Here is a 72,089-nt window from a genome sequence, read left to right as displayed (position 1 = left end):
TTATGGTAGTGGCACAAGGTCTCATGTATTATTTTTATGAAGGGCTTCAATTTTTTCTTGCATCGCCATCATCTACAGTGAAGCATCTGAGCTGTTTATTACCTCCTGGTATGTTGATGGCTCACCATCCTCTGTTAAAAGGCAGTATGCAATATTTTCTTCTATAATATAATCTGAGTGCCAATTGGGGCGTCTTCTCACACGATCTGATTGACGAGTTGTTGGAGCTTCAGAACTCTCTGGTTCTTGTTCATCATGTGTTGGTTCTGCTTCAAAAGAATCTCCTTGTTCAACCTCCTTTTCCACATGTATTTGTGTAGTCTTTGACTTTTCAGTGCTATCATCGTTTTCTTTTCTTTTTAGTTTATCTTCTACAAAGATAACATCTCTGTTGATGATCACTTTGCAGATAGTGGGATCCCACAAGTGATACCCCTTTACACCATCAGCATACCTCAAGAATTTTCATTTCCTGGATTTTGGATCCAGCTTTGAAATTTCTTGGGAGTTGTACAATACATACACTATACTTCCAAATACATGGAGATTTGATGGAGCTGTACAATATGTACACTATGCTGGTTTACCAGTCCACATCTCCATTGGTTTCTTCAGCTCTATTGCAGTTGATGGAGCTCGATTCACCAAATAACAGGCGGTATTGACTGTTTCTTCCCGAAATGATTTTTCTAGGCATGCATCCCTCAACATTACTCTTGCTATTTCTAACAAGGATTTGTTCATCCGCTCTGCCACTCCATTTTGTTGAGGAGTGTTCGTCACTGTGAATTGTCTTTTGATGACTTATTTCCTACAAAAGTCATCAAATTCTTCACTTGTGTATTCTCTTCCATTATATGCCTGAAACACTTGATTTTATTTCTAGAATCAAGTTCCACCCGCGCTTTGAAGATTTTGAAAGTGGAAAACACATCTGACTTCTTCTTAATAGGGTACACCGAACATCTCCTGGAGTAGTCATCAATAAATGAGACAAAGTATTTTGCTCCGCCTAGGGATTTAACTGGTGTTTGCCATAAGTCAGAGTGAATCAATTCTAGAACACTTTTGCCTCTAGAATTTAATGTGTTGAATTTCAACCGGTGCTGCTTACTTGTTATGCAATGCTCACACAAAGGAAATGTTACCTTTGTTAAGCCTTGAAGTAACTTTTGCTCCACAAGGACTTTCATTCCTTGTTCGGACATGTGTCTAAGTTTCTGATGGCATAACATTGCAGAATCTGAACTACATGAGGCAACAGAGGCTTCTGCTTCTAGCAAAGTCCCTCCCTTCAACATGTACAAGTTTGATGCTATCTTTTCGCCTTTTAGCACCACAAGCGCTCCACGGAACACCTTCATGATTCCTTTCCGTGTTTCAATCTTGCTTGCATTATTATCCAACAATCCGTAGGATAATAAATTTTTCTTTAGGCCTTTCACGTGTCGTACATCTCGAACAACTTTAATTGTTCCATCATACATCTTCAATTTGATGGTTCTCACGCCAACGATCTCTAAGGCTTGATCATTGCAACTATACACAGATCCTCCTGAGACAGGTTTATAATGATGAAACCATTCTCTTCTTGAGGTCATGTGATATGTTGGTCCCGAATCAATGAGTCATATATATGCATATCTCTTTCTACCTTCCACGGTGGTTAACGCTTCACAGCATAGAACATATCCATCGTCTGAAGTGTTTGCGGTATTGCCTTATGGATTGGAGTTTTTATTTAGATTATAACAATCATTCTTCAAGTGACCCTTCTTTCCACAGTTGTAGCACTTTAAATTCTTCTTGCTTCTCGACTTCAATCTATCATGTTTGTGACTGATGCTTTGGCCACGTTCTGTTGATCTCCCTCTCATCGTTGTCAACGCTTCTGCTTGTTACAGATTTACTTGTCTGTCTTCCTTGTTCATGAGCCGATTTTTTTCTTGTAGAACAACAGCTGCAACGTTATCGAATACTAGACTGGTGACATTATTGTTTGTCAAGTTGATGATGAGTTGATCATACAAATCATGTAGACTTTGAAGTAGAAGTTCAGCACGTTCTTGTTCTCTTATTGTACATCTTAAGGATGTAAGATGATAAAATAAAGTGTTCAGTGTGTTTAAGTGCTCCGTCAATGAAGTAGATTCTGGCATCCGGAGAGTGTACAATTTTCTCTTAAGGAAAATTTTATTGTGCAACGATGTGGCCTCGTACAATTTGGTGAGATGATATCATATCTCCTTAGCTGTCTTCTTCTCCTCGATGCTTGACAATACTTCATCTGCTAATGCTAGATAAAAGTTTGAAATATCATTTCCGTCTATCTCATTCCATTTGCTGTCATCTATGAAATCCACTGGCATTTCACTGATAGCTGCTAGACAACCGTCTTTCCTCAGGATGACCTTCATCTTCAATTTTCACAATTGGAAATTTCTCCCATTGAACTTTTCAATATCAAATTTTGTTGCCATAGCTTCTATCACGGATTGCTCCCACTATTTTACTATCGTTGCCATAGCAGATATTACACACTCAAAATTGGCTCAGATACCAATTGTTGCGGAAGACGGCTATCGAATAGAGCAAAATCACAACTGATAATTTTAGAAAATAAAAAATAAAGATAAAAGAGACACAAAATTTACGTGAAACCCCCCCCCCAAAAATAATATAGGGTAAAAACCACGGGCAACGGTAGAAGAATTTTACTATGAAAAAATAGGAATTACAATTTCTCTCGATCTACCAAGGAGAAAACAATTATAATTTTCTCTTGATAAAAAGGAGAAAACAACTCTCAAAAAACTCTCAAAATTCTCTAGTATTGGAAGAAAGCTAGAATGCTTTGGTATGGTTTTGAAGCTAAATGAGCTAGGGTATTTATAGTTGAAGTTTAAAGACTAATCTTATAAATACTCTAAAGTTCAGGGATTAATTATGATTATCCCTTTATCAAATTTCAACAAAAGTTGCTATATTTAAATTTTTTTCATGATTTCGGTGGTGCAATTAATTCCACCGAAAGTGGCTTGGCAACTTGTTTACTTTTCAACATATTACTTCATAACAAGACTTGAAATATGCTTAGGCCGGAATATGATTCATGCTTCCTCTCTTGTACACATTTTCTCAACAAGACCTTGAATTGTTCCCACCAGCTGCTGCTCCATTCAACCTCACCACAGCCTGCATGTGTTAACTTATTTGATTTTGATGATTTAGCAGTTGAAGTAGACGAATCTTGCAGGTTTCGGTTAATATCAGCCTTCAATTTCGGGTATATGTTCTTCCGGTAAAACGATATTAGGTATTGTTTAGTGGAATTTTGATCATCAGGTTGGTATACTCTGCCATGATTTACATCAGGGGCCATACTTGCTTGTACAAAACAGTATTGAATTGCAGGCTGTGTTTGCAATTGTATAATGTTAAAAGGAAAAACAACAAAGTTGGGAGTTTTGGTTATGCTTATCATTAGCCAGATCAAGGAGAAAATCAGCAGGGTTCAAAAAATCGAAACAAGGTGTGAAACCAATGGAGCTGAATATTCTATGGCCTCATCTGCTTGCCCGCAATAAATCGTATACCCTTCGGAAAGCACCAGCACCTTATCGAATATCCTGTACAAACCACTCGAAGGCTGGTGGATGGTGGTGATGACGGTCCTGCCACCGAGTGCTAAGCATCGTAAGGTAACCATAATTCGGTGTACGGTGGTCGAGTGAGTCCCGAAGTGGGCTCATCCAGCATCAACAAACTCAGGTTCACTAACATCTCCAGGCCAATACTGACACGTTTACGTTCCCCACCCGACACGCCCCGAAGAAGAGGCCCTCCCACAACATTGTTCCCACATCTAGCTAACCCAAGTTCCCCTATAATCAATTCAGCTTGCTCAATCTTTTCTTGCGTGGTAAGCTTCTTCGACACGGTGAGGTGGGGATACAACACATCGTCTTGAGCTACGAATCCTATTCTGCGTTTCACGGAGCTGGAGAATGGTCGACCATTATACGTCATGGTACCAGACAACTTCCCAGTTAAACGACCTGCAAGAGCAGTGAGGAGGGTGGTTTTACCACTACCAGAGGGGCCAAGCATTTCCAGTAGCTCACCGGGTTGAACCACACCGCAAACGCCATTCAGTACACTTGTGGAGTTGTGGTTGTGGCATTGGAATGGATGTTGTAGGCCAATTCTTCAAACTGCAACCAATACACATGTATGATTATCATGCATGTACTTAATCAAGTACTAGCCAAACTGATTAATGTGCGAGATAAAGAACCTTAAGAGTTACAGGACGTAAAGTTTGGGATAAAACCGAAAATGGAAGTGGAGTTGGGGGCTGTTGTCGGGATACGATTGGGACGAAGTTGGTGGTCGGAGCAGATGGTTCGGCGTGAACGGAGAAGTAATTCTCCGTCAACCGGCTGGTTGTGAGCATGATACTGGCAGGACTATTATGGATGGTGATGTTGCTACTTTCTTGCTGAGGGAGCACCATTTTGTTTGATTCACAAGGCAGGAGAATTAGATATAGGGTTGGTGATATTCAATAGAAATGATATTTATATCTTTTATTTTATATTTAACGACAAATGAATATGTGGTGTGAGGAGAACCCAATTTTTACATCTATTATTTTTATTAGATAATAACTTTATTTTTGGATTTCTTGGACAGAAATTAAATTAAAAAGATTCCGTAGAATGCTTTTTTCCTTCTAATGATAAACAAAGGCTTCATTTATTTGTATTTATTTTTTAAGTTTCAAGATATTATAGGGTAAATTTATTATTGAGTCACCCAATTTTTTGGTGATTTCATTTTGATTATTCAACTATTTTTTTTAAATCGTATTTAATGTTATATATTAGTTTTATTTTGATCATTACGTTAAAATATTAATTACTAGATAATTTTTTCAATGATTACATTACATTCATAACCCCCGCTGTCGACCGCAAACCCATGATCGTCAGATTTCTCTATCAACCATTCCCTTGTCGTCTCACTTAAATCCTTAAATATCTCAAAACCCTAATTCTTTAAATTTTAAATCCCTAATTCCCCTTTCAATTTCCACGTATGAATGTTCAACAATTAAATTGCAATTGAAGGCTACGATAGGTGATCTAGAAAACGCCCCGGTATGGGAGACCAAGGGAGGGGGGAAATAAGCTGCCTGGAAGAGAGCGAATTAGCGCCAAATGCACACATTGCGGCGAACGGAAGGGGCGCGTTTAGGGATAGATCAGGAGGATGTAATCTCACCTCCTAACAATTTTAAATTTTCTTATATTTTAGTTTTTTATATGTTTTACTTATTATCTAATTTTGTATCTTTGAAAAAATCAAAATTCTCTTATATTTTAGTTTTTAATATTTTTTATTGATTATCTAATTTTATACCCGAAAATTTTTTATATAACTTCTTAAGTTCACACCTCCTGTGATAAATTTTTGTATCAATCCCTAGATGCGTTTACACTTCAACGGGAGCGTGCTTAGACTTAGAATATTAATTTTCTTTTAAAAAATGTTTTTTAAATAATCTTTTTACTTTTTTAAAATATAATATTTAAAATGTTATACACTTATTTTAAACAAAAAAATTCTTTAAAAAAATCAATACGCTCATTTTTGTATAAATTTTTGTACCTATTATTAACTTTAGAAGTAGTCTATACACTTATTTCTCATTAAACCTTATCTTTTAAAAAAAATCAAAAAACCCACTTCAATTAATTAAAACGAATATATCCATATTTATTTAAACCGAAAACTATAGTCCACTAAATGTACAGAAAAAGCTTAGGGGCTTTCCCTTTCGTCGTTTGTGCTTGGCGTCCAACCCTATATCCAGCTCAGTTTGTAGAGCACAAGGTTCTTAATCTTGAGGTCGTGGGATCGAGTCCCATGGAGGGCATTTCATAATTCGGAGGTCTCTTACGGAAGCTGCTCTCAACCTGGTGTCGGGGTAGCCTACTATCTTACCTCCCCCTTACCCCATACATATGGGAAAAAAGGACAGCCATTTTTTATATATTTGAGAATATTTATCCAAAAAATACATTTGAGAATAAATGAATCAATTTTAAAAAAATTACAAACATGCCATTATCAGTTAAAATTTAAAATAAATGTATAGTGTTACTTAATATAATAATAGTTATAATTTCTAAATTTTATACATTTATATTATGTTGATTATGATTTAAAATAATTTGATGAATTTAATTATTTATATTTTAAATTTTCATAAATTCAATTTTTTATGATACTGTCGAATTAAATGAATTCGTCATATCAAAAGAGTAACTGAATAATTACATCATGCCATAAAACAAAATCAAGTTACCATTAAATCATTATTATATCAGAAAAATAATATAACAATTATGAGAGATGAACAAGTAATTTAGAAGAACAAATATTAAATTGATAAGATTTTAAAATATTAAGAGTTAAATTTATTGAATTGGTTTAAATTATGATTAAATTGATAGAGTATGTGAATTTTAGAGACTAAAACCATTATTATATCAGGATCTATAATTATTTTATCCAATATTTAAAGGTAATGACTTGAAATTTTTAGAAGGAGAAAAATGACCTATTTATTATTAAATACAAAATTAAGTGACCTGAAGTGTAATTTACCTTATAAATTCAGTGGGGTTTGATTAATTAACTTTTCGGTTGGTTATCAATCTGTGCATCAGTCACGGCCCAATTTCGCACCACCAAAGACCTATCTTTTGAGGCCTCTGCTTTCAGCTTATAATTATTTTAATGCATTACTGTTTACTCCTTTGCTTAATCTTGACTTGACAGCCTTCTTAAGCTACCTAAGTAAAATCATTATTATTAATACAAGTGGTTGGAGTGGTACAGGAAAAAAAATATACACTTTGTTGTAGATTTAGGTCAACTTCACTGGACATATCGCCATGGAATCCTGGTTTGTTGATCCGTGAATTAGGTCGGTCCCATGAATTCGAAGAAAAAATGGGTTAAACAAGCCATTTTTCCAACAATTTTTCATGCGGATGTGACTTAATCATGGCGAACCAAAATTCAGTCGGACTTTACTCGGATATCAACGCTGGAATTTAGGTTAAGAGGATAAATTTATAAAATTTTAAGAAAGACGGGACTTGTAAAATTATAGAGAATAAAAATAAATTATCAAACAAATATTAAAAAAAATAAAACATACGATAATTTTAAAATTTTAAAATAATCATCTCAATCGTCCCTCGGTTCATCTCGGACTCTACCCTAATCTAAAACTGTCTGCGGTAATCGTGGTGGGGGAGAGACACAAAAGCTTCGACCAGTCTTTCTTTAATCTCAAATTTTCAACAAAAGATGGTTGCATTTGCTGTAGCCTGTCTTATTCTTAGCTCACTTCCTTTTGCATGAAATGTATTGGCTCAGTGGTTACAATAGTCAGTGTTTGTAGGTATTAAGTTATGTAACTTTTTGACATTGATACTTCAATATATATACACACAGCTCATAACAAAATATATAATAGTAATAATTATACCAATCAAGGTAAGACTTAATTAATAACTCAACTTGAAATTTAAACTGAAATAATTAGCCCTCCTAATAATATTACTAAAGTAAGGAATTAATTGTATGGAATTAAAATTATAATACGAAGACTGTCAAAACACACTGGAGGTGGCCTAATGTATTGCTTGATCGGCAGTAAGTAGATGGAGCTTGGGCCTACGGTGGGTAGGCTACTTATTTTATTGCAGAGCACAGAAAAAGAACACAAGGGGATGGTGCTTATGGTGGGTAAAATTGGCCTGTCCATGACAGTTTCCAATGCGCGCAGTTTCGACAGTCAATTCTCCCATTCACTCTCTGGTTTTTACCCCACAACTCCCCTTATTTTCAGCGTACTCTGCCCCACATGACAAAGAAATTACACACAGCTATTGTCTCCTCTGATTCCCGCTATTCTCCTATACTTCTCTTCTACTCCCTTTCTCTCTCAGTTATGTTGTCCATTTGTTTACTCCTGTTATAGGTTAGGTGGGGCTGCTCAACTTCCCTTTTGTCAGGAGATAAATAGATTGGCACTCTCTGTTTATTTATATACACTACCTTCTCTCCTCACTCACCGGAACTTATTACTTGTTTTCTAGTTCTTTCTCGGTTCTTGCCTTTCCCATATGAAGATAATTGCTAAGAGCCCCCACGATTCTTCTTTCTCCTTCTCCAGGAGGTATTTCAACTGGAAAAAGAAGGTTGAAGATGATGATGACAACAACGAGGAAGAAATCCTAACCTTTAGTTCCTCGTCTCATTTTTGTGATGAAGCCAAGGAAGCAGAGGAGGTTCGAATCCCGGATCCACCACCGAGAAAGAAGCTGCCAATTGTGTCGGTTTCCAAGCTTCGGTCAGCCCTCGGTGTGTTCGGTAAGAACCGGTCTGTGTATCGATCGGGTTTAGGCACCAAAGTCGTGGGAACCCTGTTCGGATACCGGCGTGGTCACGTCCATTTCGCGTTTCAAGAAGAAGCAAAACTAAGCCCGGCGTTTCTAATCCAACTCGCAACACCAACTAGTGTTTTGGTCAAGGAAATGGCTTCCGGGTTGGTTAGAATCGCATTAGAGTGTGAGAAGAAGATGGGGAAGAAAGGGGTGAAGTTGCTGGAGGAGCCTGTTTGGAGGACATACTGCAATGGCAAGAAATGTGGGTTCGCAATGAGGCGTGAGTGCGGACCCGAGGAATGGAAAGTGCTGAAATCGGTGGAGCCTATATCAATGGGCGCGGGTGTGCTGCCGGGTAACTTGGATGGGAATGGAGATGGTTCCGAAGGTGAGCTGATGTACATGAGAGCCAGGTTCGAGAGGGTCGTAGGGTCTAAAGACTCGGAAGCCTTTTACATGATGAATCCGGATGGAGCCGGAGGCCCTGAACTCAGTGTTTTTCTGATTAGAGTTTAGGATCTTTTGTTTCGGTCCACTGAGTTTTAGGTTTTGTTGTTAAGCACAATGAAAGATGTACGTACAGTGGAGGTTTGCCTTTTTCCTTTCCATGTAGTTTGCCTTGCTTCATCCTAATAATGGAAATGACGAACATGGGTCATCTTGTTTCTTAATCATGGAGAGGATCGTGTTTCTTTGCCATGTTCTTCAATATATGCATATATTTTTATGAAATTTGGTGCTTTAATTTGTTTTATTTATATAATGGCGGCGATGTAAAACGATTTTGGTTCACATGATGGGGATTGTGTTCTCCCAAGCCCAAGCTATAAATGCAGAATGGAATGGCTCTGTGGTTTTGTCTTATACATATTGGATTTGATTTAAATTGAAATCAAACCAAAATCGCCCTCTTTTGTTTTGGTCGTCGTCGTCTTCTTCCCTTCATGTTCCTTTATCCGCTTATGTTGTGAATTTCAATTTTTTTACTCATCCCTACTCATACCTACCCAAGATCGTATTTTGAAGTGAGGGCAACAAGTGGATCCTCATTGTTGTCTTTGTTACAGTGAAAATGAGAGCATGAAACTTTGCTAAGCAAGTCTGGCAGAAGGTGCTCAAGATATGTAGTATGAGTAATGGACTAGACTCGTGAATTGGAAGAGGGGTGGATGAAAATAAAAACTAACCCCTTCTTACCTTAAATTAACTCATCAAAATATTAACTTACAATGAAAAATAGAACATAAATTCATCTGATCATGTATGTGTTAAAAACTCATCTACGTACACACATGTATGTGTATATATATATATATGCTTGTCGTCTATGAAACCCCTGTTTTGTTTTCTGCATCAGCGTGTGCAACTAGGCAATCTTCTGTCAACAAAATTCATACAAGCAACAATGAAAAAAAGAAGGGAAAAAAAGGGGAAATGATACAAGACTTTCCTGTCTACCAAGCAAACAGAATTGTTAGGTACACCAGAGGCTTTCGATTGATTAGACCAACCTGTATAGTATATACACGTTTGTTATTGTTAGAATTTGAATATATAATGGAAGGGTTCATGTTTTTTAATTCAATCCTCATCTTCCACTTGTTACTTTTAATTTGCCAACGCCAAAGGCAAAGTGATCAAATTTTCCAGGAAAAATGAGAAAGACTTTCTATAATAAATTTTCCAAAGCGTTGATAAATCAAAAATCAAAATTTCAACAGTCTTTGCTTCCTCCTCCAATCACTATATAACATAATTATAATTATTACTATAAATCCCCAAAGATCAAAGCCTTTGTTTTCTCTTCATCTTCAAATGGCTCCTTCCCTGCTACCCAAGCAAATTTCATTCACCAGACTACTTTCTAACATCATATATGTTGTCTTTCTAATTATACTTGTTGCCGGTTCTAGTTTTGCCACCAGGCCTGGTAAAACCACAGTCATCGGCGATGGAGTTTCACATGCCGTTTTCCCGAGAAAGTATGTGACGGGTTTCATATACCAAGGACAGATGTTCAACTTCTTCCCCAAAGGGTTACCTATACCACCTTCTGCTCCATCTAAAAGGCACAACTCGGTCGTGGATTCTACTCGAAACTGAGTCAACTGTCTGCAACAAAGGGTTTGTTCTGGTAAAAAAAAAACAAAAACAGAGCTCGTCCCTTTTAGTTTTAGGATTTCTGGGATTATTAGATATACATACATACTGTATGTTAAAAACAAATGCATATTCATGTACAGTTGGATGAAATGAATTTTCCTGCCTCTCTGTTTCAATGCAGTAGGTGAAGAAACTCCAATGGCTGCCATTGAAATCCAATGAACTGCAAAGCTTCTGTAGAAAAAGAAAACAAACCGAGGAAGATAAGATAAACCAAAAGAATAGCTTAAACCGAAACATGAAACTGATGCTTCCGCTGTTCATAAAGGCAGAATTCGTGATGCTCGTGTCATTCTTCAAGAATCTCGGGGTTGAGTTTTCGGATAATTTTTTGCTACATGGCGAGTCCGAATTTCCAAGTTCATGCATAGGCAGAGGTAGCGCACGTCAATGCCTTGGGGAATATAAATATTAAAAATACTTCACTAGTTCAATCTTATTTGTTTAATAGCCAATTTTTTTGTAATAATTATTAGTGTATAATTTATTAATAGATTAATTTAGATTAAATAATGTACATATTCACCATGGAGTTGATTCTTCAAATCTAATTCATTTCATTTATAACATTAGAATCCAAATCTTATATATTATTTAAAAGATCTATCATATCATCTCATTATACCAATTCATAATTGATTTTAATGATAACTTTTAATTCCTCCTGCACAGACCAAACCTTTACAATTGACTCCAAAAATAAGAGCAAATATGATTAAATTGCAAGGTTGAAAATAATCAAATAAAAAACATAAATTAAATCTATAATTTTCACGTATCACGTGAATTTATGACAGAATTTAACTTAAATAAATAAAAAATTAATTTCTGCTGCAAAATCCTCTCCTCACCGGGCTGTTACTAGATAAAAGAAAGGTTTGCTACCGTCTGGCGATACGTAGATTCGTGTCAATAGATTTACAGACTATGTGCTACATTTTAAAATTAAATATTTAAAATATTTTATAATATAATGAGATTGTAAAATATTAAAATTTATCGTATTACGATTGTTTTAATAAAATAAAATAAAATTCCAAACATATAAAATTAAGAAAATGTTATAAAACAACTCTATTTTGATATTTTATTTAAAAAGTATCATAATTCAAAAGTCTTTAGAAGCAAAATAAGATATTTTTTAAAGTGTGGGACCTCTAGATTTTGGAGTCCTATGACGTAGGGGTGGAGTTTAGTGAGAGTCTAAAAGGGAGTCGACTCCTGTTAAAATTTATATTTTAATATAATTTTGGTCAAATAGTATTTTAGTTCATACAAAAATAAATATAAGAATTTATTAAATATTTAATCAAGTAAGAACCAAATTAAAGAAGGATAACTTCGTGTTCTCAAAATTTTTTTGATAATGATATTTGGTCTAATAACAATTTAGGTCATTGTAAGTTTAAATATTAGACTAATTCGGTGTTATCTTGTGAATTTTGAACTTTTTTATATAAATCTAGAGTGAATACAAGATAATATATGTACAAAAACTCTCAACTATTTGATAATAAATGCTCATACCCCTACATACGCAATGCTCTAACTCGAGACCTCAAGGATAACAATAATCCATTAATCACTAAGGTCGTTTGGTTGCTGAATTTTGAGTTTAAATACCTAGTAAGTATTTATATTTTTTTTAAATAGTTTAATATTTCGAATTGTGTCAATATTTAATTATGACTTCGTCCCTACTATAACATATCATATTTTACACTTATCAATGAACGAACCTGTCGATACAGCGATTCATTGAAGTATAGACCCCTCCCGTTGGTTGGATTAGATAGATACCGATGGGCAATGAGATGAGTGATTTGTTTTAGCCGTTTTTAAGCCTGCCGCACTGTAGAACTTCCCCATTTTATAAAGTTTAAGAATTTGTTCGTAGATTCTTTTTGAGTTATGGGTAGCGCATGATAAATTTTTTAACAAATTATATATAGATATCTTATCATTTTCCTATAATTTTTTAATAAATTTTGTAAATATATTTTTTAACATAATGATAAATTTGATCCTCGATATTTATTTACCTTTTTATTAATTTGAATCTTATTCTTTTTTAGGTTAAACCTAAAATATTTAAAAAAAGAATCGATTAATTTTTTAACATAAACATTGATTAAAATATTAAACTTTTAACAATGTTGATATGAAAACATGTATGGTAATTTGTGTGTTCTATGTTAATTTGTTTATATATTTTAATATTTTCAAATTATTTTTCGATACGATGTATACATAAATTATGCCATGTTAACACAAAATACATATAGATTACTATACAAGCTACAACATTAATATTGTCAAATTTTGATGTTTAATCAGCGTTTCTGTAAAAAGGAAGTATTTTTAAAAGATTGAGGATAAATTTTAATTAAAAAGAAAATAATATATAGTTAAAAATATTAAAAAAAAATTTATTATTATAATTACATTTTTATATAATTATTCTCATTTACTCACCGTGAGTATGACAATGTATTATAAAAATAATCATAAAAGTTATCAATAAATATAAATGCCTTATTTATTTGAATATCATTTGCAATATAAAACTCTTTTAGGACTATTATATGAGTAAAAATAAATTATTGAAATTAACTCATTATATTTTCTTCAGTAAATATCTTATTATTTCTTATTGTTAATCTAAACAATCTATTTTTACTCTCCAGTAATTATTGTATAAAACTAAAAGAGTTTTACATTATGTAACAAAATCAAATTTCATATTTCACACACACACACATATATATATATATATATAAAAATATGTTGAGTTAATCGATTGACGAATATGGCCAAGAGGGGTGTGAATTGGCAATTAAAATTTTGGTGGAAGCTTTTGTAGAAAATTGAAAGAAATTTGCACAGCGATTTAGAGTGGTTCGACTTTCTCAACCAAAGTCTACGTCCACTACCTTAGCTATCCACACTAAGGATTTTCCACAAATTCACTAATTTGTCTTTCTTTTGAGGACAAAGAGTAACCTTACAAACCCTCAAGAATTATACCCCAAATTCTTGAGAACACTCTCTCCCAAAGAGAACAATACAAATTTGCAAACTTACAAATAAATCCTCACAAGGTAGATTGTTTGCACAATTCTAGAACAAAGAAAAGAACACTCAAGAATGAATACAATTGAGCACAATAAGTGTTCTTGAAAGCAAAATGAATATTGAATGAAAAATAGGCTTGAAATGCTCAAACTTGACGTTTGATGCTTTCTCTTTGATTCTCTCTTGATTCTAGTTGCTTGATGTTTCTTGTTATTGATCAATGGCTTCTAAGCTTGCTTAAATACACCTTGAATCACTTCTGAACGTTGGGGATCATTAATGAAGTTTTTGGAGCCGCTTAAGTGTGAAAATAATTAATATTTCTGCTTGGAGCGTGGGGGGAATCGGTACCCCTAATGGGGAATCGGTTCCCTAAATGTAAAATTCAAATATTTCGACCGTTGAACAGTGGGGGGGAATCGGTTCCCTCCGAGCATACTGGAATTCTCGGAGCTAAACCATTCAGGGGGAATCGGTACCCCCTTGGGGAGGAATCGGTTCCCTCTGAGCAATATGAAATTTTTGGCTTTGAAATGGTTCGAAATATTTTGTAAAATCGTTTTGACATTATTTTAAGATTAAAACTTAATTTTACACTTGAGTAAGGATTTAAAATGAACTTTGAAATACTTTGAGTAATATTTTGATATTCGATTTAATATATCGAATATGCTTAGAAAAATTATTTTCAAAATTAAAATTCTTTTAATTTAATTTGTTATATCGAAACATCAAAATGTTTTCAACAATCTCCCCCTTTTTGATATAACAAAACATTTTAAGATTTTCTAATTTCAAAATGAATTTTGATTTTGAAAATACTATACTCCCCCTTACTTTAACAATACTCCTCTTAATACTACTCCTCTTTAAAACGCTTTTAACATTTCTCCCCTTTTTGTTAAATCAAAAAGATTTGGAAAAAGATTTGAAACAAGGATTTAAAAACATTTAGCCAATTGATTATATATATAGTTTAAGCTGCTAAGATCACAATCAAGAGAAACGTTAGCCATTAGTTTCATAATCAATATTCATAAATAATGTGACATGGCAAAATTGGTCATATATCTAACATGATGTAAATGATGCAATAATGAAGAAATTTAACCACACCAAATATATAAGTTCAAACATCCATAATCCATCAAATAAGTTCAAATATCCAACAACAAAAGGAAAACAATCCAAAAACATTCAAAATGTTTAAACAATAAGCTTTAAGTTCAAAGTATTAAAGCAAAACACAGAATCAAGCATCCGCAGGAGAATCGGGAGGAGGAAAACGAGCTCGCATAGCGACCATCTCATGAGTGAGTTCATTAATACGAGTGTTTGTTGCTTCATTGTTTGCACGTATCTCCCGAAGAATTTCCAATTGTTGAGCTCCCATTGTGGATAAATGGGACTCTATTGAAGAAAAGCGCGAATCTATAGTAGCACATCGGAAATCTAATGTCTCCATAAAAGATTGAAAATATGGAGGCATTTGATTCGTTTGTTGTGCTTGCTCCTCGGGCTGCTCAGGCTCATCTTCGGCTTCATCGATGTCTCGCATTAATTGTTCAAGCTCGGGATCATCGTCACCTTCTGGTGGAGCTCGTGAAGAACTAGCTCCCGTAGTATTTTCAGAAGATCGAACCCATTCACCGGTTTTCTTATCCTTTATCCATCCCGCTCTCGTTAAGGAAAGAAGATTAATTTGTTTCTTTAAAGGAAATACGACATCTAGACCTACTCTAAGCCCGGCTTTAGAAAATAGATTACTTAGAATGCAACCATAAACTAGAGAGGAACAAAGTTTCTTATTTGGCACTAAGTTTACGGTTTCAACGATTTCATCAAAAATAATCTGAGGTAGGTTTATTTTAATACTGTTTTGGAAACAATGTAACCACTAAAGATCTAAAGCACGAAGAGTAGAGTAACGACCTCCGGATGGTCGAAACCACCAAGAAATCATTAGATGAAGAAAATGATCATGAAGGTCTAAGACACTCGCACTATCCCTTCTTTTATAACGAGAACCTAAAACCTATTTTTCATTTGATATACCATCATTATCTAATCCTACTGCTTTGGCTATGTAAGTCGAGTCAATATGTAAGAATTTTCCTATGAGGTAGGAACGAACTCCTATGGTTTCAGTTTGAGCTCGGTTTTTGACACAAACTGTTGGGATTTTTGGCAGCTCGAATAGACAACCGGAAAGGTTTGCAAAGAGGGGTCGGAATGGTTTTGTGTTTAGGGAGTAATGAGATTGAAAGATAGAAAATTGCACATCGATTTAGAGTGGTTCGACTTTCTCAATCAAAGTCTACATCCACTACCTTAGCTCCTCACCAAGGATTTTCCAACAAATTCACTAATTTGTTCTTTCTTTTGAGGACAAAGAGATAAACTTACAACTCCCTAGTTTTTCCGGGCTAAACTAGAACCTTTCCCTAGCTTTTACACGGGATAAGCTAGAACCTTTCCCCTTTACAAAAGGATAAAAGATGTAAACAAGAAAACCTCTCTAAGGTAGGTGTTTACAAGATTGAGCTCACAAGAACAAAATATTTATAAGAGAAAGATGAAATAAGAATGAAAAACTCTTCTCTTGTGTTTGATTGCTTGGATAGTTGTTCTATTACTTCTTCAAGTGTCCTTAGCTTGTATTTATAGCTTGGAATGTGTTTGAAGTCATATCTAGCCGTTGGGGATGTTTTGGAGCCGTTTGGGAATGATTTTTCTACAAAAATAGGCTGCCCAGAATGGGGGGAATCGGTACCCCTTCATAGGGAATCGATACCCCTTCATAATATTCAAATATTATGACCGTTGGGCTGATGAACAGTGAGGGAATCGGTACCCTCAAGGGGGGAATCGATTCCCTCCGAGTAATCTGTTATTTCTCGGAGCCAAACCATGCAGGGGGAATCTATACCCGGGGAATCGATACCCCTTGGGGAATCTGTTCCCGGGGAATCGATACCCCCTAGGGGGAATCTATTCCCCCTGGGGGGGAATCTGTACCCCCTGGACAATCTGATTTTTCTTGAAACCCTTTAAAAAGAAAATATTTTTGGCTCGATTAAGGCTCGAAATACTTTGTAAAATTGTTTTAAAATAGTTTAAGTATAAAACACAATTTTACACTTTAGTAAGGATTAAAATGAACTTTGAAAGACTTGGAGTAATATTTTGATATTCGAATAATTACATCGAATATACTTAGAAAATCTTTTGTAAAATCTTAAAATTCATTTAACTTAATTTGTTATATCGAAACATCAAAATGTTTTCAACAATCTCCCCCTTTTTGATATAACAAAACATTTAAGTAATTTTAAGATTTTGAAATCAAGTTTGAAATTACTCCCAACACTTCTCCACTTTAACACCTTCACATTTCTCCCCCTTTTTGTTAAATCAAAAAGGCTCTAATCTTTGAAGTTAAAAATAACTTTGGAGAGTAAGTAGTAAATTTGACATTTTAAAAATCATTTGAAAAAAAATCAAATCTCCCCCTCAATAAATGCATTCCAAATAAAATTTTTCTTTTATGATCTTGACACTTAAACAAAATTGAATTTCAACAAAGAATAACAAACATGTTAGTAGCATATGAAATTCAATATATCCAATACTAAAATACTTTATGCAATACCAATTGTTGAATTTAAGATCATATGCATAAAGTTTTCTAAAAATGTTATGCATTTGAAAATTTTTGATATCAATTATTAGAGAGATATCATTTTTATTTAAACCACATGCATAAACATTTAAATTTAGGTCAATTTTTTTTAAATATTTATAAAATCAAAGTATTTGAAAAGTTGATATCAATTGTTAGAGATATCATTTGCATTAAAACAAATTTTGACCAAAATTTTATTATGATGAACTAAAAATTCTGAAAAATCATTACAATTTTAAAATGTTCATCATAATCATCTTTTCAACATACATGGGAGTAAAACAATGATGCATAATCATTTAAAACCAAAACTCATGCATGCTTAAAATCAAATGAGCGACCAAATAATCCAAAATTAAAAGTATTAAGCTTAGAGGTTACCCATTCCTTTTTCATGTGTGGCTAGAGCATCTTGAATATCATCATTTTCATCACAATTGCTTCCACACACCTACAAGAGACATTTAAGTAGATTTTGGTATCCAAATTGCTTTGGATCCTTGAACGTTAGTTACAATGCCCCTTGTTCCTTTTGGAACCCATACTTGCCTAATTTTAAAATGTTTTCCTTTCTTCAAATGACAAGTATGTTCCATATGACCATGATAATGGCAATGTGAGCATTTTGCCATTTTTAAACATAATAGATTGTTTTTAGAAATTAATTCTTTTTCTTTTGTTAAGCTTTCAAGCTTAACTTCTAACTCAAAATTTTTCTTTTCTAAATCATTTATTTTGATTTTTGAAAGTTCTAAATCATTTTTCAAAATTTCATTTGATTTTCAAAATCAACTCTAGCTTTCAAAATCGATTTATTTTCAATTTTGAGTTTTGAAATTAATTTCGTATATTTGGGATTCATGGTCTTAAATCCCAAATACAACCTATTATAAGCATCTTGTAACTCATCAAAAGTAAATGAATTAAATTCATTTGAGTTAGAAGATACCTCGAATTCTTCTTGAGTGGTCATGAGGCATAGGTTGACTACTTCATCTTCATCATTGGAATCATCTTCATCACTCCAAGATGCAAAAAATGCCTTCTTCCCCTTTTTATTTAGAAGAGGACATTCATATATGACATGTCCATTTCTTTGACAATCAAAACATACCGGGGAACTCTTCTTCTTGGTTGATTCATGTTTCACTTCCTTGGAAATCATGAATCTCTTGAGTTCCTTCAAGAGCTTGACCATCTCCTCTTTTTGTTCATCATCATATTCACCCACCTCATCACTTGAATCTTGATAGCTTTCATTGATGCCTACGTCCTCATTCTTCTTCTTCTTCTTCTTGTTTTTCTTATCTTCCCTTTCTTCATCTTCCTTCACTATCATCTCATGAGTGAGAAGGGAACCAATTAGCTCGTCGAGAGTGAGAGACTTTAGGTTTCTTGCTTCGATAATGGTCGTCTTCTTTGATTGTCACTCCTTTGGAAGAGAGTAAATCATCTTCCTCACAAGCTTCTTATTTGGGATTACTTCTCCATATCCATTGAGACCGTTGACAATCATAGAGAATCTATCCGTCATAGCTTTGATGTCTTCATCGGGTTTCATCTTGAAGTTCTCGTAGCTATGGTTGAGAAGACTTTTCTTTGATTCCCTCACTTCGTCGGTTCCTTCATGAGTGACTTGGAGCTTATCCCAAATCTCTTTGGCACTGGAACAAGATGAGACTCTTCCATATTCATTTGGGCCTAAAGCACAAAATAGAATATGTATAGCCTTAGAATTAAGCTGAAAATTTTTCTGCTCTTCTCTACTCCAATCGTTGTACTTGCCGGGTGGAAAGGAGTAACCGTCCATGATTGAGTACCAAGCTCCTATATTGTATGATTGAATGAAGTACATCATCTTATTCTTCCAATGTGCATAATTTGCTCCATTGAAGAAGGGTGGCTTGTTGACCGGTTGTGAATCCATAATAGGATATTCTTCAAGATAATAAGCACCGGAGGAAAAAGTCATTTCTTTGTCGGTTGCGTCGGGAATTGGTAGAGCTTCTTCTAGGATCGTCTCAAGGTGATTAAACCTTCTTAACGAGTTAGGTTCTGATACCAATTGTTAGGATTTTCGGAAGCTCGAATCGACAACCGGAATGGTTTGCAAAGAGGGGTCGGAATGGTTTTGTGTTTAGGGAGTAAGGAGATTGAAAAATAGATAATTGCACAGTGATTTATAGTGGTTCGAATTTCTCAATCAAAGTCTACGTCCACTACCTTAGCTCCTCACCAAGGATTTTCCAACAAATTCACTAATTTGTTCTTTCTTTTGAGAATAAAGAGTAACCTTACAAACTCCCTAGTTTTTCCGGGCTAAACTAGAACCTTTCCCTAGCTTTTACACGGGCTAAGCTAGAACATTTCCCCTTTACAAAAGGATAAGAAATGTAAACAAGAAAACCTCTCTAAGGTAGGTGTTTACAAGATTGAGCTCACAAGAACAAAATATATACAAGAGAAAGATGAAATAAGAATGAAAAATTCTTCTCTTGTGTTTGATTGCTTGGATAATTGTTCTATTACTTCTTCAAGTGTCCTTAGCTTGTATTTATAGCTTGGAATGTGTTTGAAGTCATATCTAGCCGTTTGGGAATGATTTTTCTACAAAAATAGGCTGCCCAGAATGGGGGGAATCGGTACCCCTTCATAGGGAATCGATACCCCTTCATAATATTCAAATATTATGACCGTTGGGATGATGAACAGTGAGGGAATCGGTACCCTCAAGGGGGGAATCGGTTCCCTCCGAGTAATCTGTTATTTCTCGGAGCCAAACCATGCAGGGGGAATCTGTACCCGGGGAATCGATACCCCTGGGGGAATCTGTTCCCGGGGAATCGATACCTCCTAGGGGGAATCTATTCCCCCTGGGGGGGAATCTGTACCCCCTGGACAATCTGATTTTTCTTGAAACCCTTTAAAAAGAAAATATTTTTGGCTCGATTAAGGCTCGAAATACTTTGTAAAATTGTTTTAAAATAGTTTAAGTATAAAACACAATTTTACACTTTAGTAAGGATTAAAATGAAATTTGAAAGACTTGGAGTATTATTTTGATATTCGAATAATTACATCGAATATACTTAGAAAATCTTTTGTAAAATCTTAAAATTCATTTAACTTAATTTGTTATATCGAAACATCAAAATGTTTTCAACAAAATTTTTGAAAACTATTGAAAAATAAGATTTTGAAAAACAATATATGTATAGTTTTCATAACAACAACATAATTCAATTAAAACAAAATAATTTGAAAAACAATAAAATTTTATTTCAAAAATTCAAAAAAATTTGGAAAAATTCTTGTGTTTTTGATGAAATTAGTTGTAATATCTAGTTGCTAATCACTAAACAATCAATGCCCGGTCACTATTTCTATCTAGAACTAATTAAAACTAGTCTTATGTTCAAAATCAATGAAAAATAGAGAGTTTAGAAAAATTTACCTTGAAAGATGAGATTGAGTGGATTTTGATGTTGTTTGCACAATTTTAATGATGCTAGCATGTTTAGAAGATGATATTTGAAGTGAATTCCGATTAAAAACGTTGATTTGAGGCAAGAATGGAGATAGGGAGAGTAGATAGGAAAATGTCGGCAAGGAAGAATAAGAGGGTTTAGGATTTTTGGGTGTTCTGCCCGTGTTAAAATCCAGAACCCCCCGGGGGGGTATCGATTCCCCTAGGGGGGAATCGGTTCCCCTTCAAAGGGGGAATCGGTTCCCTCATGGGGGTATCAATTCCCTCTACACTAAAATGCTAAAATCCGATTTTAAACACACAAAATGCTAAATTAATTTTCTCTAGTGGTATTGGCAACTCATATATTGAAAATTAATCACGTTCAAACAACCAAATTAATCTTTAAACTATATTTGAACATAAAGTTAACTTTCATCAAGAATCATAAACTCCCCCTAACTAATAACAATGAATGCAATAAAAAATTACTATTATAAGCATTTTTCATTTAGTCTTAAAAGTGCTAAAATTATTTTAAATACTAAGTGAAGATAGGTTGGTCAAACCTAATTCTCTCCTAAGTGTCCAAAATCTTTCATTGTCTAAAGGTTTTGTAAAGATATCCGCTAATTGGTGCAAAGTATCAACAAATTCTAGAACTACATCTTCCTTAGTGACATGGTCTCTAATAAAGTGATGTCTTATTTCAATGTGCTTAGAACTAGAGTGTTGGATGGGATTTTTAGTGAGACAAATAGCACTAGTATTGTCACACTTGATACGAATGATACATACTTCAATTTCATAATCAAAAAGTTGTTATTTCATCCATAAAACTTGTGCACAACAACTACCAGCTGAAATGTATTCGGCTTCAGTGGTAGATAATGCAACACAATTTTGTTTCTTTGAAAACCAAGAAATCAGCATATTTCCAAGGAATTGGCAAGTACCGGAGGTGCTTTTCCTATCTAATTTGCATCCTCCATAATCCGCATTAGAAAAGGAATGCAAGCTAAAGTAGAGTCTCTAGGATACCAAAGTCCTAAACTAGGAGTGTCCTTAAGGTATCTAAATATTATCTTAACAACTAGTAAATGTGATTCCTTAGGACATGATTAAAATCTAGCACATAAGCAAACACTAAACATAACATCCGGTCTACTTGCAGTTAGATAAAACAAAGAGCCAATCATTGACCTATATAATTTAACATCTACACATTTACCTCATTCATCTAAGTCAAGCTTTGTTGAAGAGCTCATTGGAGTGTCATGAGGTTTGCCATTTTCCAGTCTAAACTTCTTGAGCATATCTTTGACGTACTTAGCTTGATTGATGAAGATGCCATCTTTTCTTTACTTGATTTGGAGTCCCAAGAAAAATGAGAGCTCCCCCATCATGCTCATCTCAAACTCACTTTACATTAGATTATAAAATTCTTGGCAAATAACATCATTAGTAGAACCAAATATTATATCATCAACATAAATTTGAACAACTAATAAATCTTTACCTTTATGCTTTAAAAACAATGTAGTGTCAACCTTCCCTTTTGAAAAACCTTTTTCAATTAAAAAATTTGACAATCTTTCATACCAAGCTCTAGTAGCTTGTTTTAAACCATAAAGCGCTTTTGTCAATTTAAGAACATGATCCGGAAATTTTGAATCTTCAAAACCTGGAGGTTGTTCCACATACACTTCTTCCTTTATAAAACCATTTAAAAATGCACTTTTAACATCCATTTGATATAATTTAAATTCATGAAAACATGCAAATGCTAATAACATTCTAATTGCTTCTATCCTAGCTACGGTAGCGTATGTTTCATCATAGTCTATGCCCTCTTCTTGAGTATACCCTTGAGCAACAAGTCTAGCCTTGTTTCTCACTATATTACCACTCTCATCAAGCTTATTCCTAAATACCCATCTAGTACCTACAGTAGATTTTTTACTAGGCCTTTCAACTAATGTCCATACTTTACTTCTCTCAAATTGATTTAATTCTTCTTGCATAGCCATAATCCAATGTTCATCTTTTAATTCTTCTTTAATATTCTTAGGCTCTATGCATGAAATAAATGCAACATAATTACAAATATTTATAAGAGAAGATCGAGTTGTTACCCCTTTGGATGGATCACCTATAATCTCACCATCCTTGACATAGTTGTACTCTCTTGGATAAGATACTTCCCTTTCTTCAATGGTTGGATTCTCAAGAGGATCATGAGTTACCTCATCTTTTGTTTCTTCCTTTGATGATGGTTCTTCAACGTCATGCCTAACTTCATTTGTATTTATAATACATACATTATCATTCACACAAGAATCCTTCCTCGGAAGGGGATTATCATCGAAAACAACATGTATAAACTCTTCTACAACTAAAGTTCTTTTATTAAATACTATATAAGCTTTAGAATTTAAGGAATAACCCAGAAAAATTCCTTCATCACTTTTAGCATCAAATTTGCCAAGGTTTTCTTTACCGTTGTTCAAAACAAAACATTTACATCCAAAAGGATGAAAATAGCTAATGTTAGGCTTTTTATTTTTGAAAATTTCATATGGAGTTTTCTTTAAAATTGGCCTAATCATTACTCGATTTATAACATAACAAGCGGTATTTGTGGCTTCCACCCAAAAATATTTTGGCAAATTATTTTCACAAAGCATGGTTCTAGTCATTTCTTATAAAGTTCATTTTTTTCTCTCAACAACTCCATTTTGTTGAGGGGTTCTAGGTGCTGAAAATTATGACTAATACCATTAGAATTACAAAACTCAGTAAATCCAAGATTTTCAAATTCAGTGCCATGATCACTCCTAACACTAGTTATAGAGTAACCTTTATCGTTTTGGATTACTTTTGAAAACGTGATGAATTTTTCTAATGCTTCATCTTTAGTGCTTAAGAATAGAACCCAAGTATATCTATAATAGTCATCTACCAAGACAAATGCATATTGTTTTCCACCCAAGCTAGTAGTCCTAGTTGGCCCAAAAAGATCTATATGGATCAATTGTAATACTCTACTAGTTAATACATCATTAATGGATTTAAAAGAAACTCGCTTTTGTTTTCCTTTAGCACAAGCATCACAGATTTTATCATTATCAAATTTAAGCTTAGGCAACCCTCGAACTAAATCACCTTGAATTAGCCGTTGCAAAACACTCATACTAGCATGTCCTAGTCTCCTATGCCATAACCAACTATCATGTTCATCCTTAGCAACTAGGCAAAAATTAGTCATATCAATAGAATCTAAATGCACCATGTATATGTTTCCTATTCTATGACCAACAAGCATAATCCGATTAGATGCAATGTCAATGACTTTACAACCGTTACTATCAAACATGACATTGAATCCCTTATCACAAAATTGACTAATACTCAATAGATTATGCTTTAATCCATTCACATATAAAACATTCTTAATTTGTATGGAAGAGGTATTACCAATAGTACCAATACCTTCAATGTGACCTTTTGAATCATCACCAAAAGTCACTTCTCCTCTATTTTTGGCATTAAGCTCAATGAACTGATTTTTATCTCCGGTCATGTGTCTTGAGCATCCACTATCAAGGTACCATGAATTTGGATTTGTTTCCCTTACCTTGTAGCAAAGCTCCTTTTCATACAAAAATAGATTAATTTCTAATTTTTGGTACCCAAATTCTTTTGGGTCCATATTCATTAGTTTCCAAAATCCTAGTCCCCTTAGGTATCCATTTGTGTAGGATATCCTTATCTTTAGTAGTAATGAGCTCTTTAGGAACCCATATACTTCTAATAATTTTTCCATTAGAGGTTCTTTGGGGACCTTTATGATTGTAGTTTTTAAAACTTTTTCTAACAAAGTTGGATTTTGAATTTTCTCAATTTTCAAAACGTTTTGTTCCAACTTTATTAAAATAAGCTTTAAGATCATCAATTTTCTTTTGATGATCATCATTGACATTTGAAAGTAAATTTTGCAAATCCAAATTTTTCTTTTCAAATTCTTCTAGTTTGATTTGCAAATCTTTGATTTTACTTTCAAGATCGTTGTTGGTTTTAGATATGAGTTTATTTTCATTTTTTAATTTTGAAACATCATTTTTATATTTTAAAAACAATTTCTCATAATCCGAAGACAACCCATTATATTCCTCTAATAGCCCATCATAGGATAAATCATCAAAATCAGATGAGTTAAAGGTTACCTTAGAATCTTCCCTGAATGCCATCAAGCACAAGTTTGCTACTTATTGTTCCTATTCATCGAAACCTTATTCATCGCTCCATATAGCCACATGAGCCTTGTGCTTATTCTTTGATTGACCCTTTCTCTTTAATTGTGGGCAATCATATTTGACATGCCCTAGCTTTTTGCATTCATAGCAAATGATCGGGTCCTTCTCATTTGGTTCATTTTTGAGGCCTTCATTTCGTTTGAATTTTCTTCCTCGGTAAGGTCTTATCATTTTTCTGAACCATTTGGCAAACAATGCCATTTCCTCGTCATCGTCATCTTCAACCGAATCACTCTTATCTTTTGTGGATTTGAGAGCAACTCCAATGTTTTTCTTCTTCTTCTTCTCCTTTGGTGTCTCTTCAATCTTATCAAGGTCCACCTCATCTTCAAGCATCATTTCATGAGTGAGGAGTGAACATATTAGCTCTTCAAGAGTTAAGGACGTTAGGTCCTTAGACTCGATGATTGTCGTCTTCTTTGATTGCCACGATTTTGGAATGGAGTAGACTAACTTCCTCACAAGCTTTTCATTTGAAATGATCTCTCCATATGATTTGAGACCATTGACAATCGTTGAAAATCTATTCATCATAGCTTTGATATCTTCATTTGGTTTCATCCTGAAATTTTCATAGCTATGCGTTAGAATACTAATTTTAGATTTCTTTACCTCATCGGTACCTTCATGAGTGACTTGAAGTTTGTCCCATATTTCTTTGGCGGTTGTACAAGATAAAACTCTTTCGTATTCATCTGGTCCAAGAGCATAAAATATGATATGGATGGCTTTGGAGTTGAGCTGGAACATTTTTGTCTCTCCTTCACTCCACAATCTTGGATGAGTGAGAGGCTTGATGTATCCTTCTTCTAAGACATTCCATGCTCCCATGTCACTTGCTTGAATGAAGTACATCATCCTATTTTTCCAATAGGCATAGTTAGCCCCATTGAAGAAAGGAGGCTTGTTGACGGACATCGAATCGAGACCGGAGTCGAAGTTTGAAGTAGAGGCCATTGATGACTTTGATTATCGATGTAACTATTCCCGAATCGATTCAAGAGGCGATTAAACCTTCAAATGAGTTAGGTTCTGATACCAATTATTGAGTTAATCGATTGACGAATATGGCCAAGAGGGGGGTGAATTGGCAATTAAAATTTTGGTGGAAGCTTTTGCAGAAAATTGAAAGAAATTTGCACAACGATTTAGAGTGGTTCGACTTTCTCAACCAAAGTCTACGTCCACTACCTTAGCTATCCACACTAAGGATTTTTCACAAATTCACTAATTTGTCTTTCTTTTGAGAAAAAAGAGTAACCTTACAAACCCTCAAGAATTATACCCCAAATTCTTGAGAACACTCTCTCCCAAAGAGAACAATACAAATTTGCAAACTTACAAATAAATCCTCACAAGGTAGATTGTTTGCACAATTCTAGAACAAAGAAAATAATACTCAAGAATGAATACAATTGAGCACAATAAGTGTTCTTGAAAGCAAAATGAATATTGAATGAAAAATAGGCTTGAAATGCTCAAACTTGAGGTTTGATACTTTCTCTTTGATTCTCTCTTGATTCTAGTTACTTGATGTTTCTTGTTATTGATCAATGGCTTCTAAGCTTGCTTAAATACACCTTGAATCACTTCTGAACGTTGGAGATCATTAATGAAGTTTTTGGATCCGTTTAAGTGTGAAAACAATTAATATTTCTGCTTGGAGCGTGGGGGGAATCGGTACCCCTAATGGGGAATCGGTTCCCTAAGTATAAAATTCAAATATTTCGACCGTTGAATAGTGGGGGGAATCGGTACCCCTTGGGGGGAGGAATCAGTTCCCTTTGAGCAATCTGGAATTTTTGTCTTTGAAATGGTTCGAAATATTTTGTAAAATCGTTGACATTATTTTAAGATTAAAACTTAATTTTACACTTGAGTAAGGATTTAAAATGAACTTTGAAATACTTTGAGTAATATTTTGATATTTGATTTAATATATCGAATATGCTTAGAAAAATTATTTTCAAAATTAAAATTCTTTTAATTTATTATATCAAAACATCAAAATGTTTTCAACATATATATATATATATATATATATATATATATATATATATATCATTAATCTCATATGGAGACAATACAAATATTCCTACATGTAATGAATAGGAAAAGAGAATCAAACTTTGTGAAATATACAAATGAAAATAATAAACTAAAACTACAAAAAAGTTAAAAGTTAACAAAAGTCCGATGAAAATCTGTCCGAGGAACTAAAAAAGTGAAGGTACATTCAATTGGGGTCAGATCTCCATCAACTTTAGAACAAACCAAACCAGAACAACTAATGGTCTCAGCTGCCATTATTCTTATCCTTTTTATAGTACTAAAATAGTCTTGTTTTAATTCTAGTCTGGTCCCAACCCTCATTTCATCATCATTATCTTCTTTAAACACACTATCCAACCTACAACACTAGCCGTGCAGGTTACACTACGTACAGCCACTTTCAATGTAATAAGAACTCCTTATCTGTCATCTTTTACCTTGGAAATCCAATTAAAAACTCCAAAAAAAATGAATCCCAAGTCCCATAATGAAAGATTTTGTATTTCAGAAACGATATTAGCTTGATTTTTTTAGATTACAAAGATCCCAAGAAACGAAAGACAGTAGCTTTTTGCTTGTGAAAAAGTCGATTATCAGGCCTAGGGTCTATAGGAAAAGATGCAAAATAGTAGAACTGTTATTAATGTATCTACCGAGATTAACTGCCGAGCCCCATGAATGCCATAGCTTGGGAATCCCGATGAAGCTATGAAATGGGAATTGTCGTTGTTCAAGTTCCCATCTTCCCCCAACTTGGCCGTGGAATTTGGCTCGAGCAAAGTGGCACCTTTTTGACATGGTTTTACTCCATAAGGAGCATTAGTTGTCGGTGTCATTGACTCGACCGGATAGCAGAGATTCGGGTTGTTCCAAGCCCCGAAACGTTTTCCCATTTTCCCATAAAAGACACGGGGGAATTGGAGCACTCCTGTCAGATTGTTCCCGTTTAGATAAAGTGCATTAAGATCAGGCAAAGATGCAAGCTTCGGTGGGAGATTGCCTGTGAGGTTATTACCAAGACCAAGATACCTCAGTCTCTTCAATCCAGATAGTGATTTGGGTATTTCACCTATCAAGCCTGTGTTAGTGAGATCCAAAACGACAAGATTTTGCAAATTTTGCCATTCCAGGCTCATAATGTCCCCACCGAGTGGGTTGCAAGACAACATCAACTCTTCCAAAGAAAGCATGTCCAGAACACGATGGCTCAGTCCACCTGAAAACTTGTTGTGTCTCAAGTCCAAAAGGGTCAAATTCTTCAGACATGCAATATGTGCAATTAGCCTCCCTTTCAATCGGTTGTTACTCAAATCAAGCTTCAACAGAGATGTCAGACCACCAAGACCTATAGGTAAATGACCAGATAGTGAATTTCTACTTAAATCCAAGATTAACAGTTCCTTTAACATTCCAAAACTATCTGGGATTTCACCAGTAAACCTGTTTCCCGCCAGGACTAGTCGATTCAAGCTAGTTAAGTTGCCAATACTGGTTGGTATTTCTCCTGTTAAACCATTCTCTAGTAAGACCAAAGATTGGAGCTTTTTGAGGTAACCAAAACCAGTAGGAATTTGGCCTATGAGACCTGGATTGGACCGAAACTCTAATGACACCAAACTCCCAGCAAGTTTTTCCCAGTCATCGCCGGGGATGGTAACTGAATGTCTGCTAGGAGATATGAAACAACTGAAAAGGCTGAGAGATTTCAAGTGCTTAAGCTGGAAGAGTTGTGGCCTAAATTTCACATTAGTGGCACAAGCAAGAGAGTTGTCATGAACAGGACCAATGCTTAAAGTAGTAATATACCATAAGCCACCTATAATATCACAGGAGACACCCTGTAGAAAAGAAATAATCAAAGAGATTACCACTTAATCAAATAATTAATGTGAATCAAACAAGATGTGTATTATGTATTAAACTCAATCCTCATGGTCAATATTATTAAATACAAGCAAACATCAACCATACTACTTTTTCTCTGAAATATCCAACAGTGAGATAGTAAATGCAATTCCACCAAGGTTACTACTTAAAAACCGGAAGGTAAACCATACCTGTATAGGAGTCCAACCACAAGGATCCGGATAGAGATCTGAGCCGTTCCACCAATTACCAACAAACCCTTGTATGGCAGAGTACAAAGCAGCTTGCTCAGCCTTCTCCATGGGAGCTACTACTGCTGATTCTTCGGTATTGTCTGCTTGGCCACAGCACCAAACACCCAAGCATAAAATGCAAACTGCCAAAACGAAATGATTGCCACTGATAAGCATCCTCGTTGTTAGATAATTCAAGGCTAAAAAAGACGGGGAAAAAAACAAAGTGCAGCTTGGCTTAAACAACCCCAAACGTGGTCTTTGAAAACAACCGAGGAAAAGGAATGAAAATATATAATATTTGTCAAGAAAAGGTAAAGAAAAAGACAGGAGAAGAAGGGGAAGGGGAAAAAAAGGGAGTCGAAAGCCAGAAAGTGTTAGGGAATGTAAGTATGACACAGCTTCGAAAGCCAGAAAGTGTTTTTGAGAAAGCTTAGAATAGTATGGTAGAGTTTAAGAGTGAAAGATGCAAAAAGATGGTAAAGTGAGAAAGAAAAGGGAAATGGAGAGAGGTGAGCACAGTAAGGGAGTAGGAAGAATTTGGTTCTATGTGGGTAAATAGGAAAGCTAAGATAAGAATATAGCAGAAACAACACAAAGTTCTATATAAAGCACGGTTGTCCGAGCCAAGAAAGTAAGAGCAATAATAACAAGATTAAAGGCAGTAGAAAAAAATAGAAACTGGAGGGGATTTGGCATTGAATACTGAAAATCTGAAGCTGAAAGCGATAGGAAGAGTGACCCTTTGTGTGTTATTCTTATACGGCTCCACTTTGGTATATGCACTTTGCAGCTCCTTGTGAATCTTTCCACAAGACTACTTAGGGTTAAGTGCATTGTATGTACATACATACATGCACAATTACAACTAATAATTACTGATCATTGTTATTACCTTTTTCATTCAGTTAATGTAGTGCCGGAGATGGGACGTTTAAAGTTAGAGAGGGTGGTAGTTGAGGGATTTATAGGTGGAGATGACTGAGACCATATAGGTGTTAAGCTCGCAGGATCAGATAGGGAGATGGGTTTTGTTTTTTGCTTTATGTTGTTAGGGATTGGGAAGGAGGGGACCATTTTCCATTTTCCATATGTCCCTCTCAAGGGGAAAGGCAAAGGATCTGTAATGGTAAATGCGATGCAACAAGACAGTTGAGTTTTTATATCTGCTTTGCTTTTTCTGTTTTTCTTTTACTTTTGGGCGGGGTTTTTTTAAAACAGTACTTTTTCTGTTGCTGCTGAGACTCAGACGTTCAGAATGAGAGAAGGATGTGATGCAATTGCGAGGACAAAACAGCATTTGACTCGGTTGTTAAACTTGGGATACATGGCAAATATCAACCAAATATGTACGTGTGTGGCTAAGTTTGCTATAATTACATCTTAGTTTTATTATTATACCAACTTTCTTGATTAAAATGAAATTTTGGGATATTAAAGCAAGCAGGAAATCGAACTTACTTTCAAATTTATTGTGGAATATTTAATCCTCAAACTGGTTCATTGAATTTCTTTGCATGAGAACGACTCACTCGAGAGTAAGAGAGACATGTTCATATATTAAAATATTGAATGGCATGTCATAATCATACTTTGACTTGACCTCCACTCCATGCTAGCAGCGCTCGGGCAATGTAATCGATGAAATTAATCTTTTTTAGACCACTAAACGAATATCATTCCCTTGGAATTTGACTAAGGTACCTTGAAAAGGCACATATGCATCCAACTCTAACTAATCAATCAAACAAACATGCATCCACAGTCTTGCATTGCAATCCAACATAATTTCCAGCAACGGTGTAGAAGGCAAAATTCGGCTCTGCAGTAATTTTGCACATGGGATAATGATAAAAATGAGGCAAAACTTACTTTCAACTAAAGAATTTAGTGTACAAAATGAACTAGAAATTAATTATTGTTGCCACTTGCACATGATACTTTCCTATCGGGAAATCCAAACAGGAAACATTCTTGCATAAGCCACACAAAAGATAAAATGCAAAGCTCAGAAGCTAAAGCACATTCTGGTTACCTTATTGTGTCAAGGTCTAGCATACAATCGAGTAATCCGTCTCCAGTCTCCAAAGAAGAAAAAACAAGACAAAATACGAGCCTTCATGAGGTAAAAAATGTCCAGATTTTCTTTCCAATTGAGACATCACCTGGATGTTCTATCTCATCATCATCCTCATACTCTTCATCATCCTCGTTGATTTTGTCCCCACTCTCGTCTTCATCACCATTTTCAGCTGTAACATTTACTTTCTCAATCAAATCCACATTCTCAACCGACTTTGCTGCTGTGTCGTTATCGACATCTACACTTGTTTTGATCTGCATAATAAGGTTTGAGGTAGTGTAAAAAGAAGACTGACGATGGAAATCATATCATCCCAACACAAATGGTTTAGGATTTACCTTAATTGCCTTGCTTTCTAAAATCTCCACACGTTTCAATGCCGTGACCTGCGCTAAATTAGATCTTCTGTTCCCAGTATCCACTTCTCCCTCCAACGAACCATCATCAGGCTCCTTCCTATTTCTTCTGTTCTCAGTATCCGCTTCTCCCTCCAACCCACCTTCATCGGGCTCCTTCCTAGTCTTTGAGACATCAGATGAGGCTTGTGCTGCTATGGCTGTGGCTGTGACTGTGACTGTACTGTAAAAATATTTATAAAATTTTAGAAAAAACCAGGTTAAATAGAAAAATGGTTTCCTCCACAAAAGAAACTTTCTATTTTACACAATTAAATGGAATAATGGACAACAATATCCTCCAGAAAGATCCTTTCTATGGAACATAATTAAATATGCATAAACGGTTCCCTTATATGCAATTAGGCATTCAAGTATTGTAAACATTCACCAACACCTGAAAACACAGATCATAACATTCAATGTAACGAATAAAAAATCAGACTTGAAAATTTCAGTAACCTTCTATGTTGTGGAGGATTTTTGTTGTCTTTCATATTTATCTTGGCATGTACCATTGTATTCAAATCTGAACAATATAATCGCGCTTGCACCATAATTCAACACAGACAAGTATGAAATGACCTCCAAACTTAAGCATAAGTTGTCATTTAAACAGTAATTAACAAGATCGGGAACATCCCTTTTTGAAAATTTTAAGCAATAAGAATGTCAAAAAACATACGACCAAAAAGTTTTTTTCTTTTTACCACTTTTAATCCATTAATTCCACGTCCAACACTATTATATGCAGCTAAATAGTATGACTGAATCCCGAAACTTCAATCGTTTTATTTGAATCCTAAACAATGTACTGATATATAGTTCTTTAGAGAGGACCGGAAAGTGCTGATGTGAGAATTAACTCAATTTATCCATAGTTATATATTTATAACATGTAATAAATTATGGTATACTATTATATAATATCATATACTATATTTAAATTTCACCATTTTCCCCTCAAAAACAAAAGAAATAAGCTCAGCAAATCAATTTAACAACTAATGCTTGTCAAGAGACACTTTTCATTCCAAACATATATTTTCCAATCCAAGAAAGGAGAGTGGTAGCCGAACCATCTGATCTGCAGAAGAGCCTCAAAAGGGCTGATAAACCCATTTTTATTTCAATATTAACAGCCAATCCAGTTACAGGCTCGGCAGAAGCAAGTTTAACACTCAAAGCCAGACATAGAACTTAAAAAAACTCAGAATAAAATTCTTTTAAAAGAGAATTCTATAAAACGACAAATCAGCATTTCTTCCATTTCAATTAATTAAACGGGAAAATTATGAGAATCTAATCAAAGAATCTCACAACATTAAAAGCAACATTGTATGACATATTCCTAGAAGTCATTGAGAATAATACATATACAATAAAATGGAACTTACCCCTGGATCGCCTGAAATTGTATCGGTTTTCTCCTGGGGTTGGGAGGCCGGGAGCAACTGTTTGTTGCCTCTTCCTTCTCCCACCAGCCGTGACACTCTCAGAGTGTCCTTCACTATCTGCGGCATTCAGCTCACTAACTTTCGAATTTTGTGGGAGTTGCCGCTTTCTTGCATTGCTGCGTGCTCTTGCTCCCTTGGCAGTATGGCTAGAAACACCAGCACTTTCTTCACTGATATGGCTGGTTTCATGTGGCTGCACCCTCGTACTAGGCTCAGGCCCTTCAGGGAATTTGCCGAGGAATAGTTTTGCATCTTCAACTACAGCCTTCACAGAGCGTGTTCGACCCAGTCCAGATTTAGGTTTCCTTCTAGGTTTGCGGTGATTGCGGTGATCACTCTTCTGCTCTGACTGCAGAGAATCTTCAGGAATTTCTTGCACCTTACTCTCACTAAAGCTCTGATCAGCAGATGGGACAGATTCATCACCCAGCTCTCTCGCCGTATTAGGTTGGAGCAATTGGTTATGGATGGAGTCACCTGGAATCCCTAAACACAGCTCTCCTGGCTCTTCTTGAATACCAGCTCCTGCTTCTGCAGCGGTAAGCATACTAGGCCCATCATCTTTACTTTCATTTCTCTTAGTCGGTGAAATGTTAAAAATCTTAGTGCATTTGCGAAGCCAGGATATGCGCCCGGCAGATTCGGGATATGCCGCATCCACTTCAGGAGATCTCTTGATATTTGTAACACCAGAACCACCTTGATGACAGCTTAAGGTTTCATCAGCTAGTCGAGGAAGAGGGATTTCCCTATCCTGCAAATCAGGAATTTGGAAGTTAGAGAGTACAAAGTCCCTAGTAACTTCTCCGCAGTTCTTGCATGACTTGTACTTCTCAACAAATTCAGGAAGCTATGTCTTTCACGGATAAACAATTGCCGCTGGTCTTTGAGTCTGCTGCTAAGGATACCAAGTTGATCAATATCCTTCTGCATTTCTAGCTGCTGCTCTTTCAGTTTATCCCTGTTAACTACAACTTCATTTTTTTCCCTTTCCACAGCACGCCTCGCAGACTTTAGTTCTTCCCCTTCCCTCCCAGCATCTTCTTTTGAGCATCTCAAACTAGCAAGTTCTCTCTCCTTCACCTCCTCAAATGTGTCAATCCTTTCTTGCAGATCTTCTGCATTTGATCAAATCTATTCTGCATATCAGTTTCAAGATTCATTTTCTGCACCTCAAAATCTTGAAGCATTTTAATTCGCTCATTCTGAGCTTCTTCAAGTAAAATTGATTTTCATGCTTCATTGTGGCTTCAAGGATTCTTTCCGCAGCCTGACTGATTCCATTTCCCTAGAATATAATCTGCATAGCGGATTCTTCTTTCTTCAATCTTTCTTCCTCTGAATGTTTGCAAATTTACAAACTTTTCCTTGTCTTTGTCAATTTGCTTTTGCAGCATAATGATTTCAGCTCTTTTTTCATCCAAAACATCCCACTGTTTCTCAAATTTTCCATTTGCTGTTTGAGGTCTTCATGTTCCTTCAAAAGTAACTCCTCCTGACATCTGCAGTTGACTATCTGCAGCTTCAATTCAGACTGCAGTCGGATATGTTCAGCCCTCTCCTGTTCAGTAATCTTAAGCTTTAAAGACTCTTCTCGAATTCGTAACTCTTGTTGACTAGTTTCAGAACCTATCTTATCAATCTCATCTTTGAGGGCCTGTAAGTTCTCTCTAGTAGTATACAGCTTTTGCTTTCCAACTGCAACCTTTTCTCCTCAGTTTTCACAAATTTCTCTTTGTCCTTGACTGTTTTCAACCTCGCCTCAAGGTCCTTGTCTTTCTCCTTCATTCTCTTCAACTTCTTATCCAGTCCCTGTTCTTGCTTCCTCAACTTTTCTTCTTGTGATTAACTTCAGCTTCCTGCTGCTTTACTTCATGTATCTTGCTTTCTAGTTCCTCATCAACAGACTTCCTCTTTTCTTCCAGTTCCAATTCAAACTCCTGCATTTTAGAATCTAGAATAACCCTTTGCTCATCGATAAGTTTCTGAATCTCCACCTATAAAGACCCAAGGAATTAAAGAAATTGAGACATAATATCATACACATCATACAAAAAAAGACTAATACATTCAACAATGTAGCCATATACAAAAAAAAAAGACTTAAGCATCTGTGCTTTAGAGAATACTTGGTGATTTTCAGACACCATTGTTCGTCAAAAAAAAGGATCATTGCAACTTGCAACGGTAATAAAGCACATGTGATGTAAATATACAATCATTTATCAAATTTGTAGTGCCTAATTACAGTTCTTTGTATTTATCAACAAAAAAAAGTTAACTACAATCACTATGGAAACTTTTAAACCTTGAGTGATGAAAGTTTTAGCATTACTATCATTTCTTTCACATCTTAAGGTCTAATGAATGCAAATAGGATACCACAATCAAGTTAATGTGCCACCAAATTCTTCATGATCCAATTAATAGCATGCTGATTCTCTTAAAGGATGCTTACCTTAAAAAAAATAGTCTCAACCAGCAAAGACTTATACATGCTTGTGTTTCTTATGCATGGAAAGTGCAGACAATACAAGGTGCCAAAAGAAATGGTAAGATACCACAGATATTGAAGCAAAAAAAAGAGTAACAAGGAAATATGGCATTTTTTGCATTATTTACAAGCCAAGATAAAATGACAAAATTTATCTCACCCTTTCTCTAGCAGTAAGCATTTCTTCCAATGCAACTAGATCCTTCCCTTTTGCCTCTAGGGTGCTTCTCATGGACTCAACTTCCTACAATATTTAACAAAATACAATAATCAGAGTTCAGGAACAAACTCAGAATAAAATAATCACTAAATTAGGCAGAAAAACCACCTTTTCTTTTGAAACCAAGTCTGCAAAACGTTTGCCTATATCATCTTCCATCTCCTTTAACTTCAATGTGGATAAATCAATATTTTTGCAGCTCTTCAAGGCTCTTCTCTTTCTGCTTGAAAAGGCTTTCACTCTCATTTGCCTTTTCCTCCCTCTGGTTGAGCATTCTCCGAAATTCAGTCAAGCTCTCTTCTCCTTTCTTAGTCTCTTCTCCACTCATTCAAGTCTTCCCTCTGTTTGTAAAAAGTTGCCTGATGTGCTTCTCGTCTAGAAGTAGTTCCAAATGCATGAGATAAATTATCATGAGAAGTGAGCATAATACAAGAATGTTCAAGTCAAACAACCATCTGAACACATATTAAAAAGTTGATTAAGAGGAATACTCTGCAACTAAGGAGAGATGCTCTCTTTGGAGCACACTTTCACGAGCCTCTATCTCCTGCAATTTCATTTCCAATTCTGAACTTTTTCTATTAGCCTCTGCAAGCCTACTATCAGCATCACGGAGCTTTTTTTCCACCTCTAAAGATTTTCCTTCAATTCCGGAAATCAATGCATTTGCATTAGCCAACTTTGTATCAGAACTAAGCTTAACCTGGACATGTTCTTCTTGTATATCACGCAATGCTTTTTCAAGCTGCAACAAGAGATATGACCATAATACCAATTTCAATAAGTTAGAAAGACGGAGGATTAGACAGGTGAACAAATAATGAGCATTAAGGATGCTTCTAAACAGAAACATTATATTCAGTTGTATAACAATGAAAACGGAAGAAAAGGCATACATCTACCACACACTGCTTTTCAGCAGCTAAGGCTTTTGTCAAGTTCTCCTCTCGTTTTTCAACTTCAGATAATGCAATCATGTTTGCCGCCTGCTCACGTCTGAGGATCTCCTCAAATTCAGCAAGTTCTTGCTTTAGTTCTTCACACTTCGATGTCCATTCTTTTTTCTCAATGAGGAGCAGTCCCTATTGTACTGATAATTAAAAAGCTACAAAGAAATACAAGCATCAAGCAATGAAAAATCATTAGCAGACTTATATGCGCAGCTTCAATCAGGAACTCAACATAATCCCACAACAAACAAAGAATAAAGCTCAACCGTACAAAGTCAACTGCATAACCAATTGAGATGATGACATTTAATAGTATCACATAATAAAGTAAAGAACAGAGAGGATTGATGTTTCACCAATTTCCATGGAGCACAATCATCTATGTTAAACATTGGTATTTTAAGGGACTCGGAAAGCAAAATCCTTGGGTCTTTCTCACTTGCTGTTGGTCCAGGTCCTCCTCCATTAGCTGAGATGAAAGCAATAGAGAAAGGCATTGAATTTTTTCTTTCGTCGGAATGGGCGACTCAAGGAAGGTTAATTATTGAGAGCGATTGTAAGACAGTGGTGGATTGGATCTTACAACCGATTTCTTCTCCTCCTTTCCTTAGGGCACTGGTTCTAAAAATTGCGTCCTTAATCTCGGAGAGGGCGTTCATTATTAGACATATTCCGAGGAATTGTAATTGTGAGGCTGATACCTTAGCGAAACAGGGGATTGGCTGATCACACTTCATAGTTTTAGAGGTCATTCAGTGGGGTTTTGGGTTATTGTGGTTGTAGGGGATGGGGTAGTTTCGCTGGTTGTGATAATTGGTCTGTATTTTTTATGGTGATTAGTCAGTCTGTGGGGTGTATCTTATGTACTATCTTCTCTTGAGAAATAAAATCCTAAGGCACTCTTTTCCTCCCTTCACTGATTAAGGAACTTTCTCAAAAGTTCCATTAGTCAAGAAGGGGGTTCTTATGAGGCCTGTATTTCTTATCAAAAAAAAAAATCTATGTTAAACATTTGAATTACAAAAGAGGGCAGACAAGTGAAGTTCAACAGAAAGATTAATGTTTCACCAGCACTGCAATGATGCATGGCCACTTGAATAATCAATTCAAATCACTAAGGAGGGCTGCCTGTTGATGGGTATTAGACTCCTACAATGTGAAGTATGGGAATGTTCAATATGTATGACCTTGAACCTGAGTTTACAGGTGAAATGATTCCCCAACATGAAGTTGAACACATAAACCCCAGGTCCCAATAAGCAACCTTAGCTTACCAAAAACACTAAATATTTTTATATGTAGGTGAAAGAATAAACAAAAACATTCAACATGCACATAAACTGGTTAGGACCTAATAGAAGACCAGTTGAGTTGTGATCAAATGTCCTAATTCCTAAATGTCCTTCTACCTCACATATACAGCATCAACTAGCACATAGCAGCCGAAGATGGTCAAGTGTAGACGACCAACGCGGCGAAGGCCAAAACAGATAAACACAGTACAAAGTCAGTGTTGTACTGAACTTAAAAATGCTAAACAGCAAAATAGCCGCAAAAATATGACAGTAAATTCCTTTAAGTAGCGGTTAAGCTCAAATATGTACATACCACACATGGATTGTTTTTAGCCCCAAATCTTTAGTTTATTTTGTACAAAAGTTAAAACTCTAAATTTAAATTTCTACAGGAAAATATTGTCATTCAATAAACTTGTTTATGCAGCGGATGATTCCAACAAAGACATTTGAACTAAGAGCAAACATTATATAAATTAAGAACAACTTACCTCTCCTTCGAGATTGGAGAGCCTTTCGACAAGGGCCTCATGGTCCCGCCTTTCCAAAGCGGCTTCATCCAACAACCAACTTCCTTGAACCGCCTCCAGTCCTCCATGTCCTCGTCTTCCACCCCGACGTTCAGGGGCCCCTTGCTGCTAAGAGAAGCAACAGGAGGCGGTGGCACTTTCTTAATATCATGGACAAAAGCAACAGCCTTTCCTTTCCCGCGACTGCCACCACTGCTAGTGTTCGGAACCCCCGCCGATTGCGGCTCAGTGGGCGGAGTTAGAGTTAATGCAGGCCACGCCTTCCTTCTCTGCGTGATCATATCACCAAGAACAATAGTGGAACAAACAAAGAAATTGAAGGAAATTACACTGTTGAAAACCCTAAAGACGTTAAAATTATACTTTGAGGAGCGGACAGGTTTCGATCTGATTCCTTGGCTTTTTGGTTTTCTTCCTAAAAGAGAACTATTATCGGGTTCTCTTGCCTTGGTCTGGCCGAGTCGGGCACTATACACATTCAATGAATTACTATACAGAGTAAACTATCAAAACAGTCATCCAATTTTTAGCATGTTATCAATTTAATCACTCAAACAAAAAAATTGCAACCGAACGTCACCCAGTTTTTAAATGCTATTAAATTAGTCATCAGTATTACAAAATTGTTAAACACTTAATAACATCTTATTATTACAAATTAAAAATAATTAATTTTGTTGTCATTTATTTTAAAAACTGTTTATTTTCAAATTTGTAACAAATTTTTTTGTTAGATGCAGGTGGTTGTATGCTAAAGGCATTCTCATATTTTTGGGCTTGATCCCCGACCTTTAAAATCATTTTTTTAATTTTTTTATTTTATAACAATAGTTATTCACACAACTGAGAGCATATATTTCACCTGAAGGAGGATAGGAGTTAGGATTAAGGAACTATTGTCTTGGAACAAGGTGTGCATATCTTTGGCAATTGTTGGTTCCTGTAAACTCTAAATGGGTTGCGTGGAAGCAGGAGTACATGTTAAGAAGGGAATGTGTGTGGCATACTCAGTCTCAGACCCGTCGGGATCATGGTTGGGTGTGGAGGAATCGATTGAAGTTGCGGGATTGTTTATTATGTATAGGGGTTCTATTGGTTCGTATACGACTAAAGATGCGTGAGAATTATTCAGAAGTAAAAGGGAGAATGGTGTGGTCTGGGGCAAGTTTTACATTTTGAGGTATAGTTTTATCACATGGTTGGTTGTGTATGATCATTTGCCTACCAAAGTGAGATTGGTTGTTTGGGGTTTGCAGGTTTCTCCATGATTTTGTTGTGCACTGAGGGAGGGGTTTGAGGGGGGTCGGGACCATCTATCTGTGGCTTGTGCCTTTGCTCGGTAAGTATAGTTCCTGATATCGAGAGCATGCGGTTTGGTTGTGCATGTTACTTCTTGAACTGAGATGTTGGATCGGTTGCAAAATCATAACGAGGGAAGAGGGTTATTGCATCTTGTTGTTTGTGTTGCATGAATCCCTAGGGTTTATTTCAGTTTGCGGGAAACGAATCATATGAACCATGAAAAAAAGCCTAAATGTGCACAAGATATTTTGAGAAGTTATACCCTGCGGCACCCTTAATATACAACTAAAAAAAACATTTCGGTTTTGTTATTATTTAAATAATAAAATCAGTAAAAAATTACCTAAAACATTATTATTTCTACCTAAAACATCAATATTTTTTAATATTTCCGGTGAAGTGTCCAATAATAACAAAACCGGTAGCGCTTTACCGAATAATAACAAAATCGGTATAAATAATAATGTTTCCGATAAATTTTTACCGATTTTATTATTTAAATAATAACAAAACCGATAACGTATTTTTTTAACTGTATATTAATCCTACCGCCCGTAATTGTTTCTAAATATATTTTTGAGTTGATTAAAGGGGTTGTAAGATATAGGTTAATGGGGGTAAGGAGTATGTGATACAAGCAAGTTTTCAACACATGCAAAGGGAGTATTCTTGAACATCTTAATATTTTACTTACTTTATATTATTATGATCATCTATGCCATAATCATATATATCATGCTAAGGTTATTAGTTATGTGATTTGAAGAATAAATTAGCATATACACATCTTTATAATTGATGCACATTGTTATATTTTTAAGTATGTTAAGCATGTTAGAATAGTCTTGCATTCATTTAAGCATGATTCATTATATTCATGAAATGACAACATGCTTAATCATTCATTTGTTAGCTCATGTGCATTCATTTTAGCTCCTATGTCTTATACATCAGCTTAAATATGTTATATAACGATATACTTAGCTCATGTCATGCATACATAGCTCACAAGGTCATAATCATGCACGACAGCAAGGTAATTGGATCATACAAGCTCAATGCGTTTAATTTGCCTTGTTTTCTTTGCACATGTAGGTACATAGGAGCATGGCACACATTGGGGTAGCTTGTTAGAATATTTGGGATACATATGCAACTCACAATTAGCTCACAAACATCATGGCAGCTCGTGGAACACAATAGGAAGCTCAACTCAGCTGGAGGAGCTCAAGGCTAGCTAATCTCAACTAGTTGGACTATTTGAAGACAAGTTGCTAAAAGGGACATCAAATGTAGCTGAACATAGCTGAATGTGCTGCTAGGAAGCTTGGGAGATCACGGCTAAGAAGATCCTTCACCACCATCCCTTGCATTGTTAGTTAGCTAGACATATGCAAGCTTGAAGATAACTCAACTCACGCCCAAGGTTGTTGCACATGCTTGGTCTTCATCCTATGCATAAGGCTACACCACAAGCCTCCTAGAGAACCATGTGCACACCTTGTGACCAGCCAAGCCATGTGCTATGCATGTGCCCCATTTTAGGCGTCAAGATGAATGACTACATAACCATTCGGCCAAGCATCCTTTCTCCTCCAAATTGGCGCCAACTTGAAAGGTCTCAAGCACTATTCGACCATGAGATATGCCCCCTCCATTCAGCCGAACCAGTACCTATTTTCATGTTATTTATTTAATTAATTATGTCATTTAAGAGGGACACAAAGGCTGGCCGAACCACCATATAACCATTCGGTTATGTCCCTTCAAAATCTATAAATAGGCTAGTCCTATTTATTTGTAAACACACCTTTCATTTAATATAAGTGAGATTATTTTCTTTTCTCAAGTCCTTGTGTCTTTTAACGACTTATCAAGTAATTTAATTACTTGTGACGTTAACCCCTTTGCCATTGATACTTGTGGTTCCTATCTCCTTATAGATAGTGGGTCCAAGTCCTTTGTTCCCACCCCTTAGAAAGATTTGTAAGGCCGAGTCTTTGCTCATTGTAGCACTGGTTCTTCCTTGGTCTTTCTAAGATACTATCCTCACCAACCATCCTTTGTTTCATCACCCATACCATAGCCATATCAGCATACTTCCGCTACCATTTCTTATAACATAAATAGCCCTCCATTTCACCATTACATCAACCACCAAGCCATCTATTTGAGCCATTCACTTATGCATGTTGTTTTGCTTCCTTCCTAGATTCACAATCAATTTAAGGTAGGAGTACCTTACATTAGTATGCCTCTATCCTGATTGTTTTGTTTCGAGGTTGAGATTTAGTTTAGTTGATGAGTTTTACTGATTGTTTTTTTTCTTTTGGATAAAATGAAATAATTTAATTATCCAAAACAATAGATTAATATTCATCAAATTCATATTTATTAAATTAATTTTTAAAATTAAGAATAAATTAAAATGAAATGGAAAAGTTAAAGACTAAATTTATTAATTATCATATCATTAATTTTTAGATTATTATTTAGTTAAATAATATGTTACTATAATCAAAAAGAACTTTTTATAATTTGATTTTGTTTTTTTATAATCGTTGGTATTTGATCTATTGATTGATTAATCTGGATCAGATACTGTAAAGACGAGAGCAACTCTCTTAACTCAATTTACTATATTCACAAACGCGAGAAATTAAACCTCTAACCATACTTAAAGAATTTAGTGTTTCATCTTACTAAATCAACTTATTGTTGATTTTATATATATATATTGAAGATTATTTACTCATTTTATCTTAAAATATAACAACAATAATGAATGCAAAAAAAAAGCACATCCTGGCGTATAAAAAAATCATATGAGATATTTTCATTATAAAATACGAAGTAAAGATGAGATTTATTGTCACAAACTGTCTAATAGAGAGAAGGGGGTCGCCCACTTTACAATCTTAAAAACCTAAGAAATCCCTGATCCCTCTCTTTCCGAAGAAGAGAAGAGATCGGGAAATGGCGGCGGAGAATTCAAGTTCGAAATCGTCTTCAACGGCTGATTCCTACGTAGGGAGCTTAATAAGCTTGACTTCAAAGAGTGAGATCAGATACGAGGGCGTTCTCTACAACATCAACCCCGACGAGTCCAGTATCGGGCTAAGAAACGGTACTTTCCTTTTCTCCTCTTATAGCCTTCGCTTTCTTTATTGTTTATGATTTCGTGGTGCTTGTATATAAAAGATGACTTCGGCTCAAGCACTTGGCCTTTCCTGGGATGGGATTTGTACGTTATACCGTTGAATTCAATTTAATGATTGGGCATAATTCGTATTTACTAAATTCGTCTATTTACTGGTCTAATTTGTTTATTTTGCGCTTTTCTGGACTGTTTCTTTGAATTATAGTACGTGCTTATTTTTTATGTTTGTGCGGGCAGTACGATCGTTTGGAACTGAAGGAAGGAAAAAGGATGGTCCTCAGGTACCCCCAAGTGATAAAGTTTATGAGTACATATTGTTCCGCGGAAGTGACATTAAGGTATTAGTTTTTTTATGCTTAAAGATTTGATTCTTCACTTACACGGTAATTAAGTTCATCTAGATGTTTATATATTTACTGTAACTAATGAAATCTCCTTTCTGCTTGCTTTTGTAGGATTTACAGGTTAAGTCTTCACCGCCTGCACAGCTTGCACCACCCATAAACAATGATCCCGCAATTATCCAGGTTAAGAACTTAAAAATGAAATATTAATTCAAAGTTTGACATATCACATCCTGAAGCTTTGCATATCCCTGCAGTCTCACTTTCCACCCTCGGTTTCCACAATTGCAAGCGTGCCCTCTGCTGCTACTGGACCTTTGACCGATCTTACTCCACACACTACTCAAATGGTATTAGCGGGGTCAAATTTTCAAGCGGCATTACCTCTTTATCAACCTGGAGGGAACATGGGGTCATGGGGGCCATCTCCTCCACCTCCAGCTGTTAATGGTGGTGGGCTTGCTATGCCAATGTATTGGCAGGGATACTATGCCCCCCCAAGTGGGATTCCGCATTTGCACCAGCAATCTTTGCTCCGGCCATCTCCAGGACTGTTAGTGCCTCCTTCCATGCAGCAACCAGTGCAATATCCTAATTTTAATGCTCCTTTGCCTGCTGGCCCTGCTAACTTACATACTTCAAGCCTGCCTGAAATTCCTCCTTCTTTACTTCCTTCAAGTACAAGTTCCCTTCCTTTAACTTCTTCTTTATCATCCTCTACTTTAACGTCTGCTCTCCCTCTTGCACTCTCTGCTCCACTGGCGTCAGAGCCCTTGCCTGCTTCATTGCCAAACAAAGCTTTAAGTCCTGGACTTCCTCCAGCTACACTTGGTTCTAGCTTGCCAGCACTTTCTCCTTTGACTAGTTCTGGTCCAGAATTAAATGCCATCGTACCACCAATTACGAACAAACAAAGTGAAATCTCTACTTTGCCATATCAAAGTGTCTCTCAAGCTGCATCCTCTGTTATTGGGGTTTCAAATTCGATTCGTGTGGAAACATCTGTACCTTCATTGGTAACCCCTGGTCAGTTCTTGAAGTCAGGATCTACTGTTGTTCCTTCATCTCAGCCTGCAGCAACTGCACATAAAGATGTGGAAGTGGTTCAAATGACCTCATCATTATCTCCTGAACCATCAGCACCTATTGTCTCAGAAGCTCAGCCTCCACTATTGCCATTACCTGTTTCTTCCCATATTGCACAAAAGGTAATTCAAAGTTTCTATTTTTAACAAAGCTTGATATTGAGTAAACATTGATTTTTGGGACACATTATCTAATGTTATGAAACAAATTCTTAAGTTGGTTATATTTTAGAAATTAGCATGTTTACTTCGACCAGCATATTCTTTACCCTTTGTGCCTTTTGTGATGCAAGGTTCTAGTGCTCAAAATGCATGGCACACTGGGTGCCAAGGATGTCTAATAAGTTTAATGGACATTAACATTCTGCGTTTGCCTTTGGCAACATTAGTTGCAGTGAAATGATAAGAATAGTGTAGGTGTTACTTTCGCCATTATTTTCCCTTTTTTTTATCATATTAAGAAATTTTCTTGTCAAACTAAATGTTTAAGATGCTGCCCTCACAGTACAAACAACGGTTCTGGTGCTTTGACTTATGTTTTGCAGAAATTTGAGCTTTATTTGAAATTTCAAAATTCTTTTTCATGTATTAGTGGTACACGTTTTCAATAGTTTTCTTCTTGGATGTTGACCGTGGAGAAGGTTTTTACGTGATTATGAATTGCAAAAATAGGAAATTAGCACTGATATGGAAAGTTAAACCAAGCAGGGATTCTTAGGAGGTATGCTTATCTGGCTGATTTGATGGGTTACCCTTGTGGTTTCTCTTGTGGAAGTATGTGTCTCCTTTGTTAGGATTTTTGGTGGGCATTTTTAATGCACAGGGGCAATATTTTGCAGGTTTATTCTCTTCTTTTCCCCAAGTTGTGCCAGCCCCTCAAAAGAGAATACAACATGATGTGCATGAGCTATACTTCAGTTCTAGTGTTTGCTGTTTTGCTTTGTTTAACATGTTGGTTCACTACAACTGCATATTGAAATGAAAACATTGTAGTATAGAGTTTGCTTTGCGTTAAGTTCATATATGACTTTCATTCATGATAATTTACTTAACTGAATGTTGTAAAGAATCTGACAAGTATCTTTCAACATTTTTCCCTAGCCAAATGGATCTTCCTTTCAATCTCGCCATGGTTATAGAGGACATGAAAGAGGAAGAGGAAGGGGAAGAGGAGCTGGGGTAAACTTTATTTACATTTTGTAGTCTAAATTTGAAAAGATTATGCTAGCTGGATATTGTTGTTGCCTTGTTGAAGCTATGTGATTGAATACTAAACCTTTTTATTTGAGTAGGTAATTTATTGTGTGAAAATAACTAGATGTGTTAATGTGTAGATGTTTTGAGATTGATTTTTTGGCATGTTAAGTTTCTTAAAGAAATTTTGAATGAATTTTATTGGTGGTTATAGTCATTCATCAAGACTGACTATATTATCGGTGGCTATGATCTTTTTGGTAGAGTTCACGCCCAGTGACAAAATTTACTGAAGATTTTGATTTTGAAGCAATGAATGAGAAATTTAAGAAAGATGAAGTCTGGGGTCATCTTGGTAACAGTAGCAAATCTCATTCTAAGGATAAAGAAGGGGATGCTAGCGACGAAGATGGTTATCAAGATGAAGAAGATGCTGAGATATCTAAGATTCAAGTCAAGGTTGTACTGCTACCTTGTATCTAACTCTTGTAGTAATTAGATTACCTTAAAAGCACCATACTCACTCTATCAGTTTGGTGTCACTGTACAGCCTGTCTACAATAAGGATGACTTTTTTGATACTCTCTCCTCTAATACACGTGCAAATGACACACAAATTGGAAGGCCGAGATTCTCCGAGCAAATGAAATTAGACACTGAGGTAATGATGCATTTCTTGTTTTTTTCTTCACATTAGCTCTCTGTAATATGTGTCCTTTTTTATGTTGTGGTTTCGGTCGTGTAGACTTTTGGTGAATTTTCAAGATACCGAGGTGGTCGAGGCGGACGACGCGGACGCGGTGGTCGTTTTCGTGGTGGTTCTTATGGAAGAGGGTATGGATATACAGGGAGGGGTCGTGGGTGAGCCATGTTTATCCTCCACAGTTGTGCTTGATGTTTCAACATCTTAAGGCTGTTTGGCAGGTCATGTCAGATTGTTCTCTTTTATTTGAAATGTTACAGTGCACAGTAGAATCCATCCCGCCCGGCAAACATCAGACTGATCTAGCGCTATGCTCGGGATTTGTTTTCTTATAATATTTCCAGAAATAAAAGTAGGCAGTTTTTTTACTATGTTCTATTTAAATTTCTCGTTGTCCATGGATGAATCTATTTGCTATATTGCTCAATTTCAAGTCGAATTTCTTTTATATTTCAACTTTTATGTATCAGATAATGATGGTTTTTGAACTTACCACAAGTTGCAGAAGTAAAAGCTAGGTTCTGCTACAATGAAAATGTTCACTAGAGTTTGTTTTATTAGAGTTCTTTAAAATGTAAACATTCCATGGTACGACTTCTTATTCAAAATAGTAAAGTTATTGTATGATTTTTGAACATTCTGTGGTTCAGAGGAACGCCCTCTATTATTAGGCAAAGGGAGATGGTCTACTTGCAAGTGGCAACGAGGACCCTTCTTGGGGGCAGAGAAGGCCTACGTCCATGGAGCAAAGCCATGTTGTCAAAGAAGAGCACATATCCCTTCTCCCACTTGAATTTGAATGCTTTCTTCCTCTATGATCTCTCCACATCTCTTCACTACTTTCTCTGGTATCTCTGTTCCATCTGCCATGGTGGCCGAGCTCAACTCTTTTCCATGCATTCCGACCATAGTGTTAAACCACATTCGCCTCCCCTTTCTTCCATCGAACACCCTTGTTAGAGTTCGAGGACCCAATACTGCCTTCACCGCTCCATTAGGTAGCCACTCCATGTCCATTCCCAGTGCTTTTGCTCTGTATCAAATTTTTGCTGTGTGATTAGGTTTCACAGACTATCTCACAACGATCATAAGCATATATGTATTTGCCTAAATTTTAGTTAATAATAATATAGAGCTTATAAATGTTCGATCAAAGTTGAACCTTCTCTCGGCCTCTACACGATCAGATGTTCCAAAAGTATCCTCCCAGCCTCTACCCCTCATTGAGGATGTATCATTCTTGCTGAGGGCTGTGAATGAGTATTGTAACCCCTTGGCATCCATTTCCTCCACGGCTTCCGGGAATTCCTCTAGCATCCGCTCCGTCACCCGGAAGCTAGGAACAAAGGGTGTCTCTCCACCTTCCGGGGGCGGCACCTCGCAGTATAGTAGTAATGTTTTTGGAGATTCCTTTATCTGGTAAACAATGACATTGTAAGATATGGTTAAACACAAGTTTCACAGCTGACTAGTGAGTAGACATACCAGAACCATTTCATGGTGGTAATATATGAATTCAGAGAGAGGTCCTTCGTTAGCTGTCCAGACACGTCCATATACATGCGTCCGAGGCGCCGGTCCAACGTAACGAATGTCATCCCAACCAAAGGCTTCAACGATGTCATTGAATTCTTGTGCATTCTTGACATCGAAACCTCGGAGGAGGACAGCACTGTTTTTGATGATCAATTTCTCAAACCAATCCTGGTTTGACTTTAAAGCCAAGAGAAGTGATTGCATATCAGCCTTGTCGACCTCAGGGGGTTGCAGAACCAATGGCATGGCTTCACCATCCACCAGCTTCTGGCCTTGGCATTTCCCTACCTTGAAATCCTTGCAAGAAAATTCCATATCTTCCTTTGCCTGCTTAATTTCTGTTTGTGTTGTTCTGATGCTGTTGGTTTTACTGAAATGGAGAGGGGGTTTAAATAGTAGTAAATGGAATATATGTATTCACGCCATTGGCATTTCCTAGGCAATGTTTAGAGGAATGAGGCAGATTATACCTTGTTATAGCCATCATCGACGTTTTGGGTGTGAATCAGGGTGCTCCATGTGTAAATCCCATTTAGATAAATAACAAAATGCGTAAGAATATATGTGATTTGTTTTGTAGTTGTTGCCGTCCCGGTCCCCAATTTTCACAAGAGTACGAAGGAACACGAAACTTGTCGAGCATAAGAGTGCGTTAAAAGGGTGCTTAGAGTTTAGATTCTCAAGATTCCAGAGTAAAAATTAAATAAACAAGAAATATACGATTAATAAGAGATGTACAGAATCATACACAAATTTTCTTTTTCTTTACACCTCGGATATTGAGTTTAACACTACCTGTATGGGCCAACAATATGAAGATATTGTAGAGTAGTAGAGCCCAAAGGTCCAGTCATGATGCAGTAGGTATACCCGCTATCGGCTTATACTCCTTTTTTATCTTAAATATTTAGGATAAGTACAAGATAATATTTGTTTAAAAATAACTCTTAGTCATTTGACATTTGAACACTCATATTTATGACATTCATGGTGCTCGAACCTAAGACCTCAAATAATAATAATAATTCCTTTACCATTGAGATTGTCTAACTCGTGCGTGCATCTTAATCATTTTTATATCTTCGTAATTGTATAAAAACATGATTATTAAACTAAATAATTGAATTTAACTAATGTTTTTAATTATTTTTATATGAAAATGGTTATACTATTTTTTTATTTATGAAAAAAATATGATTAAATTATACAATGAAAAGTAATATCTGTGTCTCTTTAAAAATCTCTTAAACTTAGTCGGAGGAAAATAGTACATACGATAATACACACTATGACCAACAAACAGCAAGACCAACCAGCAGAATCCAATGCCTAAAGTGGAACAAACAACAAGCAAGCATCAAGAGCTTGCAATATCAGCATGTAAGAGGGAAATAACTGGTAAAGGAGGATCAGCAAAAACGGTAGTCGCAAAACTAGTAATCTTGGCAAGCGCATCGACCATCTTATTTCCTTCATGAAGAACGTGTTGAATTTTAACAATCCAATTCCTCTGTGTAAGTTCTTCAAAGTGCCACTTCAAATTGTGAATGACGGAAGAATCATTACGAAGATAATGACGACCATCCAAGCTATCAACTTGCAGCACAACGCGACGGAAACCCACGTCCCAAGCAAGTAAGAGATCCAAGTAAGCACCCTATAGTAGTCGAGTATATAATTTAATATGTGTATTATATTTAAAAGTTTGATTGTGTCTAGTGACATTGATAAATCGATCTCTAATTCAGTCTAAAATTGTTAATTTATTTTTGTTTAAATGTATGACACGTTTTATTTTAGGAGATAACAACTTATTTGATAGATATATAAAATATTTAATGTGAAATGTATCTTTTAATAAATGTATGACACGTTTTATTTCAGGAGATAACAAATTATTTGATAGATATATAAAATATTTAATGTGAAATATATCATTTAATAAAATATTTAATATTGTAGTTGTACTTTTTTTTTAAAAAAAAAATCACTAATTTTATTCAAAATAGGAATTATCCTAAATTACAATAAAGATTCATAATCATAATCGTAAATCAAGCACATATTTAGGATAATTTCCTATAATCATTGAAACAAAACTAGCAACTTAATATCGCGTAAGGTACAAGGAAAGGTTAAATTATAACAAAGAAAGCTCGAATGAATATAGATATAAACAGATCTGATCGCATCGGTAAAGGAACCACAAAAGGGGATCAAGCTACTAAAAGACCATCGATAAACCACAAATCAAACTCGAGCGACGTGAAAAGTTATCCACAAACGCACATGTATACAAATCAAATTCGAGGGTCCAAAGCAGGGTGTTGAAAATATTTTGATATAATAAATTAAGTTAAATGAATTTTAAGATTTCCAAAAAGATTTTATAAGTATATTCGATATAATTATTTGAATATCAAAATATTACTCCAAATCTTTCAAATGTCATTTTAATCCTTACTCAAGTGTAAAATTAAGTTTAAAACTTAAAATAATTTCGAAACGATTTTACAAAATATTTCGAACCATTTCAAAGCCAAAATTTCCAGATTGTCCAGAGGGAACCGATTCCCTCCTGAATGGTTTGGCTCCGAGAAATTCCAATATGCTCGGAGGGAACCGATTCCCCCCACTGTTCAACGGACGAAATATTTGAATTTTACACTTAGGGAATCGATTCCCCCATGAGGGGGTATCGATTCCCCCCACGCTCCAAGCTGTTTTATTAATGGTTTTCACACTTAAACGGCTCCATTGACTCCACTAATCATCCTCAACGTTCAGAATCAATTGAGTGAGTATTTAAACAAGTTCTGAAGCCTTTGATCAATAAGAAATCATAGAGAAACAAGAGGGAAAGCATCAAACACCAAGTTTGTGCAAATCAAGCCAATTTTCCATTCAATATTCATTTTGCTTTCAAGAACACCATTTGTGCTCGTTTGTAATTATTTTTTAGTGTTCTTTTCTTGTTCTAGAATTGTGCAAATATCTTACCTTGTGAGGATTTCTTTGTAAGTTTGCAAATTTGTATTGTTCTCTTTGGGAGATAGTGTTCTCAAGAATTTGGGGTATAATTCTTGAGGGTTTGTAAGGTTACTCTTTGTCCTCAAAAGAAAGACAAATTAGTCAATTTGTGGAAAATCCTTAGTGTGGATATCTAAGGTAGTGGACGTAGACTTTGGTTGAGAAAGTCGAACCACTCTAAATCGTTGTGCAATTACTTTCAATTTTCTGCAAAAGCTTCCACCAAATTTTTTTATTGCCAATTCACCCCCTCTTGGCCGATTCCATCGATCGATTAACTCAACAATTGGCATCAGAGCTTGACTCATTTGAAGGTTTAACCACCTCTTGAGTAGATCCGGGAAGAGTTAAATCGATAAAGATGGCGTCCACTTCCGGTTCATTCTCCATGGAAGAATCCAGACCAATTGGCGTGCAAATTTAAACACATGTATAATCAATTGAGGGAGTATTTAAACAAGTTCTGAAGCCTTTGATCAACAAGAAATCATAGAGAAACAAGAGAGAAAGCATCAAACACCAAGTTTGTGCAAATCAAGCCAATTTTCCTTTCAATATTCATTTTGCTTTCAAGAACACCATTTGTGCTCATTTGTAATTATTTTTAGTGTTCTTTTCTTGTTTTAGAATTGTGGAAACATCTTACCTTGTGAGGATTTCCTTGTAAGTTTGCAAATTTGTATTGTTCTCTTTGAGAGAGTGTGTTCTCAAGAATTTAGGGTATAATTCTTGAGGGTTTGTAAGGTTACTCTTTGTCCTCAAAAGAAAGACAAATTAGTGAATTTGTGGAAAATCCTTAGTGTGGATAGCTAAGGTAGTGGACGTAGACTTTAGTTGAGAAAGTCGAGCCACTCTAAATCGCTGTGCAATTACTTTCAATTTTCTGCAAAAGCTTCCACCAAAATTTTTTATTGCCAATTCACCCCCTCTTGGCCGATTCCATCGATCGATTAACTCAACACAGGGAAGATCAACAATATAACAGATAAACACCAACTTGATCAGTCATGGTGATATCTAATCAACCATTAGAAAATGATAAATGAAAACAACGACCAAACGATCGAAAAACGTTCCAAAAGGCAGAAGAAAATGTGTCATAAAGCAAAGGAAAATGTGTCATATAAGCAGACTTATTGAAAATAAAAAAACAAAAGAAATTAAAAAGATAATAAAGAATACTGACGGTCGACAACAAACATTAAAATTGATTACCAATGATAGAAATAGTAGTTGTACTTTTAAACATCTAGTATAATGCACGAACTATTATTTCATATGTTATATGGATTAACATTATTAGTAATTATTAAACCAACTCTAGTCATCAACTGTCGATTTTATTGTTTTTAATTTTATTTTAGTATAGTGTATATTTGTTTTTTTTTAATAATCATATATTTATGACATGTTTTGGGTTATTTAATTTTCGTTTTTTAAAGTTGGTTTAAACATCACTACGACCGATTAAGATGATATCTATTTGTTATCATGTTAATCTTCTATGTTTTAAACCTTTGGATTAGATTTTGATACACGATTTACGTTCGTGTATAATTTTTTCACTTCATTCGACTGATTTATAATTTATCTATGATTTTTCAATAATTTAATATATTTTTATAGTTCGTTTACCGAAGCAAATAGATATATTTAAGGGTGAGTCTACCTAAATTATGAGCCACCCATAATAAAAAAAAATAGAAGAATAAAATGTAATTTTAAATAAAATTATGTATAAATTATGTTAAAAATTATAAAAAAAATTATACATTTAATATTTAAATTATTATTTTATTTTAATTTAATATTTAATTACTTTTTTAGGTATCATATATTTAATTTAGATTTTAATTTGATATTCATTTAAGCCGAGGTATATTAAAAATAAAAAATTATATTTGAGCACTTAACTTCTTATTCATAGGAAAAATAAATGAAAACCCTGGCTGGCTGTTCGAAAGAGAAACAGTTGAGACAAGCTGTGGTACAGGGGGGCTGCAGCTGAGCCTGGGAGCAAAGCGTAGACTCCAAAGCTGACATCGTATATATTCCGATTCGAATTCAATGCTTTCTGTTGTTGTTGATGCTACTTGCTTAATTGTCCCTTTATTCATTTCAGTCCCCCAATTTTGTTAATCAAAGGAGGATGGGCTCAATCACCGCATTTTCATCATCTCTATTCATCGCACCCGAAACCCCATCCTTTCTTCATCGCCGTGGCAGCAGTCTCTCCTTCTTCACATCTCCAACTTCATTTGTCTGTTATCCAAGATCCTCCTACTCCCGAATACTGCGTATCTCTGCTTCTCTGCTGCACCCAGACGTTGACATTGCTTGGTTACCTCCCGACCCTAATTCTCCACCCGACGACTATGGGGGTTGGGCCGTTGTTCAAGCTCCCCCAACTCCTAGAACAAGGAAAAAAGGTTTCGTTCTTTTTTGCTTGAAGAATTCTTCTTTGAATAAGAGTTGGGTCGAATTAGAAATGCGTTTTTTCTGTTCTGCAGGTTTTTCTTCTATGTTAGTTGGGAGTGCTATTGGGTCTTCACTTGCTATTGCAATTTCCATTGCGTACTTCTTGTTCTACAGAAAAGGTGGGTTCTTTCTTTATTCAAGACTTGCATTTACTTGCAGTCTCTCAACATAACAGCGTTTTTTTATATATATATTTTCAAGAATGAACACAATGGGTGTGTTTGATTTCATGTTTAGTGCTTTTTAATTGAGATCTGCAGGGTTTAAGTTCGAGTTTAGTAGTCCATTGAATACTTTTCACGGGGTCTTTAGCTGTAGGGAGGCAAAAAATGACCATACGGAAGCTAGGGACTATCTCGAATCTGATGAACAGGCTGCTGAGGCAGTACCCGACTGTGTACCTCTTGCAGTTACCGAAATTGTTCCTCCAGGTGTGGCAGTCAATTATGTAGAACCTTTCAGTTCTCTGTTTTATTTTTTTAATGTTTCAGCATTTTAGATTGCCTTTTGTTGGACGGACAGAACAAGATAAACTATTACAACCAAATCTTCTAACTTTAATGTGTACTTGAGGCCATAGTTTCGGACAATAGTGTAATGTCTAATCTATTTGATTTATGCACCAAATTCTTTAGAAAATTTGATTGTTTTTCCTTGACACTATCAGCACCTTGTCATAAGCGTGAGCGCGTTGTAGTACCTGTTGCTATTGATTCCACTCAGCAGGAAGCTTTGTTGGTTCTAAAGAAGCTGAAGGTTTGTTTCTGGACGCTTCTTTTATCTAAAATCATCTCTGGTCCTTTTCAAATGAACTGCATATGATTGTATCATGTAATTAAGGCTTGCAGATCATTGAAGATGATGTATGACCTGATGAATTATGCACAAGAAGGGAATATGCTAGATGGCTTGTTCGTACAAGTTCGTTATTGGAAAGGTAGTAGTTGTCCTGTACTTATCTTTTGGGAATGGTTTGAAATTGAAAATAGGAAGCTCTAAGAATATTCTTTTGCATGATCTGATCTGATTTGGGAACCTATTATCTTGTAGGAACCCTAGGCACAGGATTGTTCCATCCATTTCACTCTCTGGGTCAGAACCTGCAGCCTTTGATGATGTTGGTGCCGATGACCCAGATTTTGAGTCTATTCAAGGTAAAGCTCAATTTGACATTTCCATGTAAAAAAGAAAGAAAAAAAGGGATGACAATTAAGAGTTGTTTGTAGACACTCGTTTTTGTCCGGGACAAAAAATAGTATATTATTATTATAATTATTAATTATTACCTAACATAATCAACTAAACCACTAAATAAACCAAATATCTACCATAACTCACTAAACATTAAACAAATCCTCCACTACTCCACTAAAACAAAACCTAACCCACTATCTATTAAACAAATCCTCCACTACTCCACTAAAAATCCATCATAAATCAAAGAGGGAGGAAGGATACGGTAGGGGAGAGAATTGGGAAAAAAATAGAGAAAAAAAGCATTTAAAGAAAAAAAAGAAAAAAAGGATTCTTGAATTCTGCCGAATTTTCGCCGGCAATAAGGATCTCCGATCAACGATTCGAACGGTGACAAGTTGCGCAAGGCCAACATGAACAACATACTAAAAAATCAGGACGATCGGACGGTGGACGACAGCGGATCGGAGAAAAGAAATCCGAATGGTTTTTGGCCTTTTTTTCTTTAAATGTTTTTTTTCTATTTTTTCCCCAATTCTCTCTCCCCTCCCGTATCCTTCCTCCCTCCTTGATTTATGATGAATTTTTAGTGGAGTAGTGGAGGATTTGTTTAATGGATAGTGGGTTAGGTTTTATTTTAGTAGATTAGTTGAGGATTTGTTTAATGTTTAGTGGGTTAGGGAAGGTATTTAGTTTATTTAGTGGTTTAGTTGATAAGGTTAGGTAATAATTAATAATAATAATAATATACTATTTTTTTGCCCGGACAAAAACGGGTGTCTGCATTGTTCTCCTTGGAACTTTGGATTTAGCTTTGGCAGAGGCAGGCATCATCTTCAGCAAGCTTTCAGGCAGGAACACTGCTTCTGATGGTTCAAAAGGACGAATCTTCTTTACTGACCGGTAAAGCTGCACAGTCATTCACAAATTTCATCAATTCTTGAAAAGTGCCTTTTGACTCAGCAAAATATACCTGGTCTTCTAGATTTATTTCTCGAGAGGATCTTATAAACTGGAAAGCCTTGGTAGAGTATGACTTTGAGCCAGGAGTAATGGAGCAGGTACAATAAATCTCCCTGACCATCTGCTAGAATTTCTTTTATGTGCTTCTGAACTGTTAGCCTGATGCTTCACCAGTCTTTTCATAGCTCTTAAAACCTAACTTGTGTACAGTCCAGATATCAAGGACAAAGGTAGACTTTATGGATTTGAAGGAGATCAGTCCAGATTTGTCACCTGGACTTTTTATAGACATGTTGGCTGGAGAAAAGAGCATACTCAGAAAGTTTTGGTACAATTCTTATCTTGGTTTGTTACACACATTCATACGCGATACCCCCTTCCACTTTTCTTCTTCCTTTCAAGCAAGTATTTAATATGTGAATGGTAGGAATACTCTTGACTAGTATCACTTTTCTAGATACCATTAGGAATCATGACTTCATGAGTGATTTTTACCAAGAAAGTGCGAAGAGCTAATGCTAAAAGCCTAAACTAAGGCAAAGATATGAATGAGCAGAATGTGCAGAGTTATTCTTTGTGCTATTCTTTCGTCTAAGATGACAAATCAAGCACTGCATTCGCTTACTGTGCTTCACACAAATCTATATCCAAATTTTGTAGGAAAAAGCAAGCGTTTTCAACCGAATAAACCTTCATCAAAAGCACAAGCAGCAGTGGCTTTTACAAGTGGCAGGATGGCAGAAGCAATTTCCAATGAGTTGAAGCTGGAAATGAAGAGTTCTTCAAAAAGAGCTGAAATGAAAGAAATCAAGTCCGAGTTGCTTGAAAAGGGAGAAATACAGAGTTTTTGGGATGAAAAGTTGGATGAAGAAAGAACCAGAGGTTCTGAGGTGGAGAAGCTTTACATTTCGACAGTTCAGGACCTGGAACAGGAGAAGATTGTTCAGGAGAAATGTGCTGCGGAGTCTTTGAAGGAAAAGGCAGCAATGGACTGCCAGAGGCAATTGGTTTCTAGTCTGAAAGAAGAGGTTGCTGAGATATCAGGAAGGTTTGCATCTGACAGGACTATGTATGTTACTGAGCGGAATAAGTTGCAAGATATGTGCAGTGGTTTACAATCCAAACTAGAAGGAATACTTGATGCAAAATCCATACTGGCAGCTGAGATAGAAGCTATCAAGATTCTCAAGTAAGTGCTGAATTTGCTTACCCCCTCCACTCTTTTCCATACGTTGATGCTTGTGTCGCAAAAGCTAGTTTACTCGACTCAATTGGCTTATCCTACAGTAATGTAAAATCAATACTTGGAAGGACTCCTTGGGTCCTGACCTATCTCACTACCTTGCATTTTAGAATGTAGTGATACATAGTTGTAATTAAGAAAAACAATGAATTCAAATGCAGATCCTGGGTAGAGGATGAAGCAAGAAAAAGCCAAGCCCGAGCTAAGGTCTTTGAGGAGGTGGGACGAAGATGGAAATGGGATGACCAAGCTTGATTATCAAAAAGTAGATTCGGCACTGACAGGTTGAAAATGTTAAAACATAAGAAGACTAAATAAGAAATTCCATGGAGTGATGAATGCAACACGAGAAAATCTTTATTGTTTTGGTGAGCAGTGGCCAGTGTTGTAGTCAAGCTTACAGCCAGAGTGTTGATATTTGGATTATATCATCTTCTCATTTTCATGTTCTTCTGACCTTTTCATAGTGGTTAACTGTTGAAGAACTAAATGGGATGAAAGAATTCGGGAATCAACATCTTTCATATGCGTGCCTTCCGCATCCTGTCTTGTTTATTCATTTATTTCCATCAAAAGAACATTTTTTATAGTGCTACTTGCAAGAACGGATACAAGTACAATGCATAATCAGATCAATGAGTTCATACCCGCAGTTAAGCCTCCGACTACATAAATATTGACAAAGAATAATACTTTATATCTCTCTAAGCTTAAGCTATTCTGTTCATTGCTTGTTTGTCAGTAACAGTAACAGCTTGGAATCGGCTCATCTGGGTATGTTACATATGTCTGCTCTATATTTTAGTAGCTGTTTTTCTTGTCTTTACTGTTCAATATTCTTCTACGAGTCTGCCGTAAAAATCTTGGGTTTATTTATGTGCATATAAAAAATACCCACTTTACTGAAAAGAAAAGAAAAGAAAATCAAAATTAATGTCAAGGCCTAGAAAATTTCAATCCTCCAAAGTTGAGGGCCGTAGGGTTCACAAGAGAGCTATGAACCACCGGCTGTTTTGTATAATATATTGTCTGCTATTTGCCCACTTGATCCCCTCAAATTTCACCATGAAAATGACTTCCTTCAGCGTTTTGTTCCCGAGAAATTGCGCATTGATTAGTTAACACCAAAAAATTCCTCGGACAGAAAAATTAGAAGGAATCATCTGGGTTATATTTATCCATTCCCGTAGATAAAGTAGTCTGCTCTTTCATTTCCCATTATCACCATATTAAACGAACTCAATTTGCTTATTTCCCTTATTTTTCTTGTACCAGTAGAGCCAATTGCATATGCAACTTTAATTTTCAATTCCACGAATTTCACCAAAATCCCACCATTAGTTTGACAATTTTTGAAAGAAAATTAAGGATTTTTATGCCGATATAACTAAGACGTGCTATGATGTATATTATCCATACATTGTTACATCCGCAGATGATTTTATTTTTGTGGCTCAGGATGTCCTTCATTTCATCAAATGAAACCTACCAAAACCTAAAGAAAAATCCAAAAAGTCCAACCATGTCAATCACCAAGTTGGGTTTATATTGGTTTTTGCCTGGATGCACCTCTGCATTCGCTTCGGTCCATTAAGCAAACGGTTGGGAATTAAGTTTCAGCCTTTACTATGGCTTGGGTCCAAAAAGTTTCATACTTTCCCATTAATCTTCCAAAGCTTGATTATTAGAGATTTAATCGGACAAAACACCTATAAATTAGTTGGGACAGAAACATTGGATTAATGCATTAGAGACAATAGTTCCTCTTGCTAATGACAGAGATACGTACTCAAACAAAAAAGGCAAAGACTTTTTTAGCAAGCTTGCCTTTTTGTTCAAATTTACAGTTTCTGGTGTCATTTTCAGCCTTGGTTTCGGCCGTGTTTTTCACTGCACATCATTTTCCTCAAGAAAAGCCGTAAGGTTTTAGTCCTACCCTTTCGAGTAAATTTTCATTTTTATCGGAAGCAAAACTGGCCACTTGTTATTGGTGGTTGCTGTAGCTCTTAGCAAGACAGGTGTTTTGGATTCTATTTAGCAAGTGAATTTGTGTATAATAGAAAAAGAAGTTTTTCATTGAATGGTCTACAAATCTGATAACATGATAATGCTAATGGTTTAGGAACGTTTCTATCTGGATTGGCTATTATAGTTCAACCATATTTTCAACTCCCAAACTAGGGTTCTGCTGCTTGAATTTGCAACAGGATAGCATTTACAAGCTCTTGCATTTAAAGGGTCATAATGGTTTTAGATAATGATGGGAGATGAGGAGAAGTGGACTAGGGATGTCTATTGGGTATTTTTTTCCTGTAGGTGAGTGGAGGAAGAGGGTTTTTATATACACAAATCCTACATGCTAGTCAGAGTCCTTCTTGCCTCTTCAATTGCAGCTCTTGCAGTTAAGCGGCTCAATGTCAAAAACTCTAAGTCAGCAAAACCATCAGGTACCCAGCTTTTAAATTTCTTAGTTTTTTCAATTTTTAGAATCCCAGGGCATATTCTAGTAAGGAAAGAAGGTGAAAGATTGCATGTTTTTTCATTGATTGAATGTTTCCCATTACAGAAATATACTTCTTCAAGGTTTATTTTAATTGCTACCCTATGGTTTTGTCATTCTTTTTTACTCATGTGGCATTTGGGCTTCATCGTGTTTTGTTAACTTGTTCTCTGATGACACTGAAACTCAAAAAATGAAGACAACAAGAAGCAGTTTACATATCCCAATGATGGCTTCAAAGGAAAAGATGTAAGTATATATGTACCTTCTTCGATCCACATTATCGTCTAAGAAATATTGTCTGGTCCTTTATTAGTTATTTTCTACCAATGATTGAGATGTGATGCATTTTACAGGATGAGGAAGAAGAGGAGGAGGAAGAAGTTAAATTGATTAGCAGCATATTTAATCGAGCTAACGATAACCGATCAGATATTGGTGATGAAGATTTTCTACCTGAGTTTGAAGACCTTCTCTCTGGGGAAATCGAATATCCATTGCCTACTGACAAATATGACAGGGAAGAGAAAGAAAAAATGTATGAAACTGAGATGGCAAACAATGCAAGTGAACTGGAAAGGTTGCGCAATGTAGTAAAGGAACTGGAGGAGAGGGAAGTAAAGCTCGAGGGTGAATTGCTTGAGTACTATGGTTTAAAGGAGCAGGAATCAGATATTACTGAATTACAAAGGCAGCTGAAGATCAAGACAGTTGAAATTGACATGTTGAATATTACCATAAACTCTTTGCAGACCGAGAGGAAGAAGCTTCAGGAGGAGATTGCTCATGGAGCTTCTGTAAAGAAGGAGTTGGAGGTGGCAAGGAACAAAATCAAGGAGCTAAAAAGGCAAAATCAGCTTGATCTCAGTTATTGTTTCTCAAGCAACAAGTTTCTACTCTTCAAGCCAAAGAGCAAGAAGCCATCAACAGTGATGCTGAGATAGAGAAGAAACTGAAAGCTTTGAAGGAGTTAGAAATTGAAGTCGTGGAACTTAGGAGAAAGAATAAAGAGCTTCAACATGAAAAGAGGGAGTTAACTGTTAAACTGGATGCTGCTGAAGCAAAATAGCCTCCCTTTCCAACATGACTGAGGCAAGTCCCATGGAAATCTCCTATGTATTGTATTCTGAACTCGTGTAAATGGTTGGAAGCCTTTTAGTTTTGGCCGTGTAAGGATTTGCAGAGTAAGACCAACATAAGAAAATTGCGGACTGCCTGAAAACTTACATTGTTGCATCTTAAGTTTATTGAGATGATTATTAGCCGAATATTTGTTGATGACATTTCCCTTTACAATTCAGAAGCCTGACCTTTTACAAAAGAAAAACGAAAAGTAAAGGCCAGCAAGCTACCAACATGGTTTAGAACATTTTCAGGGAATGCTACGATACAGATTTTGAAAAATTATTACTTTAGCTAAACAAATCAGTCCTTGGCTGTATGACCAGTAATAATATAAATGTTCTAGTTTGTACTTTGTGGTTATATGTGATTCTTTTTTTCTGTCTTATGTTATCACAGACTGAAATTGCATCCAGGGCAAGAGAAGAGGTCAATGCTTTAAAACATGCAAATGAAGATCTGCTAAAGCAAGTGGAAGGACTTCAGATGAACAGATTTAGTGAAGTTGAAGAACTAGTGTACCTTCGTTGGGTCAATGCATGCTTGAGATTCGAAATCCGTAATTACCAGACACCTGGAGGAAAAATATCTGCGCGTGATCTCAATAAAAGTCTGAGCCCCAAGTCCCAAGAGAAGGCTAAAAGGTTACTGTTAGAATATGCAGGGTCAGAACGTGGGCAAGGTGACACAGATCTTGAAAGCAACTAATCTCATCCATCCTCTCCTGGAAGTGAGGATTTTGATAATGCTTCCATGGACAGTTCTAACAGTAGATATAGCAATCTCAGTAAGAGACCTAGTTTAATCCAAAAGCTGAAGAAATGGGGCAAGAGCAAAGATGATTCAAGCGCTTTTTCATCACCAGCCAGATCCTTCTCTGGTTCTCCAAGCAGGACTACCTTGAGCCTCCGCAATCGGGGTCCATTAGAGTCACTTATGCTAAGGAATTCAGGTGATGGTGTTGCAATCACAACTTTTGGTAAAATGGACCAGGAATCCACTGATTCACCGGATGCTTCCGCTCTTCCAAACATTAGAACTCAACCTTCTGGTCTTTGAATTCTGTTGCAACATCATTCCACTTAATGTCTAAATCAGTAGATTAGAGGAAAAATATCCTGCTTATAAGGACCGCCATAAGTTGGCCATGGAGAGGGAGAAACAAATTAAGAAAAAAGCAGAAGAAGCAAGGGCAGAGAGGTTTGGCGAGAACTCAAACTTTGAGTCTAGAGAAAAGGCACCTGTAACTTTACCACCAAAACTTGCTCAAATAAAGGAGAAGACTGTTGTTTCTGGTGACACAAGTGAGCAAACCAATGGCGATAAGACTGTAGACTCCCAAACTATAAGCAAGATGAAACTTGCTCACATTGAAAAGAGGGCACCTAGGGTGCCCAGACCACCACCAAAGGCATCCAGTGGCAGTTCTGCTGGCACAGATACTGCTACAACAGGAAAACTTCCTGCTCCACCTCCACTACCTGGTGCACCACCACCGCCACCTCCTGGTGGACGACCACCACCTCCTCCTCCTCCAGGCAGCCTACCTAGAGGAGCAGGCAGTGGTGATAAAGTTCACCGAGCTCCTGAACTTGTTGAATTTTATCAGACATTGATGAAACGCGAGTCAAAGAAGGAAACTTCAAGTTTGATTTCTACAACATCTAATACATCAGATGCTAGGAGCAACATGATCGGAGAGATTGAGAATAGATCGTCATTCCTTTTAGCTGTATGTTGAAGTTTTCCTTTCCACCCATTTATCTGCTTATCGTCAGATCAAGTGTAGGTGTTATTTAACCAATACTTAACAATATGAGATCATATTGATTCATCCAGGTAAAAGCTGATGTGGAATCGCAAGGTGACTTCGTTCAGTCCTTGGCCATTGAAGTTCGAGCAGCTTCTTTCTCCAACATAGGAGACCTGGTAGCTTTTGTAAATTGGCTAGATGAGGAACTTTCCTTCTTGGTATGGAATAAAATATTCAAGATTTAAAATATGTATTTCTGTCAGTAGTAGTGGTAATTTGAATTCAAAAGATTTCTTATTGCACAAAAGAAGCACATATTTTTGAGGTAGTATGGCAGAAGATGCATCTTAGAACTAAACCCTGGGTCTAAGACTATATTTTGCTCTCCATTGTCAGCTCTATTATTTACCAGTCATTATGGAATACTTAATATCATTTCTTTGTGGCAAGATTTACTATAACATATGAATCCAGTTGTTCATTTTGTCCAACAGATCCACTAGAAATTGTATGTCTACTGTCTACTATATTTGCTGAATCATCTTTCTTTGCTGTGTAGGTTGATGAACGAGCAGTTCTCAAGCACTTTGATTGGCCTGAAGGAAAGGCTGATGCATTAAGAGAGGCAGCTTTTGAATACCAGGACCTAGTGAAGTTGGAGAAGCAGGTCTCTTCCTTTGTTGATGATCCCAACCTTCCATGTGAAGCTGCTCTGAAAAAGATGTACAAATTGCTTGAAAAGTAAGTCAATTCAGATTCATTTAGTTTATTTTCTGAACCTATAAGCAATACTCTCCTTACAGTAATAAAATCTAAATAGGATTGTTCTTTTAGTTTTCCTTCAGGGTCATTTCAGTATAAATTAACAATCTTGTAGAATGGTAGAGATGCACTTTCTCTTGTCATATACTGATTTGCTATTTCATTTGTTGTTGTTGTTCAGAGTGGAACAAAGCGTATATGCACTTTTACGTACAAGAAACATGGCTGTTGCACGGTACAGAGAGTTTGGAAGTCCAGTTAATTGGTTATTAGATTCTGGGATTGTTGGCAAGGTATGAACCATAACAATAAATTAGAAGGTTTGGTTTGGTTATACATGGAACATAGCTCAATAAGTGGCTCGTTGTTATGATGAATTGATGGTGTAATTGCAAGTTCAGATGAAACTACCACAACAAATAGAAAATTAGTACGTAGATCTTTTGCCTGCTATAAAATGTAATTATAAATCAATGGTTTCCTTATGCATAATGCAGATCAAGCTTTCATCTGTTCAATTGGCAAGGAAATATATGAAACGTGTAGCATCAGAACTTGATGCATTGAGTGGACCGGAGAAATTACCCAACCGAGAGTTTATACTTCTGCAAGGGGTCCGTTTTGCTTTCCGTGTTCATCAGGTATTTAGCTTTGCACTTGGTTACCTTGTTCAAGATGTCCAGTTTAAGATCCTTACTAATTCTGATTGCGTTGTAATCCAACGAATTACTTGCATTGCTACAAGTAATGCTGTTTGAAATGTTAAAATAAACTGACTAGATTTCTTTTCTCTGCCAGTTTGCGGGTGGTTTTGATGCAGAAAGCATGAAGGCTTTCGAAGAACTTAGGAGCCGAGTGCATACACAAATGGGAGAAGAAAATAAGACTGAAATGGGAGAAGAAAATAAGACTGAAATTGGAGAAGGAGATAAGCCGGAGACATGATAAACATATAGCCTTATTCTTTTCCTTGTAGCTCCGCTGCTCTGTTGTATATTGCTTTTATACTACTACTCGACAATATTGCATTAGGAATTACTCAATATAGATTGGATATTGTACAATGAAGTTGCCAGAGCATAGTCACATGGATCGCAGTACGCTCCGATACGGGAACGTGGAACGGGATCGCAATTCGCTAGGTCCCTAAAATTCGGTACAAGGAGTGGCTTAATAGGATCCTTCTCTTCGGTTACTTTTCTGAATGACTGTCACTGCCCTCATTTGCTGCTGTTGTTTGTTGCACATCATCATCAAGGTCAATGTAACTTTGTGTCTCACTGATTCCAGTCTCGTTCTCATCATACTCACTATCTCTTCGATGATTCTGGCCAAATGTCATTGCAGATTTGCAGTGATAAAAAACAGAAATTGAAGAAGAAAAGAAGAGTTTGTGGCTTAGTGAAGGAAATCGACATAGGAAGGTAATCAGGTAATCGACACTATATGTGGCTCTGTGCTGTGCGACTAACTTAAATATTTGTAGTAGTTAAAATCAGAAGATAAAGAATCCATAATTTATGTTGTGTGAATGAAAATATGATTGATTAACGGAATCCTCTTGGTCGTGAAGTGTGAATAGAAATTCAAGGGTCGGTCAACGTCGTTCTTTTCCGTGTCAGAGTGTGGATGGAATTGAACAGTCGAATTTGATGAAATTGGTTGTCTGTTCGCGTTTTTTATTGTCCAGAACGATGAATCGATGGCTTCAAATCGTGATTTGAACATCAATTAGGTCAATTGGATGGTCAATTTTAGATTGTATATGCTTTTGTACCGAATCACGATTTTGAAACGACCTGGAACGCGTTCGTACCGCGTTTTGGATCGCAGCGTAGAGTACGTAGATCGTTGGCTATTGAGCGATTTATGTAACTATGTGCCAGAGATACAGAGGAAGAAAAATTAATATTACTACCAGAGTATTAATTTTAGGCTGTGGTTCAAGTTTTATCGACAAATATATATTGAAACCAATGCTATGTTGTTGGACATTCCCACTACCCGTTTGCTTATTCTCATTCCTCCTAGTTCTCCTTTAAGGCAGCATCCAGGGGCCAAAGGACGACATCGGATTAGCACTGCTAGAATCCGTACCGCCACCCTCAACTCCATCGTCCTCGGAAACATCCTCAAAATTAGCAGGAGTCTTCTGCCTCATCAGAAATAAATCAACTTTGTCCATGAACACCACATTCGAAGTAGATTTCGTCAGATCCTTCATACTCACCATTTGCCACAATGATCCTAACACAACCCCTCCATGCAAAGGCTTACTAAAATCTACCTCCACACATATCCTGGCTTACTTTCCTGTGAGGATTCAACGGTTGGACGATCAACCTCCATTGTTCGACCCAGGAGGTTGCCAACTGCTTCGAGTTTCTTCTTGTTAAAGAGCTCCATAGGTACTCTTGAAAGACGAATCCAAACATCCGCCTGAACAATCACTTCCTCGTACGGGCAAAGCAACGACTTCCATGATTCCATCTCCTACTTGCATGATAATGACCTGCAACAATCCAGAGTTCCTCTAGAGGCACACATAAAAGAGATTTTGGACCTCCTTTTGGTCCCCAATTGCTCGTGTCGAGTTCCTTATCTAGCACGTCCCCCCAAGAGTTGACAGGAACGAAACTCGCATTTAGAACTGCATCTCTAAAATTTCGTTCCCCCAGCAACAGAAGACTGTTGATTTTCCTTGACAGGTTGGTTCTATGAAATTACAGTTGATTGTCCTTCATAAAATGACATGATTGGAATTAGACATGATTGGAATTAGCGGTGCTTATCGAGCGAGTCGATCGCTAGTTGAATAGTATTCAACTCGTGCTCGTTAAAATTTTTTATTACTCGACTCATTGTTCATTAAGCTCATTAAAATTCTACTCGACTCGACTCCTTGCTCGTTAAGCTTACTTTTTTTAAATTAGAGGTAAAATCTACTTGTACTTTATAGAGCTTAATATAAATATAAATTAATAAGCTTAACCAAAAAAATTATCAAAAAGTGTATGAAGCAAATTCAAAGTCAAAATTCTAAAGTTACAATCCATAAATACACTTAAATAGTAAATTAGTAAATTTATAGTAAGTTTTAATTAGTAATTTCTCATCTTTCTTATTATTTACTAATAAATAATTAAAATATTTTAAAATACAAGGACTAATTTAATGTATTATATATAGTTTGAGGATTTCTCATGAAATTAGTCCAAAATAAAATAATAAGACAAATCAAAATCACAATTTACGGTATCCAACCCAGAAGAATCGTCATCGTCCAAGAAGAAAAGATAAGAAATTATGGTAAGCGAATCATTCCGCTCTAACTTTCAATTATATTACATAAAAAATTATGCTTTGTATCCCTGACAATTAGGGTTTTGTGTTATTGAACGTTTCGTTGTAGATCTTACAATTCCTAGATAATGATATTGGTTTAGCTATGTCATTATGATTATTTTTTATTTCATTCACTACCCTTCCAATTTCTGATTTTATATTGCAGAATTGATCCGGTTATATTGATTTCATGATTTTAACGTGATTTAATTTCATATATCTGAATAGAATTTATACAATTCCTTAAAAAATTATATCTTTTAGAGATTTTTTTTTGGGAAATATATTTTAGGCTGATTGATAATATAAGTTGATGACTTGATGTATTAACAAGTTGTTTTATGTTGGCTTTGGATTAATGCCTAGTTTTTCTGCAGTTCAATATTTTTTTAAAGCTTGTTTCCCCACCCCCATCCCTCCATTGGCGAGTAATTAAAAAGGGTTAACCCACTTTCTTTGTGCTTCTGCAGTCTTCACTTGCAGCTGCTAGAGCTGAAAACTTTTACTATCCTCCAGAATGGGATCCAAGTCAGGTATGCATAGCTTAGAATTATTTGCTTTCTGCAATATTTTTGGCGGGTTTTAAGGAAATCTTCTGCCTAAGTTAGTTATGATTTATGATCTTTAAAATTTGACACTGCTCTTCTTTTCAGGGTTCTTTGAACAAGTTTCATGGTCAACATGCTTAGAGAGAGAGGGCAAGGAAAATAGATCAAGGAATTTTGATTACAAGGTAAGATCACTTTATTTTCGGAATTTTTATACTCTCTTTTGTGAGTTCGTTACAAATTTTAACATCTTCAGAATAGTTATACTAATGGGCTTCAATGCGGTTAATGATGAAATGATAGGCTGAAAGAACGGCATAACTGAGCTTTTTTCAGGTGAAGTTCGGTAGGAATTCTTCACTGAATTCTGATAAGATTGGTTGGCAACCAGACACTAGTTTGTTATTTTCTTGACCCAAAATCTTTAATTATTTGTTTTACTGAAGAAAGAAATCTTTCACTATTCATTTTCTTTTCTTTTCTTTTTCAAAAAGAAACAAAAAGTTCCATACACTTGGACTTATAGCTGAGATGATCTAAGCAAAGTGTGGCTTTATAGATTTATCTTGTTCTATAGTTGTTGCATGGAATCCGTATCTAGGAAATAATCTATTACCCTTATAACTTTATAAGTGACAGTAGACTTGTTTTGATTTCCATTATCCATGCCAAGTTTACTTTTGGTGTGGAAAGTTTCTTTGTAAATGGTATATGATTTTCATTCTTGTTTTGCTTTGAGGTTTGAAATGCCTTTCAATATATGGTGCGGTGGATGCAATTCTATGATTGCGAAAGGTGTACGGTTCAATGCTAAGAAAAAGCAAGTGGAAAATTATTATTCTACCAAGTTATCTTGTTTTTACCAATTTCATAAGCTACTCTGAGTTCCTGTGATTCGGTTTATGTTAATGGGGGATATATTCTGTTAAACAATTTTGCTCATCGCTGATTTGGTTCTCCTAAAATTTACTTGTTTCTTTTAGATATGGAGCTTTACCATGAAGTCTGCATGCTGCAAACATGAGATAGTCATTCAGAAAGACCCAAAAAATTGTGAGCATGTGATCATTAGTGGGGCTCAACAAAAAACTGAAGTGTTTGATGTTGAGGATGCTGAGACGTTAGAACTCCCTGCTGATTAAGGTATGTAGTAAGTTACATGGGTTTATTGATTCTTATAGGATAACTACTTTTAACTATAGGGTTGCCTTTGCTTAAAAACATCGTATTCTGGAACAATTTGCCCTAATGACAATGAACAAACTTATATGGATGTTGGAATAATATTCAATTATCAAAATAAATAAATAAATAACTTGACATAATGGTTTTTTTTATAGGAATAACAGGCCTCATTAAAAACCTCCTCCTTGATTAACGGAGCCTGATAATCAGCTCCTTAATTTGCAGAGGGAGGGAGAGTGCCTTAAAAATTTTATTACTCATACAAACTTACATAATGTTAAACAGAAACTCCAAACTGAAAAACACAACAAACTTAACCACTCAAGTAACAACCAAAAACCTAGACACTCAAACAATAAAACCCACTGATAATGCCTAACAATCAACCAATTCCCATCTTTGCTAAAACATCAGCCTCCCCATTACACGCCCTTGGAATCCATCTAACTGAGTGCACCCTATCCGAGATGAGTGATGAAATCTCCTTCACTAAAGGTAGGAACTTGACATAATGTGAATCTCTATAATTTCCAATCAAAAGCATGGGTTGACTAACAGCCATGGGGCTTAATGAGGGTTGAACCTATAGGCCTGTGCATTTTGCTTACTGGGAATCAACTGTGTGTGTGTGTACGAGAACTTGTGTGTTGGTTTTTACAGTTAAATTTGTTCTGCAGAAAGAGACAAGCTTGCAGATCCATTTTATTGCCTTGAACATCAGGAGGAGGATTTGAAGAAGAAGAAAGAAGCGGAGCCAGTACTAGTTCGCCTTCAGCGTGTATCTAATACCAGGCATTCAGATGACTATGCCCTCAACAAAGCTCTACGTGCCAAACTTAGAGTATGTTTCTAAGCTTAGATTGGTTTGTCAGTTACATATTGTTATGAACTTTCTCCCTAATTTTATTTTCTGCTCTCTGAGTCAAAAGAAGAGGGTTCTTGATGAGGAATCTGCTTCAAGGAAATTGGGCCTAAGCATTCGACTCCTTCCAGCAAGCGAAGAAGATGGTGCTACTGCTGCAGGAGTAAAATTTTCTTCCAAGTTTGAGAGAAACAGGAAAGATAAGAGAGCATTGATTAGAGCTGCTTCATTCTTCCGCAGATCATCTGGGTTGTCCTCATCCAATAAGGAGAGGTTGGAGCTAGAGTCCAAGAGAAGAAAAACCTGTGCAGCTGCAGCTTCTAACTTGCTGACAGGGGGATTCAAGCCATCATCTTGGTCAAAAGATGTTGTGAAGAGGAGTGCTACTTCCAATACTCCGGAAATTTTAGCTAGAGTTTTGATAATGCTGCTTCAGTTCACATATAATATAGCTGGGATGGATGAATTCCAATCTCCGGTGTTTCTTGCGCAAGTTTGTGGTGGATCATGTATATAAAGTATACATCTACTGCTAGTTAACTATGCTCTTTGGTCAATAACAAAGCTGTTAAATGTCTTATAGGAATTGTGTGGTCATGTTGAGAAATTGGAATGCATTGGATATTTTTGATCCCACATATACGTGTATTGTTTGAGTTTACATATACATCATGCCACTTAATTCACTGGTTAACACACCTGGAACCTGTTTACTCTCTTTTTTTTCTCTGTCCCATCTGATCGGGTTTCGCCAGCTTAGATTTGTTTTAAGGTCTCCTTATAACATAAAACTCATCTGATTCTCTGAAAATGGCAACAATTTGGGTGGCTATAATAAATCTCCCCGACAGCGCATGGGCTCTGTATGGATAAAACACAGGAACAGATTTATTAATACGCACGCCAGTGGAAGTGGATGGATTATACGGTAATCCCAAAGAGGAAAAAGTACATGTGATGGGGATGGGTAGTGAAAGTGAAATGAGTTATATGGTAATCCCAAAGAAAAAAAAAAGATGAATACTGCAGTGCTGCTGCCGCCTGCTGATGATGATCAGTAGTAGTGCAGCAGCTGAGACAGATCATCAAGAGGCTTAAATTCCAGCCCATAACACACCTTAATTATTATTATAAATAAATATAGTATATATACATATGCCACACTTAACTGTACTTGAAAAAGTATCTGCAACACTACAAGTTGTAAGATCTTCATGTCTCTCCCTTATGTTCTGTTTCATTGTTTTTATAGCCTTCCACTGTCCAGATTCAGTTTTTCTTTCTGCAGTATCAAGGGGATTCATTTGATGATAAGCATTGAGCTTTGAGAAACTAGTATACATATATTCCGTACTTGTCTTTAATTTGTAGGCCATATTTTATGTTCATATTGTTAAAAGTTTCAAAGTTTGGCAACCAACTTTGGAAAATGTTTTTTTTCAAAGTTTGGTAAATGTTTCTTTGAAAAATGTTTTTCAAAGTTTGGTAAAATTTTGGTAGATGTTTGTTGAAAATAGGAATGGGTAAATTCACTTTAGTCATTGCACTTTAGGGTATTTTCAAAGATTAGTCCCTAAGTTTCTACTATAAATACCCTTACCCATTTAGCTTCAAAATCATCCCAAAACATTTCTTTCTTCCTATACTAGAGAGCTTTCTTGTGAGTAGTGAGTGTTTTGTAAACACCTGTAAATTTTCTCTCTTAGTAAAAGATCTGCAGCAGCCCGGAGACGTAAACACAATTGGCTGAACTCCGTTATCAATTTTCAGGTATTATTTTTCCGCTTTTATTTCGTATTCTCACTAATCTGGTTATAGGGAAATTACTTGTACTCGGTTTATTTTTCCTAACAACTGGTAATCAGAGCTTTTGGTTGTGAATTTTTTCAAATTTTCTGCGAGGTTACTATTGATTACTATTCACGTGAATAGTGATTTCGTGAATAGTGAAATTCGATCGGCGATACGAGTTTGTCGACGGTGGTGTTCTAATACACGGTGATTCGCAAGAATTGTCAGAAACGATCCAAACGAAGCCAGATTCGAGTGGGAGCGATGGCTGCAGACGAAGGGAAGGTGAAAATTGAAAAGTTCGATGGTGCGGACTTTGGTTTTTGGAAGATGCAGATTGAAGATTTTTTGTACCAGAAAAATCTATATCAACCTCTCTCAGGAAAGCAACCAGAGGGCATGAAGGATGAAGATTGGGCTCTTCTCGACAGACAAGCCCTCGGAGTTATCCGACTGACGTTATCCCGCAATGTTGCTTTTAACATAGCAAAGGAAAAGACCACGGCGGGTCTTATGGCGGCTCTCTCCAGTATGTACGAGAAGCCATCGGCCTCAAACAAAGTTCATTTGATGAGGCGATTATTCAATTTGCGGATGACGGAAGGGGCATCGGTGGCACAACACCTAAATGAACTCAACACAATCACAACCCAGTTGAGTTCAGTGGAAATTGAGTTCGATGATGAAGTTCGAGCTTTAATTCTCTTATCATCTCTACCAGACAGTTGGAATGCTACTATTACAGCAGTCAGCAGTTCGTCGGGAAACAGCAAATTAAAATTCGACGATGTTCGGGATCTGGTATTGAGTGAAGAAATTCGACGAAGAGAATCGGGTGAAGCATCAACCTCCTCAGCCTTACACACGGAGTCTAGAGGGAGAACTTCAGAAACAAATTCAAATCGTGGCAGATCAAAATCTAGAAGGGGCAAATCAAGAACAGGAAATAAAGATTTTACCTGTTATAATTGCGGCAAAAAGGGTCACTTCAAAAGAGATTGCCGAGCACCGAAGAAAAATACCGGCGCACAGGAATCTGCCAACATGACGGAGGAGACAGGTGATGCCATGATTTTAAGCGTCAACAGTCTGATTGAATCATGGATCTTGGATTCAGGGGCATCTTTCCACTCCACCCCATGCCGAGAAATCATGGAGAACTATGTCAGTGGTGATTTTGGGAAGGTTCATCTAGCTGATGATGAAACCTTGAAGATCGTCGGAAAAGGAGACATCCGACT

General features: G+C 36.0%; 4 protein-coding genes and 6 pseudogenes across 4 annotated transcripts; 5 read left to right on the top strand and 5 right to left on the bottom strand.

Annotated features, from left to right (window-relative positions):
- Nucleotides 1-3,437: 3,437 nt before the first annotated feature.
- Nucleotides 3,438-4,522, bottom strand: LOC120193434 (annotated as a pseudogene).
- A 3,565-nt stretch (nt 4,523-8,087) lies between these two features.
- On the top strand, nt 8,088-9,124 carry LOC120193371 (protein MIZU-KUSSEI 1-like). Its single transcript, XM_039195881.1, has one exon. The coding sequence runs from the start codon at nt 8,208-8,210 to the stop codon at nt 8,982-8,984; it is 777 nt and encodes a 258-aa protein (XP_039051812.1). The 5' UTR covers nt 8,088-8,207; the 3' UTR covers nt 8,985-9,124.
- An 18,631-nt stretch (nt 9,125-27,755) lies between these two features.
- LOC120193343 (piriformospora indica-insensitive protein 2-like) lies at nt 27,756-30,069 on the bottom strand. The gene is made up of 2 exons (XM_039195853.1): nt 29,283-30,069; nt 27,756-29,063 (listed from the first exon to the last, which is right to left on the bottom strand). The coding sequence occupies exons 1-2, from the start codon at nt 29,499-29,501 to the stop codon at nt 27,825-27,827; spliced, it is 1,458 nt and encodes a 485-aa protein (XP_039051784.1). The 5' UTR covers nt 29,502-30,069; the 3' UTR covers nt 27,756-27,824.
- A 1,102-nt stretch (nt 30,070-31,171) lies between these two features.
- On the bottom strand, nt 31,172-39,184 carry LOC120193342 (annotated as a pseudogene).
- Nucleotides 39,185-42,925: 3,741 nt separating this feature from the next.
- Nucleotides 42,926-46,907, top strand: LOC120193379 (protein decapping 5-like). The gene is made up of 8 exons (XM_039195890.1): nt 42,926-43,177; nt 43,448-43,548; nt 43,666-43,737; nt 43,812-44,762; nt 45,741-45,818; nt 46,098-46,292; nt 46,384-46,494; nt 46,579-46,907. Exons 1-8 carry the CDS (start codon nt 43,027-43,029, stop codon nt 46,696-46,698), a joined length of 1,779 nt encoding a protein of 592 aa, XP_039051821.1. The 5' UTR covers nt 42,926-43,026; the 3' UTR covers nt 46,699-46,907.
- A 315-nt stretch (nt 46,908-47,222) lies between these two features.
- Nucleotides 47,223-48,427, bottom strand: LOC120193433 (annotated as a pseudogene).
- Nucleotides 48,428-49,429: 1,002 nt separating this feature from the next.
- On the bottom strand, nt 49,430-53,145 carry LOC120193432. Its single transcript, XM_039195926.1, has 2 exons — nt 53,047-53,145; nt 49,430-49,729 (listed from the first exon to the last, which is right to left on the bottom strand). Exons 1-2 carry the CDS (start codon nt 53,143-53,145, stop codon nt 49,430-49,432), a joined length of 399 nt encoding a protein of 132 aa, XP_039051857.1.
- LOC120193322 lies at nt 53,083-57,491 on the top strand (annotated as a pseudogene).
- A 1,278-nt stretch (nt 57,492-58,769) lies between these two features.
- On the top strand, nt 58,770-64,185 carry LOC120193318 (annotated as a pseudogene).
- Nucleotides 64,186-66,419: 2,234 nt separating this feature from the next.
- On the top strand, nt 66,420-69,650 carry LOC120193321 (annotated as a pseudogene).
- The last annotated feature ends 2,439 nt before the right edge of the window (nt 69,651-72,089 follow it).

This window comes from Hibiscus syriacus, unplaced genomic scaffold, assembly GCF_006381635.1.
Source record: "Hibiscus syriacus cultivar Baekdansim isolate YM2019G1 unplaced genomic scaffold, ASM638163v2 tig00116995_pilon, whole genome shotgun sequence".
Classification (NCBI taxonomy): Eukaryota; Viridiplantae; Streptophyta; class Magnoliopsida; order Malvales; family Malvaceae; genus Hibiscus; species Hibiscus syriacus.
Note: the sequence above shows the minus strand (reverse complement) of the source record. Positions and strands in the feature narration are given on the sequence as shown.

Excerpts from the sequence above, each read along its gene's own strand:
- LOC120193371 (XM_039195881.1), top strand. The coding sequence starts at position 8,208 with ATGAAGATAATTGCTAAGAGCCCCCACGATTCTTCTTTCTCCTTCTCC.
- LOC120193343 (XM_039195853.1), bottom strand. The coding sequence starts at position 29,501 with ATGCTTATCAGTGGCAATCATTTCGTTTTGGCAGTTTGCATTTTATGC. Across the intron at positions 29,064-29,282 it reads GTGGTTGGACTCCTATACAG|GGTGTCTCCTGTGATATTAT; the intron begins GTATGGTTTACC and ends TCTTTTCTACAG.
- LOC120193379 (XM_039195890.1), top strand. The coding sequence starts at position 43,027 with ATGGCGGCGGAGAATTCAAGTTCGAAATCGTCTTCAACGGCTGATTCC. Across the intron at positions 45,819-46,097 it reads GAAGGGGAAGAGGAGCTGGG|AGTTCACGCCCAGTGACAAA; the intron begins GTAAACTTTATT and ends TCTTTTTGGTAG. Across the intron at positions 46,495-46,578 it reads AAATGAAATTAGACACTGAG|ACTTTTGGTGAATTTTCAAG; the intron begins GTAATGATGCAT and ends TCGGTCGTGTAG.
- LOC120193432 (XM_039195926.1), bottom strand. The coding sequence starts at position 53,145 with ATGTCAGCTTTGGAGTCTACGCTTTGCTCCCAGGCTCAGCTGCAGCCC. Across the intron at positions 49,730-53,046 it reads CTTTCGAACAGCCAGCCAGG|GGTGCTTACTTGGATCTCTT; the intron begins GTTTTCATTTAT and ends CGACTACTATAG.